Below are 72,089 nucleotides of genomic sequence, written 5' to 3' on the forward strand. Positions count from 1 at the left end.
AAATGTTAAATGTTTTCAATGATTTCTAAAAATGAATTTTGCTAGGCGAGTGTGTACTTTATCGCACTCGACCTAAATGAATGTGAAATTTACAACGATTAAATGATTAAATGTTTAAATACTACTTGTACATGAATGTAAGCCTTTTGGCTGAATTGGGCTCTTGCCCTTCGTTGCCGGTCGACTCGAGCCAGAAGCGGACTCAGTCGGGCGATTGGTAACCCTGGGAAAATGTTTGGTATACTCGAGTATGACCACGAAGTCTGGTGGAGACTGGCTAGTGTCCAGTAGGGGGAAAATGAAATGAATGAATGAATGGCAAGAACAATGGAGGGGTTTTCACTTACAAATAAAATTATTTTTAATGCTGGAGGAATAAGGAAATGGTTGGTGGAATGAATGAACGAAGGGCTCCATGTGAGCATGTATCCTTTTAATGAATGTATTATCATTACTTTATATTGTAAATGTGATGCAAACACGAGGAGCCATTGGAGTAAAGTCATGAGTTTTTCTTGGCAGGTTGTGGGCATTTTCAAACTGACCAAGAGACATGTGCACCGACTTATACTCATCATGATGTCTGCAAGTATCATTCAGTCTAAGAGGGCCAATATGTGGTGGCGTTCGATTTGAGGATTCATATTACCAACCTTTGTTCGTGTCATTCATTTCCATCCAGATTTGAGGACAAATCCTTCTCAAGTGGAGGGGACTGATGTGTGCACGGGTGGCGGGGCCTTGAAGGCTTGAAGGATGTTAATCAAGTTACCTACACATTGATCCAAGCCCACGAGGAGCCAAGTGATGGTTGTTAGTTTGGGCTCTAGCCCGCTAGTTAGTCGTTGTAGTTTTTCCAATTAAAGGGAGTCGGCCAACTGTTGGGCCTTTTTTAGTCTTGAACCGTCAAGTTATTGTTTGGATTAGTTACTAGTTGTAGGGCTTGTTGAGTCATGGATTCGGCCCACCTTGTCCAAGGCCTGGCCGAACCTTTATTTCTTTTTTACTAGCATTAGGGTTTCGTTAGTTTGCCTTTATAAAGGCTTGCTTTGTAAGCTTTAAGGGTAGTTGTTTTATCAATAAAATTTTCTTATTTTCGTTTATTCTTCTTGTGAGAATTTTCGAGCACTTTACTTGCTCTGGCAAGGATTTTGAGCAATCTTGCGTCTTGTCCTCGATTGTTCTACCGACCTATCCCTTGGAGTAATCACCTTCATTGGAGTCGTCGTGCTACCACCTTTAATCAAATCGTGTCGTCCGTTTGATTCTAGGTTCCGCCATCCAAGCGTTGGACAACCTCGCTAGATCCTTGGGCAAACGTGCTACGTGCCTCGGAACCCTGATACAAATCGCATCATGGCCCTTTTGTGTTCGTGGCAACCCTAATACAAAATCCATCGTTATGTGCTCCCATTTCCATTCAGGGATCTCTAAAGGCTGTAACAGATCTGACGGTTTTTGATGCTCAGCTTTCACCTGTTGGAACGTAAGACACTTTTGCACAAATTGGGCAATCTCCGTCTTCATATTATCCCACCAATACAGACTTTTGAGATCTTGGTACATCTTATTATTCTCTGGGTGTACCGTATACCTAGAGCGGTGAGATTCTTCCAAAATCTCCCTCTTTAACTCCTCATCCCTAGGTACAACGACACGATTTCGGAACTTTAAGATTCCATCAGGACCTAGGTTAAAGTTAGGTAACTCTCCTTTCTTCACTTTTTTCACCCACTTTTGCACCATTGCATCCTTCACTTGGCCCTCTTTAATTCGATCCAACAGTGTTGACTTCACCTCAATATTTCCAAAAATCACCTTCTTCGGTTCCAAACGAGGTTTCCACTCACATACATCTTCTAACAAGCTCCACTCTCTCACCATGGAACTTGCCAGTTGAGCCTTTCGACTTAAAGCATCTGCTACAACATTGGCCTTTCCAGGATGATAGTTAATCATGCAATCATAATCTTCTAAGAACTCCACCCAACGACGTTGTCATAGATTTAACTCCTTCTGAGAAAACAGATACTTAAGACTCTTGTGATCCGTATATACCTCAAAGTCACTCCATATAGATAATGTCGCCATTTTATCAAGGCAAACACAACAGCTGCAAACTCCAAGTCATGGGTTGGATAGTTTTGCTCATGAGGTTTTAACTTCCGAGATGCATAGGCAATCACATTCCTATTTTGCATCAACACGCACCCTAGCCCCTCTCTCGAAGCATCGGTGTAAACCGTGTAACTATCGTTCCCATTAGGCAAAGCTAATACTGGAGCCATGGTCAATTGCTTCTTAAGCTCTTGGAAACCATTCTCACACTTAACATCCCAAATGTACATTCCTTGTTTCTTTGTCAAGTTAGTCAAGGGTGCCGCAATTCTCGAGAAATTCTTTATAAATCGGCCGTAGTACCCTGCTAATCCTAGAAAACTTCGCACCTCTGTGGGATTTTCTGGCCGTTTCCATTTGGCTACAGCTTCCACTTTCGTCGGGTCTACAGCAAGCCCATCCTTTGAAATTATATAACCTAGGAACGCCACTTTTTCTAGCCAGAATTCATACTTGCTGAAATTAGCGAACAATTGGTGCTCCCTTAGGGTTTGCAACACTATTCGCAAGTGCTGTTCATGCTCCTCCCTTGACTTCGAATATACTGGGATATCATCAATAAACACCACTACAAACCTGTCCAAGTAAGGTTTAAACACTCGATGCATTAAATCCATTAATGCCGCTGGGGCATTGGTTAAGCCAAAAGACATTACCGCAAACTCAAAATGCCCATATCGAGTGTTAAATGCGTTTTTGGCACATCCTCCATTCTAATTCTCAATTGATAGTAACCATGTCGAAGATCCAACTTAGAAAACACCACCGCCCCTTGTAATTGATCAAACAACTCATCGATGTGGGGCAAAGGGTATTTATTTTTAATAGTTACTACATTCAACCCTCGATAATGAATGCATAACCTTAAAATCCCGTCTTTCTTTTTAACAAATAGCACTGGAGCTCCCATGGTGACTCGCTCTCATGTATGAATCCCCGTTCTAGCAAGTCTTGCAATTGCACCTTTAACTCCTTAAACTCAGCAGGTGCCACTCGATAAGGGGTTTTCGAAATGGGAGTAGTTCCGGGTAGGGGTGGCAATTTTTGACACAACCTGAAAACACGACACGAACCTAACACGAAATTAATGGGTTTGGGTTAAGGTTTCAGAAATTCAGGTCAGAATCGGGTTGGACCTGATGAACCCGAAAAGAAAACATGTCGATTTCGGGTCAACCCGTGGTAACCTGATATGACCCGATATGACCCGTTTACGAATTAAAAATAATTTAATAAACATAAAAATAAATTTATCTAACTAAACTAAGTTATTCTTTTTTTCAAAGGCATTAATTACTTCATCCTAAATGAATTTATTTAATTTGTGTGAAGTTGAAATTATTATATTTGGACAAATAATATATTATATTATTTTTTACTTTTATACTGTTTTAATTTATTTTATATTTTGTTTGGGATAAAACACTTTTACGGTGTTTAATTTATTTTAGATTTGGTTTGGAATTATTTATTTAAATTTTTATTACTTGATTATGTAATTAGTTTTGTGAGAAATTGATTTTATTAGAAATTACAGTGATAAATTAATAAATTAAAATTAAGTTTCGGGTCATTTCGGGTCGACCCGCCAACCCGTCAACCTGAAAATTTCGGGTTCAGGTCAGCATACCTGACCCGTCACGGGTTGGCGGGTCGGGTTTGGGTCAACAGATTTTCTGACGGGTTGACCCGAACCCGACCCGCCGACCTGATTTGGACCCGAATTGCCACCCCTAGTTCCGGGTACTAGATCAACCTTAAATTCAATCTCCCTTTCGGGTGGCAGTGACCCCAACTCCTCCGGAAATACGTCCGGATATTCACTGATTATCGGCATGTCTTCCAACTTAATCTTTTCTCCAGGAGCGTTAACTAGAAAAGCTAAATAACCGCGTGCCCTACGACTAAGCAATTTCCTAACCCTTATTCCCGAAATAAGTGCAGATGAGGCTAACATACCCCTTATGTCTAACTTTAAAGTTGCCTCACCGAGTATGCAAAACTCTACCACCTTCATCCTACAATCTACCCGAGAATGGTAATGAGCTAGCCAATCCATACCTAGAATAACATCGTACCCCTTAATGGCTAGACTAATGAGGGCGACTATGTCACGGCCCCACCTCCCCCTAAGGCGAACCAGAGGGTTCGGCGGGCCGCCCGCCCAACTCTCGCCGGGACTCAGTCGCTCATTACAGTCCTCAACCCAATTACAATATAAATCTCAAATTTTCATCAAATTCTCCAATGATTACATATTACAAATGCAGCGGAAACTGATTCCAATCGTAGAACGTATACTTACATCCATATCAATTTCAAATATTTATACAAGACCAACTCGTACATAAAATAGATCCAAACTTAAACTGTACACGATATAAGCCATCCAGTCACGTGAATAAGCACTCCAAGCTTTTCTTCGCCTTGAGCCCTGTGGGGGGGGGAAATAAAACATTTTTGGGGTGAGCTAGAAGCTCAGCGAGTAACCATTAAAATCAGTAATCAAATCGGTTTCACAATATTTCTTTTCAATGATGTCATAAATCAAATGATAAGTCCAGAAACGATTACAGCATTTACAAAACATTAAATATGGAGTATCAATAATTCAAGAAACATGTACAATGGAAAGCGATAGTAACATTCATGAAAGGATACATTCATTCTCCTGACATTTCCTCGCTCATTTGATCATTTATTTCATTTCATTCACCCCGTCCCTGGCTTTTGGCCAGGCTCCACCAACCTACATAGGTAATACTCGAGTATACCAAACGTTCACCCAAGTTCCTAATCGCCTGACCGAGTCCGCTTCTGGCTCAAGACGACCGGTAACAAGGGGCAATGGCCAGTTCAGCCCAAAAGGCTTACATTCATGCGCAAGTAACATTTCAATCGAAAATTTCACATTTATCGAGGTCGAGTGCGATAAAGTACACACTCGCCTCGAAAACTCGTTTTGGAAATCATTATAAGCGCTTAACACGTTATCAACCAAAATACAAGTCATGAAGTCAAGAAATATAGCAAACAAGGCACACTCACATGCCAGCACGCATGATATGCAAGAAAACATTTCAAAAGTAACTTTGGAAACAGTTCAAAAGTAAATAATGTAAGAAACGGATCATAAATAACTTTAGAAGTAGTTTGAGGTCACTCACTTCCACGGCTCACAATCCTCGTCCAATATAGCCAATTTCATCATTCAAGTCCTAAATCACAAACTCAATGCAAATAACTTCCTTCAAAGTTCGGACAGCACTTCCCCTGAATTTGTTAACTTTTCCAGCCATCATGGCTTCATTATATCCTCAGCCAGTCCCAAAGGTACACACACAACAACAAGTTCATCCAATAGCCATTCAGCAAGCTCCAAGTAGTACAAAGACAAGTCCAGCTAGGGAAGAGTCCGGAAATGAAGGTTTAGCTCAAACCAGAAAAATAGTTTTGGACGTCACTTTGCGGTAATGGCACAACTTGCACTACGATTATCGGATTAGGGTGTAAGATACACCGTCTCGAAGCTAAAAGACAGGGCTACAACAATGTAGAAGGCCACTCAGTCCGAATCCTAGCACAACTAGGTCAAAAATGCAGAAAACCAACCCAGAACCGTAATTGCAGGTTCCCAAATCACACAAAACTGTAATCAGTCCAAGTCAGTCTATACAGGTCCAAATACAGAAATTCCAAAGGCATATGATAGCTAAGACATCCAGCTACATTTCATCAGAAAACACCAACAACAAAATCCAAACCAATCCCAGCCAAAACAGTCAATTACAAGTGCAGTTCGCACATTCTGATCACCCAGAACAGCAACAGTAAAAACGGCATAACTCACTCTACACTACTCCAAATGCCCTGAAATTTTGCAGACACTTCAAACTCATCAATACCTACAACTTTCATGTTTTGAGCAAAGGCCAATTCGGCCTCTATCTATGACCTAAAATTTCGGACAGAATGAAGAACCAAGAACCCTAATTTTCCAGAAATTCTTCCAAATCCAAAATTGATTGCAATTATCAACTATTCACACCTACTAGTGTCATTATAGGCCATTGCCAATCATCATAAACAACCACACCATCATAATCCAATTAAACCAGAAAAATCATCAATAAAATAAAAACTTCACCAAATTGTGACAGCCCCACTTTCCCCTAAGGCGAACCAAAGAGGTTAGCGGACTGCCTGCCCAGCTCTCGCCAGGACTAACGGTGCAGTATAGAGCGATCTTTCACGTTCCGGAACTTATAACGCGCGCAAATAAGGCAAAAGGGCAAAATAACCCAAAATAAAAGAAATAAAATCCGGAGTCGGCCATGAATAGTAACCGACTCGTCCGAACCCAACCAAACATCGAATTACATAAACCACAAAACATTTAGCCTTTACAAACCAAAAATGACATTTAAAAGTGATATAAAAGTCACTACATATATGGTTTGCCAAAACAAAAGTGAAAACGGCCCTAATGATACATTTAGGGTCCCATTTTATATACAATACAAAAGAGTCATTCATCTAGTTCATTTGGCAACCATTTATCAAAATTCATTCCAAAAGAGTCATATTCCTGTAAGGAAAACAAAAGGAACGGGGTGAGCTAAAGCTCAGTGAGCAACTATCACAACAGCAATTAAGATCACATAAGCAAAACCATTCAATTCAAGTATGCAATTTCGAAGCAAAGTAAATCAGTGAAAGGATACGGTCGGCTCTCAAGAGCCCATTTCCACGCTTATGTCTTGATCCAACCTCATTGACTCTCCGTCAATGTTGAAGAGTGACCAACCGTAGACTCCTCTTCTCTCCCATTCCTTCCACCAAACATCCCCCTACCGGGCCCGCACTCCAAACACTTGCACTGTGGTATTACTCGAGTATACCGGAATCAAGAGTCTCTCATACTACAAGATTCCTTATAACTTTACCCAAGGCTCATTAATTGTCACGACCAAACCCTTGTCGGCTCGATTCAATCAACTACCAATGGGGTTGAGCTCAATGATAACATTTGTAGTCGTTGGATACTTGTCCAATCGATATCAAGTCATGTATTTCATTTCATATATCAGTTCATATAACTTTCCAATAACTTTTCAATAACTTTTCAATAACATGTGAAACAATAAGTGAGAGTGATAAAGTACACTCTCACATCAATCCATTAACATACAACATCTCAAGTTCAAATATCAAAGCCATATAATAGCACACAAGTGAGTAGTACACTCACCAATCAATTAAGTGCTATTTCATGCACTTCCGTCAGGAGAATGTCGTGAGCTATCGTCACGCCCTAGAACATGTAAACAAATACCATAAGACTCGATAACGAGTCATAAAGTCAAACCAATTATCGCCCAATAGGGTTTCATGCATGGAAATTCAAGGGTTAAATACTTAACCTTTACTCAAGTCGAGAATATAGTTTTCTAAATCGCGAGTAAAAATTCGGGCAGCATGCCCTTTGTGTTTACCAAATTTTCCAGCCATAAGGCTTCATTATTTTTCTTCAATCACAACCCAACAACACGCATATAAGCATTTCATGTCAAGAGCCGTTCCATAGCTCACAATATCATAAAACAAGAAACCATACCGAGCCATAAACAACACCAATTCACAACCCCAATAGGGTTTTATAAACATATACAAGCATGAAAGCAAACCAGAAATTAAGAAAGGCTTTAATGTTGGCCTTGATAAGAAAAACTGGTTTTGACGTCATAATGCGGTAATGGCACAACTCTCACTACAATTATCGGTTAGGGGTGTAAGACCCACCGTTTCGAAGCTATGAAACAGGGCTACAACAATGTAGAAGGCCTCTCAGTCCAAATCCTAGCACAACTAGGTCAAAAGTGCCAAATACCAAACCAGAATTACCAAAACAGATTTGCAAAACACACAAAACTGTAATACGTCAATCTCAGCCTACACAGGTCCAAATGCCGAAATTCCAAAGGCATAAGTTAGCTAAGACATCCAGCTACATTTCCTCAGAAGACACCAACATCAAAATCCAAACCAATTCCAGTCAAAACAGGCAATTACTATCGCAGTTCGGACATTCTGTGCACCAAAAACAGCAACAGTAAAAACGGCATAACTCACTCTACACTTGTCCAATTGCCCTGAAATTTTGCAGGCACACTAAACTCATCAATACCTACAACTTTCATGTTTTGAGCAAAGTCCAATTCGGCCTCTAGCTATGACCTAAAATTTCGGACAGAATAGGGGTTCAAGAACCCTAACTTTTCACATTTCATTCCAAATCCAAAATTGATTGCATTTAACAACAATTCACACCTACTAGAGCCAAAGCCCCTTATTACCAACCATCATACTAGTCCACAACATCAAAATCATATGAAACCAGAAAATTCCTCATAAAATGGAAAACTTCACCAAATCAAGCCAAACCAAGAAATAAATCATATAATCCAACACTCAAGCCACTTCTAAGCATAATATAACCATCATTAGGTGTAGTAGGGTGTTCAAGCATCACTTACCAAGAAATTAAGAGAGATAGAGAGGTTGGCCACCTTAGAGCTTCAAAACAACTTCACTAATACACTTACAAGCACTAGAAGAAAGGTTTTTATGGAGTAGAATCTAGTCTAAGCCTTTGTTCATGGAAGATTGAAGCTTATGGAAGCTTGAAAGTTAGGAAATTGTCTTCTTCTTTGAGAGAGAGAGAGCCGGCCATCAAGGGTGCAAAAATGGTGAATTTTGTGCAATTTTTTGAGATATTTAACCTTTGGTCAAAAAAGTCAAAATTGTGAATAGTAATTCTTAAAAGGCATCAAATGAGAAGGTGACACTTGTTACCTCCTTAAATGCATTCCTATCTTTCTTTTCTCTCTCACATCAATCACTTCACACACACTACTTATCTCTTAACACCCGATAAAATTTTCACTGTATTCGAAACTTAACCTTATTGGCCGAATTTTTCCAAACTTTTCGCACTAGTGGGTCCCACGTCCAAAATATATTCTTAATTTTCTAAAAACTCACCAATACTAGAAAAATCATCTAAAAACTATAATTACTCATAAAATCTACCAGAAAAATATTCCTAGGCCCGAAAATGCAGAAAACATGCAATTAAGGGGAAATAAACCCTAGGAAAATAATTAGGGTTTTACGGGTTCTCACACAAATCACTTCAAACCAAGATAAAAACCAGAAATTTCAGCACTTTGATCACTAATAAGCATAACTTAAGCTTCATTAAGTGCAAGAGGGAATTCACACACCACTCACCTAGTAACCAAGAGAGATAGAGATGTTGGACACCTTAGCTCTTCAAACAAACTTCACTAAACTACCTACTAGCACCCAAGGAAGGAATTTTATGGAGTAAAAACTAATTTAGGCAAGTAGTTTGGATGATTTGAGCTAGGAATTTGCCAAGATGTTGAAGAGTTTTGTCTTCCTTCTTACTAGAGAGGGCCGGCCATCCAAAGGTAAGAAATGGTGATTTTTTGGCAATTTTTAAGATATTTAACCAAGTTTGGTCAAAAGTCAAAAAATGAAATAGTAATTCATAAATCTTCTCCAATGAAATGGTGACACTTGTCACCACCATTAATGCATTCCTATCCTTTCTTTTCTCTCTCACATCAATCATTTCACACACTCTACTTATCTCTTAACACCCGATAAATTTTTCACAGTATCCGAAACTTAACCTTATTGGCCGAATTTCTTCCAAATTTCCACACTAGCGGGTCCCACGTCCGATATACGCTCTTTATTTCTCAAAAACTAACCGATACTAGAAAATCATTTAAAAACCATTTTTCCTCATAAACTTTATCTGGAAAAATTTCTAATCAAGAAAATGTAGAAAATGCGGGCGTTTCAAACTCATTTTTTTTCGGGGCGTCACAGACTACCAATTTCCGCTCACCAACCCAAATATCACAATTTCAGTACACCTCATTCGCAAGTAAAGTTTGGTTCCCCGCAGGTGTTCTTACTTCTAAGTCATAAGGTAGCTTTTCAACTTTCATGTCAATTCCAAGCATAAATGTAGGGTTAACAAAAGAATGAGTGGCACTGGGGTCTATCAAAATTTTGGCTAACCGGTGAAAAACAGGGATCGTACCTTCCACTACCTCTGTTGGTTCAGGCACCGATTGTTGGTCCAACGAATATGCTCTGGCCGGAACCCTCGACCTAGTCCCTCCGACATTGGTCGGCTTTGGGTTTGACTTGCCAGTCGACTGAGTATCGCTGATCAACGGGCAGTTGACTATCTGGTGCTCCATACTTCCACATCTTAGGCACTTCCGAGCCTTTCTCCAGCATTCATTCTCTGTATGGTTCGGTTTCCCACAATATCCGCACGTTACTCGGGGAGTGGAGGTTTGGCCTCCCTGTGGAATGCCTCTACCTTGTCCCCTACCACTTTGGCCTCCCCTCTGGCCATATCCTCTCTGAGCATCTCCCCTAGATGCACTCGAAAACCGTCCATCTCCAGCTCCACGACCGGATTTAGCAGGTGGCATGTTCCTATCACTCCGCGCTGACCCTTGGGTTCCACTAGGTACCCCTTTCCGTTTTGCGTGAAAATTTCTCACTTGTGCCCTGGCAGTCTCTATCCTTTGGGCCTTCTCCAGAACCTCCGTAAACGTATTAATTTGGGCCGCCGCCAAGGCCTCTTGTATCTCCACGTTGAGCCCTTGCACAAATCTCCGTACTCTTCTTTGCTCTGTAGCTATCAGTTCATGAGCAAATTTTGATAATTTCGTAAACTGAGTCTCATACTCAGCTACACTAGAAGTTCCCTGCCGGAGCTTAATAAAATCGTCCTCTCTTTTCTCCTGGACGATAGGTGGAAGGTATTTCTCGTTAAATTCCCGTACAATGTTTAACCAGGTCCATGCAGTTCCCTCTCTCTCCCATTTGGCCTTGATTACATTCCACGAAGCCCTGACTGGACCTTCGAACTGAAAAATAGTGAATTGTACTTGTCTATCGTCTATATAGTTTAAAGCGGCAAAGATATTGATCATGGCCTCTAGCCATCTCTCAGCTCCTTCCGGGTCTGGTCCTCCCAGGAACTTAGATGGAGAGAACTTCTGGAATCTCTCTAAGGCCCTATCTTGCCCCATATCGGGGTCCCTAGGTTGATTTACAGGGCCTTGACCCTGTTGTTCCACTAAACGGATCAGAATATTAGTGATTTGTTGGATTGCAGTTGCCACTTGATCTCCCCCTACAGCCTGGGGTCCAGGTTGTGGCTCAATCGTTGCCTCTCTCTCCTCTCTCGGTTCTTGCACCGGTTCCTGTGCTTGTCTACCCCCACGGCCACGACTAGGACCGCGTCCTCGGTTGGTTCCCCTGGCTTGACTTCTTCTACCCTCCATGTTTTGGATTTAACCAACTATAGACATATAAACAAAATAAGGTATGGCTCATGTAACACGCTTCAAAAGGGTAAACAGAGGCAATAAAACGCATAATAACCAGGTTCTTTATATACATAGCAAACAAGTCACATATACATGCCAACCTAGACAAGTCAAAGGCTATACTAGACAAGTCAAAGGCTATACTAGCCAAGGAATATAGAACAAAAGAAACCCTATTTACATCCACCGTGACACGTCAAAGTCAAAAACAAAAGAAAACGTATCGTCCTACTATGTTCCTAACTATCTCACAAAAATCTCCTCAACCCTAACAAGTCGTCTGGCTAGATGCCGACCAAGCCGACTCCGTGAATGCACTCGGCTCCTCCTCCGGATCCTCCTCAGGATCCTCCTCCGGAGCGCCAGGAACATCAGGGACTACTGGCACATGACCCTTTTCGGCCAAGTCCTGAATCACATCCTCCACCAGTGCCTCGCACTCAGTCAGGATATGGCCAGTCCGGTCTCGAATATCTCCAACCACTCGCATAAGGCGTCCAGTAGCTGTCACGACCCCATTTTCCCCTAAGGCGAACCAGAGGGGTCAACGGGCCGCCTGCCCAGCTCTCGCCGGGACTCAGTCGATCACTACAGTCCTCAATTGAATTTCAAGATATAAATATCAAATATACATCCAAGGTTCCCAAACTTTACATATCAAAAGCGAAGCGTCCACGCTTCCGCAGCGCCACTCTGATCCTTGATCACAATTAGTATACAGGAGGAAGTCCAAAACTAGTCTATTACACATCCAATCAATTCTAAACGTTCTAAACGTTCAATACAATCCCAATATGACTGATTACACAAAAGGAAATCCAAGTTCAATCCATACATGAGCTAATCCATGAATAAACACTACAAGCCCTTCCTTCGCCTTGAGCCCTGTGGAGGGGAATAAAATATTTTTGGGGTGAGCTAGAAGCTCAGCGAGTAACCAGTAAAATCAGTAATCAAATCTGTTTAACAATGGTTCATTTCAGTGATGTCGTAAATCAAAGGATAAGTCTAGAAACAATTACAACGTTTACAAAACATTCAATATGGGTATCAATAATTCAAGAAACATGTACAATGGAAAGCGATAGTAACATTCGTGCAAAGGATACATTCGTTCTCCTGTCATTTCATTGCATTTTTGGTTTCATTCGTGCATTCATTCACCCCGTCCCTGGCTTTTGGCCAGGCTCCACCAACCTACAAGGTAATACTCGAGTATACCGAAACGTTCACCCAAGTTCCTAGTCGCCCGACCGAGTCCGCTTCTGGCTCGAGACGACCGGTAACAAGGGGCAATGGCCAGTTCAGCCCAAAAGGCTTACATTCATGCGCAAGTAGCATTTAATCATTAATCATTGAAATTTTCATATTTATTTAGGTCGAGTGCGATAAAGTACACACTCGCCTAGAAAACTCGTTTTAACAATCATTGAAAGCAAAATCAATAATAACAAGACACTGATATGCAAGCACGCATGATATGTAAGAAAACAGTTCCAAAATTAACTTTGAAAACAGTTCAAAAGTAAATAATGCAAGAAACGGTTCATAAATAATTTGAGAAATAGTTTGAAGTCACTCACCTCCATGGCTCGGAAATCATCCATCAAATATCATTGCCTTGCTCAAATCCAAGTCTTAAATCACAAACTCAATGCAAACGAGTTCCTTCAAAGTTCGGACAGCACTTCCCCTGAATTTACTAACTTTTCCAGCCATCATGGCTTCATTACTTCCTCAAATCAGTCCCAAAGGTACACACACAACAACAAGTTCATCCAATAGCCATTCAGCAAGCTCCAAGTAGTACTAGTACAAGTCCAGCTAGGGAAAAGTCCGGAAATGAAAGTTTAGCTCAAACCAGAAAAACAGTTTTCACGTCATTTTGCGGTAATGGTATCAAAGGCGCTACGATTGTCGGATGAAGGTGCAAGACCCACCGTTTCGAAGCTAAAAGACAGGGCTGCAACAATGTAGAAGGCCACTCAGTCCAAATCCTAGCACAACTAGGTCAAATATGCAAAATACCAAACCAGAACCTTAATTGCAGGTTTACAAATTACACTATGCTGTAATTAGTCCAACTCAGTCTCTACATGTCCAAATGCATTGATTCCAAAGGCATGCGGTAGCTAAGACATCAATATATATTTCATCAGAAGACACCAACATCCAAATCCAAAGCAATTCCAGTCAAAACAGACGATTACAAGCGCGGTTCGCACATTCTGATCAACCCAGAACAGCAACAGTAAAATCGACATATCTCATTCTACACAACTCCAATTGCCATGAAATTTTACAGGCACCTCAAACACATCAATACCTAAAACTTTCATGTTTTAAGAAAAGGCCAATTCGGCCTCTAACCATATGATCCAAAACCGGACAGAAAAGGGGGTTATGAAACCCTAACTTTCCACATTTCAATCCAAACCCAAAATTGGTTGTAATTATCAATCATTTGCACCTACTAGAGCCATTACCCCACATTACCAACCATCATAAATAACCACAACATGAAAATCACATTAAACCAGAAAATTCCTCAATAAAATAAAACTTCACCAATTCATTCCAAACCAAGAAATAAACCACAATTTTCAACACTATAGCCACCATTAGGCACAAATTAAACATCATTAGGTGTAAGAGGAAGTGTAATCACCACTTACCAAGTAAACAAGAGAGAGGAAGTTGTAGACCACCTTAGCTTCTCCAAAAAAACTTCACCAAACAACTTACTAGCACCTAATGGAAGAATTTTATGGAGTAAAAACTAGTTGATGCAATTGGTTTGGAAGATTGAGCTAAATGGAAGCTTGAAAATTGAAGAAATTTCCTTCCTTCTTGAGCTTGAGAGAGTCGGCCAACATGGAGAAAGAAATGGTGATGTTTAGTCAATTTTTGAGATATTTAACTTAAGGGTAAAAAGTCAAAAGTCCAACCAATGAGAAAGTGACACTTGGCACTTCATTAAATGCATTTCTATCCTTTTGTTTCCTCTCACATCAATCACATCTCATCCTCTACTTATCTCTTAACACCCGATAAGTTTCACCCAGTATCCGGAACTTAACCTAATTGGTCAAATTTTTCCGAACTTTTCGCACTCGTGGGTCCCACGTTCAAAATACGTTTTTAATTTCTCAAAAACTAACCGATACTAGAAAAATCATTTGAAAACTATATTTGCTCATAAACTTTATTTGGGGAATTTTTCTAATCAAGAAAATGTAGAAAAGGCGGGCGATTAAATAAAATAAACCCTAGAAAATTAGAAAATTTCCGGGTTCTCAAACTCATTTTTTTTCGGGGCGTCACAGTAGCCGCCTGAGCCTGCTCGCGGAAGGCATCAATCCGCTGCTGCTCCTCCAAAATTGAGGCCTCCAGCTCTCGGATTCGGGCTCCCTGAACTCGGTGAGCAGCCTGGAGACGCTCTATCTCCAACTGGCACCTACGATTGGCGCTACCCAATCGTCTCCGCTCATCGTCCACTATGAGCACTACCCGATCGGGGTAAGAGTAGGTCTTCCAGCAGTCGCAACGCCGGATCTTGCGCGCTGGGGACCACCGCTGCACTGGCCCACCGGGGCTCTCCTGGTACATGATCACGCGATAGACGGGCCCCTCTAGATGTGGCTCGTCAGTAGGAACGGCAGTAGGTATATCAGTAGGTACGGGCTGAGACGGCCCAGCACCACCAGAAGCGTCAGTACCCGCCATCACCTAGGTTTGCAAGTAACATTGCAAAAGTAAGTACATGAGACGTAGAAAATAAGGCTAAAGGCTAAGCTCAAGAATAAAACCCTAGCCTATCGTATCAAGCACTCAATCTATCCGGATCAATTCACCCCTAGGCTCTGATACCACCTGTGACGACCCCACCTTCCCCTAAGGCGTACCAAAGGGTTCGGCGGACCGCCTGCCCAGCTCTCGCCAGGACTCACTCACTCGTATCACGTGCATACATCCATAGATAATAAATAACGACACAATTCAAACTTATAATTTACATCGATGCACAATCAATATACAAAGTCTCTATATACCCAAACAAGTTCAAAGTATATACAATCCCAAGTACAATCATCCTAATCGAGTGATAGCGCGAGTACAAGTCAAAAGTCAAAAACAACTAGGCTACGCTGGTCTTTACATATCTCACGCCTCGCTTGTACCCCTGTAAGGAAAACAAAACTAACGGAGTGAGCCAAAGCTCAGTGAAGTTTCAAATATCAAATTGGACATCAAATAAAGTAATAACAGGGTGATAGTGAAATAGCGATCAAACAAGTCGAATCAGAGAAATAATATTTCAGATAATCAAGAAATATCTGGTTCACATTCACATGTAAGGATATAGTGGCTCATATCTCAGCTCCATCACAGCTCGATCGATTGGTAGTTGACACTCCGTCAACTTTCAAGTAATGAACTAGTCCAGAAAAACCCCACTTCACGCCAGTCTCCGTTCACCGATCAACCCCCTTTCCGGGCCCGCACGCCACACGAAACACGGGTGGTAATACTCGAGTGTACCGATTAGCCGAGGAGATAACACTCCACTCGACATCACTAATTACCCAGGGTTCGTTATCTAATCGACCAGGCCCTTGCCGGCTCGACTCGATTAACTAGCCACAGGGTTTCTGGAATTCCAGGCAAGATATAATTCATACACATGTAGAGCAAGACAATTGAAATCGATGAACAAGAACAAGTCTTATTAGGGCAAGTGCGATAAAGTACACCCTTGCCTTATCAAATCACTTATATATCATGTAATCACATTGGTCAAAGATAAATCCCAAATATTAAGTTCAATCTGATATTTGGAAGCACTCACCAAAAGTAGTGCCTCTAGTGATCGCGTCTGGGTTGTACTCCGGGTTTGGAGTCCAAATCTGCGATAAAACTTGACTTAAAAGTTTGAAAATCGACTAAGGTTCGAAACTTAGACGTTTCGTTCAACAAGAATCAAGAAATTGAAATTCACTTGTTAGAATAGTCGTGAAACACTTGCTCGCTTTTCCAACCGAAAAATTTTGTAACATGTATACTTGGAAATAACTTTTGAGTCGAAAGTACAAGGAAAACATACTCCGAGCAGTCATTATTTTATTTCTCAATGGTACAAGTTCGGCCAAATCCTTACTTATATACCTCGGAAAAAGAAGACGCAAATATCCTAGATGGTTCAAGTAGTATTCACTCTTAACCCTTACTCAAGTCGCAAGTATATTTCTCTAGTCCTCGAGCGTAAATTTGGGCAGCATGCCCTTTGTATTTACCTAATTTTCCAGCCATTTACGGCTTCATTATTTTCCTCAATCAAACCCAAAGTTACACACAACAAAAATCCATTTCAATAGCCGTTCAATAGGCTCAAGGTAATACAAGTACAAAAATCAAGCTAACGACATGTGCGGAAATGAAGTTTAACAAAAGACAGATTTGATGTGTTTTTGCGTAACGGATACAACCGAGGCTACGCCTAATGGATTGAGGTATAACTTATACCATTTCGAAACTAAGACAAAGGGCTACAACTTTGGTAAAGACCACCTAGTCTAATTTCCAGTGTAACCCAGTCAAATTCCCAATTCACAGAACCAAATTCCAACTAACCGGCCAGTTAACCGTACTACCTCCAAATGGTCATATCTCAAGCTACCAAAGTCCGTTTAAGGTGTTCTTGGAGGTGCTGAGAAGCTAAGACAAAGTAATAAAAATTTCATGTTTTGACTAAAAGCTAGTTCTAATGAGGAGGGGCTCAAGGCTGCTCAAACTTCTAGTGCTCAGGTCATGCAAATACCCAGTGGTCCAATTACAAGAGCGCGTGCTAGGAGAATTCAAGAATCACTTCAAGCTCTTGTTTGCACGATTCAAGAACGAGTTGGTGATGACTTGAGGACCATTGAAGGATTACATAATGGAGAAACTACTCTATACACTTTCCTTCAAATGGAAGAACCAAGTGAAGACTAGTTCACGGAGCACTAGCTTGCTAATTAGGGTTTTAGTTACAATTATTAGTTGTTTGTTAGCATTAATAACTTCGGTCAATTTTTCACTTCACTTTGGCCGAATTCAGAGTCTTAATTTTAGTCAATTAGTTGTTAGATATTTTCACCCTTAATGAAGGGCAAGGTCGTCCATTGGACATTCTAGGGTTTGAGTCCTGTAAGGCTATATATAGCCTAGGTTTTCATTCATTAAAGAATAATTCAGATTTTATAAAATATATGTGAGTTTTTTTCACTCTCTCTTGCCTCAAGAGAATTCCCTTTGAATACTTGAGAATTAATCTCAAGCAGTTCATTGAACTTATCAATCAAGTAGTCTCCTTGATTGTGGCGTTCTTCTAACTATACTTTTGGTTCACTAAATTTGCTAGTCTTGGGTTAAGGAGTCTCCTTAGTTCGTGGCTTGTGATTCTAGAAGGGTCAAGGTTCCGTAATCAACCCAACTTGGTGTTCGTCTAGATCCGTCGCACATCAGTTGGTATCAAGAGCTAGTCGACGACATCAAGTATATCCCGTTGAGGTTCTTTGTTTTTCTCCTTTTTTTTTCTTCGTAAGTTTTCTAGTATTCTCTTCAAATCTGGTCGTGTCTTTCCTTGTGTCAGTCCGTGTGACAATTACAGAAAAAAAAAGAAAACAGCCGCATCTTATTTGTTTCCTTGTTGCATCGTTTATTGAATTCTTCTCTTTTGATTCTTGTACACTTCGTGCGTTATTTTGTTGCGTGAATTTCCTTGGGATCTGCCTCAAAGCTTAGCCGTGGTTGTCTTTGGATAATCTGGTTAGTACAAAAAAAAAAGAAGACGGCTAGGGTTTCCTAGTTTGGCCAAAAATTGTCCAAGTGTTCCTTTGTTTATCCAAGATGTTGCATTTAATTTTCTGAACTGATTTGGGGTCTAACTTGTTGGTGTTGTGGCTCTTGAAGAAAACCTACAAAATTTTAAGGTTTTTGAAGTCCTTGCTTATCAACGTGTTCATCAACTTGAAGTCTTGAAGTTCTTGGAAAGGTTTTTTGTAGCCTTGGGAAACTTGGGTTGTGAGTTATTGCAAATTGGGGAATTGACAGTAATTCTGGAAATTTCACTCCAAAACAGCCGAGTAGCTGTGAGTTCTTAGAGTTAAAAAAAAAAAAAAAGGAACGAAAGAAAAGAAGAAAACATTCGGTTGACAAGAAATTGAGGGGAGGATCGAGCCTTCATTGCTAAGTCGGGTGTTACATATTGTTACTACCCAAAACAGGAAATTAAAACATAGAAGGCCCTCTAAAAATTTTGACCTACCTCTTCTTGGAATTCTTGATCACCTTGAACTTTGACTACGTGCACCACCTTGCGAGGTTCTTGGAGTTCTTGATTACCTTGGGACTTGAACACTTGAACTTCTCTTCGGATAAAAAGTCTCTTGTAAGATCTTGCATCCATACATGGCTTCCTTATTTTAGGAATAGAGTTCTTGAAAGTTGTTTGAGCAAGTCGCTTGGGGGAGTCTTGGGTAACATCACTTGCATCATCTTGGGAGGCCATTATCTTGAAACAAGAACCATGGCTGCCTTGCCTTGCAAAAAGAGGAAGGGAGCCGAATTGCCTTGTTGCTTGGGAGAAGAGAGAGAGCCGACTGTTGGGGAAAGGTGTGTGGCCGAGAGGGAAGGGTTTTTAAGAAACCAATTTCTGGAAATTGGAGAGAGTAGTCTCGGTTAGAATAGGAAGTTACCAAAATCTGATTGGCACTTGGGTTTCTAGCCGACTTTTGGAAGGTTAAGGAAAAAGGAATCTGGAAATTTTGGGAAAGCCGACTTTAAGGAATTTTCCAAATAAATACATCACCTAACTTGGTTCCCAAAATCAATTAGGAAATTAAGTAAAACACTTGGGAAACTCCATCATCGTACTTGGACATTTTTTTTGTACATCAATTTTTCCTCGTTCCATTCCTTATCGAATTCATTACTTGAGCTTTCCGTTTCTACTCTTGCTTCTTGTTCCTTTGGTACAATTGGATACTATTTGATTAAGGTTTGATTGAACTTCTTTGAGAAAATTTCTGATTTCTTCAAAGGAAACAATCAAGTGGCTTGAGAAGTGAATTGGTGAGAGCATTAGAGTGATATAAGCACTTGAGTGAAAACACGAGAGGAGTGAAACACTTAAGGGAGCAAGTGAGGCATTTCCTACTAACAATTTGTCAAGTTTTGCAGGTTTCACCATGTCTCAGGAAAATGAACTTACCATTGCTCAGTTATCACGTAAAATGGATGATATGTGGAAGGAAATGCAGAGGAGATTTGACCAAAGGCTGGAAACAATCCATGAGCAGATTGATCAACTAAGTTCATCTAGGGTTTCTTCTAGGAAATCTAGGGGAAAATCCACCCTGGAGGAATCTAGTGACTCCAATGCCGATTCGGAACATGAGGCATACGAGCAAGGAAGACCGAAGCGAAACACAAGAGCAATCGGTGATGCAATCAAGGGGATTAAGATGAAGATTCCTCCTTTCCAAGGCAAATCTGATCCGAATACATACCTTGAATGGGAGAGTCGAGTAGAGCTAGTATTCGATTGTAATGACTACACCGATGCACAAAAATTGAGACTTGCCGTACTAGAATTCACCGACTATGCGATAGTTTGGTGGGAACAAGTAGCTACAAGCAGGAGAAGGTGTGGAGAACCACCTATAACCACTTGGACTGAGCTCAAGAGACTGATGAAGAAGCGATTTGTACCAAGTCACTACCATAGAGACTTGTACCAAAAACTTCAAACCTTGACACAAGGTCAACGCTCAGTTGAGGACTACTACAAGGACATGGAAATCTCCATGTTGAGAGCTGATATTCAAGAAGATCGAGAGGCTACAATGGCAAGATTTCTCAGTGGTCTGAGGGTTGAAATAGCCGATCAACTTGAGCTTCAATACTATGTGGAGATAGAAGATATGATGGAAAAGGCTATCAAGATTGAGCAAAGGCTCAAATGGAGGGGTACCACCAGAAATTATAACCCTAATCCGCCACCATTTACTCGACCATTCCAGCCCAGAAGGGAGGAGAGAGGTCCGAACGCTTGGAACCCTCCAAAGCCGAAGCAAGATCAAGGGTCAAGCTCACGACCACCTTTTACCAAAACCGACTCCAAGGTTGTTTCAAAGCCAACAATTGAAACTTCAAAACCTAGGAATCGTGACACCAAATGTTGGAGGTGTCAAGGGGTTGGGCATATTGCAAGCCAATGTCCAAACCCAAGGACCATGCTTGTCCTACCAAATGGAGACATTGTCACTAATGATGAAGAGGAGGATTACAAAGACATGCCTCCCTTGGTTGAAGAGGAAGATGAGATAGAGGAAGTTCCAACTCAGGACAAAGTTGGATTGGTAGCAAGAAGGGCCCTAGCTACTCAAGCTAGTAAAGATGAGCTTCAACGTGACAACATCTTTTACACTAGGTGCCATGTGACCAACAAGGTATGCAGCTTGGTGATTGACCCCGGAAGTTGCACTAATGTTGCTAGTGCATTGATGGTGGAGAAACTAAACTTGCCAACTAGTGAGCACCCCCGTCCCTACAAGCTTCAGTGGTTAAACAACAGTGGAGAGGTACGTGTTCATAAACAAGTTTTGGTTACTTTTCGCATTGGTAGGTATGAAGATGATGTTATGTGTGATGTAGTACCAATGCAAGCTGCACATATACTCTTAGGGCGTCCTTGGCAATTTGACAAAAGAGTCACTTTTGATGGTTTCTTGAACAAATACTCTTTCATACATAATTGTAAAAAGATTACACTTGCACCTCTTACACCTCAACAAGTGCATGAGGATCAAGTTAGTCTACAAAAAGAGTATGACTTGCATGCTACCACCAAGAAGGACAACGCCAAAGCTAAGAAATTAGTGACGGCCGACCCTTCTTCAAGCAAGTTGGATCACTCTCATTCGGCCTTAGAGCCCACACAGGAGAGAAAACCCAGCATGCTTGCCAAGGTGAAAAATGTGAGACAGGCCTTGCATTCTAATCAGATTTTATTTATTTTATTTGGCAAGGAATCCTTACTCACTAATGCTCTTGATGCTTCTTTGCCTAGTATTATTACTAACCTCTTACAGGAGTATCAAGACGTCTTTCCTGAGGATATACCTACTGGTTTGCCTCCATTAAGGGGAATTGAACATCAAATTGATTTCATTCCTGGATCTTCCCTTCCAAACAAGGCACCATATAGGACCAATCCTGAGGAAACCAAGGAGCAACAACGACAAGTGGAGGAGTTGCTTAGTAAGGGTTGGATTCAAGAGAGTCCAAGCCCTTGTGCTGTACCAGTTCTCCTTGTTCCAAAGAAAGATGGAGGATGGAGAATGTGCACTGATTGTAGGGCAATTAATGCCATCACGGTAAAGTACCGCCATCCCATACCTCGTTTGGATGACATGCTTGATGAATTACATGGTGCTATCATTTTTACTAAGATTGATTTGAAAAGTGGTTACCATCAAATTCGCATGAAAGAAGGAGATGAATGGAAAACTGCATTTAAGACAAAACATGGACTTTTTGAGTGGTTGGTCATGCCTTTTGGGCTAACCAATGCACCAAGTACTTTTATGAGATTCATGAATTGTGACGCCCCGAAAAAAAAAATGAGTTTGAGAACCCGGAAATTTTCTAATTTTCTAGGGTTTATTTTTTAAACGCCCGCATTTTCTACATTTTCTTGATTAGAAAAATTCCCCAGATAAAGTTTATGAGCAAATATCATTTTCAAATGATTTTTCTAGTATTGGAGAGTTTTTGAAAAATTACGGATATATTATGGACGTGGGCCCCACTAGTGCGAAAAGTTCGGAAAAATTCGGCCAATAAGGTTAAGTTCCGGATACTGTGTAAAATTTATCGGGTATTAAGAGATAAGTAGAGGGTGAGATGTGATTGATGTGAGAGGGAACAAAAGGATAGAAGTGCATTTAATGAAGTGACACGTGTCACTTTGTGAGTGGTTGGAGCCTAAGACAACTTTGACCTTTCTTACCCTTGGATTAAATATCTCAAAATTTACCAAAATTGGCTTCATTCTCAAGCTCTTATGGCCGGCCAACCTTAAGGAAGAAAGGAAGAAAAACTCTTCAACATCTTGATTTCCTCTTGCTCCAATCCAATAATCCAACCATTTGATTTTGTTTCTACTCCATAAAACCTCTCCATTAGGTGCTAGTAAGTGAGTTGGTGAAGTGGTCAAGGAAGCTAAGGTGTTCTACAACTTCCTCTCTCTTGTTTACTAGGTAATTGGTGCTTGACCTTTCTCCTATACTTAATGATGCTTAATTTGTGCCTAATGGTGGCTATAGTGTTGAAAATTGTGGTTTATTGCTTGGTTTGAGATGAATTGGTTAAGTTTTTATTTTATTGAGGAATTTTCTGGTTTAATGTGATCATGTTGTTGTGGCCTTGTATGATGATTGGCAATGGCCTAGAATGACTCTAGTAAGTGTAAATGATTGGCAATTGCAATCAATTTCTGTTTTGGAAGAAATTCTGGAAATTAGGGTTCTTGGTTCTTCATTCTGTCCGAAATTTTAGATCCTAGATAGAGGCCGAATTGTCCTTGGCTTAAAACATGAAAGTTGTAGGTATTGATGTGTCTGAAGTGCCTGTAAAATTTCAGGTCAATTGGAGTAGTGTAGAATGAGATAAGCCGAAATTACTATTGCTGTTCTGGGTTCATCAGGATGTTAGAACTGCGTCTGAAATGGGTTGTTTTGACTGGAATATTTTTGGATTTGGGTGTTGAGGTCTTCTGATGAAATGTAGCTTGATGTCCTAGCTATCATATGCCTTTGGAATTTCTGCATTCGGACCTGTATAGACTGAGTTGGACTAATTACACAATAGTGTGATTTGTAAACCTGCAATTACGGTTCTGGTTTGGTATTTTGCATATTTGACCTAGTTGTGCTAGGATTTGGACTGAGTGGCCTTCTACATTGTTGTAGCCCTATCTCTTAGCTTCGAAACGGTGGGTCTTGTACCTTCATACGACCATCGTAGTGCTTTTGGTACCATTACCGCAAAATGACGTCAAAACTGTTTTTCTGGTTTGAGCTCTGAATGGCTATTGGATGAACTTGTTGTTGTGTGTGTACCTTTGGGACTGATTTGAGGAAGTAATGAAGCCATGATGGCTGGAAAAGTTAACAAATTCAGGGGAAATGCTGTCCGAACTTTGAAGGAACTCGTTTGCATTGAGTTTGTGATTTAAGACTTGGATTTGAGCAAGGCAATGATATTTGATGGATGATTTCTGAGCCATGGAGGTGAGTGACCTCAAACTATTTCTAAATTTATTTATGAACCGTTTCTTGCATTATTTACTTTTGAACTGTTTTCAAAGTTACTTTTGGAACTGTTTTCTTACATATCATGCGTGCTTGCATATCAGTGTCTTGTTATTATTGATTTTGCTTTCAATGATTGTTAAAACGAGTTTTCTAGGCGAGTGTGTACTTTATTGCACTCGACCTAAATAAATATGAAATTTTTAATGATTAATGATTAAATGCTACTTGCGCATGAATGTAAGCCTTTTGGGCTGAACTGGCCATTGCCCCTTGTTACCGGTCGTCTCGAGCCAGAAGCGGACTCGGTCGGGCGACTAGGAACTTGGGTGAACGTTTCGGTATACTCGAGTATTACCTTGTAGGTTGGTGGAGCCTGGCCAAAAGCCAGGGACGGGGTGAATGAATGCACGAATGAAACCAAAAATGCAATGAAATGGCAGGAGAACGAACGTATCCTTCTCATGAATGTTACTATCGCTTTTCATTGTACATGTTTCTTGAATTATTGATACTCCATATTTAATGTTTTGTAAATGTTGAAATTGTTTCTGGACTTATCATTTGATTTGAATTGAACATCATTGAAATGAACTATAGTTAAACCGATTTGATTACTGATTTTACTGGTTACTCGCTGAGCTTCTAGCTCACCCCAAAAATATTTTATTCCCCTCCACAGGGCTCAAGGCGAAGGAAGGGCTTGTAGCGTTTATTCATGGATTATCTCATGTATGGATTGAACTTGGATTTTCTTTTGTGTAATCATTCATATTGGGATTGTATTGAACGGTTTGAACGTTTAGAATTGATTGGATGTGTAATAGTCTAGTTTTGAGATTTTATCTTGTATTTGTTTGAGGACTGTAGTGATCGACTGAGTCCCAGCGAGAGCCGGGCAGGCGGCCCGCCGAACCCTCTGGTTCGCCTTAGGGGGAGGTGGGGCCGTGACAATTGGTATCAGAGCTTAGGCTTCAGATCTCTGTAGTGTATCCTAGGCTTGAAGTTTAGGATGCCGGACTGTGGGTTTGATTTGACTCTTGAGAGATTTTTGCGGGATGTCTTGACTTGATTGGTACAAGAGGGAATGTCGAGGACGACATTCTTTTAAGGAGGGGAGATTGTGACGCCCCGAAAAAAAAAATGAGTTTGAGAACCCGGAAATTTTCTAATTTTCTAGGGTTTATTTTTTAAACGCCCGCATTTTCTACATTTTCTTGATTAGAAAAATTCCCCAGATAAAGTTTATGAGCAAATATCATTTTCAAATGATTTTTCTAGTATTGGAGAGTTTTTGAAAAATTACGGATATATTATGGACGTGGGCCCCACTAGTGCGAAAAGTTCGGAAAAATTCGGCCAATAAGGTTAAGTTCCGGATACTGTGTAAAATTTATCGGGTATTAAGAGATAAGTAGAGGGTGAGATGTGATTGATGTGAGAGGGAACAAAAGGATAGAAGTGCATTTAATGAAGTGACACGTGTCACTTTGTGAGTGGTTGGAGCCTAAGACAACTTTGACCTTTCTTACCCTTGGATTAAATATCTCAAAATTTACCAAAATTGGCTTCATTCTCAAGCTCTTATGGCCGGCCAACCTTAAGGAAGAAAGGAAGAAAAACTCTTCAACATCTTGATTTCCTCTTGCTCCAATCCAATAATCCAACCATTTGATTTTGTTTCTACTCCATAAAACCTCTCCATTAGGTGCTAGTAAGTGAGTTGGTGAAGTGGTCAAGGAAGCTAAGGTGTTCTACAACTTCCTCTCTCTTGTTTACTAGGTAATTGGTGCTTGACCTTTCTCCTATACTTAATGATGCTTAATTTGTGCCTAATGGTGGCTATAGTGTTGAAAATTGTGGTTTATTGCTTGGTTTGAGATGAATTGGTTAAGTTTTTATTTTATTGAGGAATTTTCTGGTTTAATGTGATCATGTTGTTGTGGCCTTGTATGATGATTGGCAATGGCCTAGAATGACTCTAGTAAGTGTAAATGATTGGCAATTGCAATCAATTTCTGTTTTGGAAGAAATTCTGGAAATTAGGGTTCTTGGTTCTTCATTCTGTCCGAAATTTTAGGTCCTAGATAGAGGCCGAATTGTCCTTGGCTTAAAACATGAAAGTTGTAGGTATTGATGTGTTTGAAGTGCCTGTAAAATTTCAGGTCAATTGGAGTAGTGTAGAATGAGATAAGCCGAAATTACTATTGCTGTTCTGGGTTCATCAGGATGTTAGAACTGCGTCTGAAATGGGTTGTTTTGACTGGAATTTTTTTGGATTTGGGTGTTGAGGTCTTCTGATGAAATGTAGCTTGATGTCCTAGCTATCATATGCCTTTGGAATTTCTGCATTCGGACCTGTATAGACTGAGTTGGACTAATTACACAATAGTGTGATTTGTAAACCTGCAATTACGGTTCTGGTTTGGTATTTTGCATATTTGACCTAGTTGTGCTAGGATTTGGACTGAGTGGCCTTCTAAATTGTTGTAGCCCTATCTCTTAGCTTCGAAACGGTGGGTCTTGCACCTTCATACGACCATCGTAGTGCTTTTGGTACCATTACCGCAAAATGACGTCAAAACTGTTTTTCTGGTTTGAGCTCTGAATGGCTATTGGATGAACTTGTTGTTGTGTGTGTACCTTTGGGACTGATTTGAGGAAGTAATGAAGCCATGATGGCTGGAAAAGTTAACAAATTCAGGGGAAATGCTGTCCGAACTTTGAAGGAACTCGTTTGCATTGAGTTTGTGATTTAAGACTTGGATTTGAGCAAGGCAATGATATTTGATGGATGATTTCTGAGCCATGGAGGTGAGTGACCTCAAACTATTTCTAAATTTATTTATGAACCGTTTCTTGCATTATTTACTTTTGAACTGTTTTCAAAGTTACTTTTGGAACTGTTTTCTTACATATCATGCGTGCTTGCATATCAGTGTCTTGTTATTATTGATTTTGCTTTCAATGATTGTTAAAACGAGTTTTCTAGGCGAGTGTGTACTTTATTGCACTCGACCTAAATAAATATGAAATTTTTAATGATTAATGATTAAATGCTACTTGCGCATGAATGTAAGCCTTTTGGGCTGAACTGGCCATTGCCCCTTGTTACCGGTCGTCTCGAGCCAGAAGCGGACTCGGTCGGGCGACTAGGAACTTGGGTGAACGTTTCGGTATACTCGAGTATTACCTTGTAGGTTGGTGGAGCCTGGCCAAAAGCCAGGGACGGGGTGAATGAATGCACGAATGAAACCAAAAATGCAATGAAATGGCAGGAGAACGAACGTATCCTTCTCATGAATGTTACTATCGCTTTTCATTGTACATGTTTCTTGAATTATTGATACTCCATATTTAATGTTTTGTAAATGTTGAAATTGTTTCTGGACTTATCATTTGATTTGAATTGAACATCATTGAAATGAACTATAGTTAAACCGATTTGATTACTGATTTTACTGGTTACTCGCTGAGCTTCTAGCTCACCCCAAAAATATTTTATTCCCCTCCACAGGGCTCAAGGCGAAGGAAGGGCTTGTAGCGTTTATTCATGGATTATCTCATGTATGGATTGAACTTGGATTTTCTTTTGTGTAATCATTCATATTGGGATTGTATTGAACGGTTTGAACGTTTAGAATTGATTGGATGTGTAATAGTCTAGTTTTGAGATTTTATCTTGTATTTGTTTGAGGACTGTAGTGATCGACTGAGTCCCAGCGAGAGCCGGGCAGGCGGCCCGCCGAACCCTCTGGTTCGCCTTAGGGGGAGGTGGGGCCGTGACAATTGGTATCAGAGCTTAGGCTTCAGATCTCTGTAGTGTATCCTAGGCTTGAAGTTTAGGATGCCGGACTGTGGGTTTGATTTGACTCTTGAGAGATTTTTGCGGGATGTCTTGACTTGATTGGTACAAGAGGGAATGTCGAGGACGACATTCTTTTAAGGAGGGGAGATTGTGACGCCCCGAAAAAAAAAATGAGTTTGAGAACCCGGAAATTTTCTAATTTTCTAGGGTTTATTTTTTAAACGCCCGCATTTTCTACATTTTCTTGATTAGAAAAATTCCCCAGATAAAGTTTATGAGCAAATATCATTTTCAAATGATTTTTCTAGTATTGGAGAGTTTTTGAAAAATTACGGATATATTATGGACGTGGGCCCCACTAGTGCGAAAAGTTCGGAAAAATTCGGCCAATAAGGTTAAGTTCCGGATACTGTGTAAAATTTATCGGGTATTAAGAGATAAGTAGAGGGTGAGATGTGATTGATGTGAGAGGGAACAAAAGGATAGAAGTGCATTTAATGAAGTGACACGTGTCACTTTGTGAGTGGTTGGAGCCTAAGACAACTTTGACCTTTCTTACCCTTGGATTAAATATCTCAAAATTTACCAAAATTGGCTTCATTCTCAAGCTCTTATGGCCGGCCAACCTTAAGGAAGAAAGGAAGAAAAACTCTTCAACATCTTGATTTCCTCTTGCTCCAATCCAATAATCCAACCATTTGATTTTGTTTCTACTCCATAAAACCTCTCCATTAGGTGCTAGTAAGTGAGTTGGTGAAGTGGTCAAGGAAGCTAAGGTGTTCTACAACTTCCTCTCTCTTGTTTACTAGGTAATTGGTGCTTGACCTTTCTCCTATACTTAATGATGCTTAATTTGTGCCTAATGGTGGCTATAGTGTTGAAAATTGTGGTTTATTGCTTGGTTTGAGATGAATTGGTTAAGTTTTTATTTTATTGAGGAATTTTCTGGTTTAATGTGATCATGTTGTTGTGGCCTTGTATGATGATTGGCAATGGCCTAGAATGACTCTAGTAAGTGTAAATGATTGGCAATTGCAATCAATTTCTGTTTTGGAAGAAATTCTGGAAATTAGGGTTCTTGGTTCTTCATTCTGTCCGAAATTTTAGGTCCTAGATAGAGGCCGAATTGTCCTTGGCTTAAAACATGAAAGTTGTAGGTATTGATGTGTTTGAAGTGCCTGTAAAATTTCAGGTCAATTGGAGTAGTGTAGAATGAGATAAGCCGAAATTACTATTGCTGTTCTGGGTTCATCAGGATGTTAGAACTGCGTCTGAAATGGGTTGTTTTGACTGGAATTTTTTTGGATTTGGGTGTTGAGGTCTTCTGATGAAATGTAGCTTGATGTCCTAGCTATCATATGCCTTTGGAATTTCTGCATTCGGACCTGTATAGACTGAGTTGGACTAATTACACAATAGTGTGATTTGTAAACCTGCAATTACGGTTCTGGTTTGGTATTTTGCATATTTGACCTAGTTGTGCTAGGATTTGGACTGAGTGGCCTTCTAAATTGTTGTAGCCCTATCTCTTAGCTTCGAAACGGTGGGTCTTGCACCTTCATCCGACCATCGTAGTGCTTTTGGTACCATTACCGCAAAATGACGTCAAAACTGTTTTTCTGGTTTGAGCTCTGAATGGCTATTGGATGAACTTGTTGTTGTGTGTGTACCTTTGGGACTGATTTGAGGAAGTAATGAAGCCATGATGGCTGGAAAAGTTAACAAATTCAGGGGAAGTGCTGTCCGAACTTTGAAGGAACTCGTTTGCATTGAGTTTGTGATTTAAAACTTGGATTTGAGCAAGGCAATGATATTTGATGGATGATTTCTGAGCCATGGAGGTGAGTGACCTCAAACTATTTCTAAATTTATTTATGAACCGTTTCTTGCATTATTTACTTTTGAACTGTTTTCAAAGTTACTTTTGGAACTGTTTTCTTACATATCATGCGTGCTTGCATATCAGTGTCTTGTTATTATTGATTTTGCTTTCAATGATTGTTAAAACGAGTTTTCTAGGCGAGTGTGTACTTTATCGCACTCGACCTAAATAAATATGAAATTTTCAATGATTAATGATTAAATGCTACTTGCGCATGAATGTAAGCCTTTTGGGCTGAACTGGCCATTGCCCCTTGTTACCGGTCGTCTCGAGCCAGAAGCGGACTCGGTCGGGCGACTAGGAACTTGGGTGAACGTTTCGGTATACTCGAGTATTACCTTGTAGGTTGGTGGAGCCTGGCCAAAAGCCAGGGACGGGGTGAATGAATGCACGAATGAAACCAAAAATGCAATGAAATGGCAGGAGAACGAACGTATCCTTCTCATGAATGTTACTATCGCTTTTCATTGTACATGTTTCTTGAATTATTGATACTCCATATTTAATGTTTTGTAAATGTTGAAATTGTTTCTGGACTTATCATTTGATTTGAATTGAACATCATTGAAATGAACTATAGTTAAACCGATTTGATTACTGATTTTACTGGTTACTCGCTGAGCTTCTAGCTCACCCCAAAAATGTTTTATTCCCCTCCACAGGGCTCAAGGCGAAGGAAGGGCTTGTAGCGTTTATTCATGGATTATCTCATGTATGGATTGAACTTGGATTTTCTTTTGTGTAATCATTCATATTGGGATTGTATTGAACGGTTTGAACGTTTAGAATTGATTGGATGTGTAATAGTCTAGTTTTGAGATTTTATCTTGTATTTGTTTGAGGACTGTAGTGATCGACTGAGTCCCGGCGAGAGCCGGGCAGGCGGCCCGCCGAACCCTCTGGTTCGCCTTAGGGGGAGGTGGGGCCGTGACATGAATCATGTTTTAGCTCTTTCATTGGTAAATTTGTGGTCGTTTACTTTGATGACATTTTGATCTATAGTAAGACTCTAGATGAGCATGTTGTGCATTTACAAATGGTCCTCGATGCACTTCGCAAGGCAAGCCTCTACGCTAAAGAACTTTATGCAACTGACTCAGATTTTGGTGAGATTTTTTCCTCCTTGCCACGACACTCTCATGAGCATTATTTCATCTCTCAAGGGTTTTTATACTACAAGGACAGGCTTTGCATTCCCAAGAGCTCCATGCGCACACTCCTAGTAAGAGAATCTCATGGAGAAGGGCTAATGGGACAATTCGGCATTGCCAAGACCTTAATGATTCTCCAAGAACATTTCTTCTGGCCACGCATGAGGAGTGACGTGGAACGACACATTGAAAGGTGCGTGACTTGTCACCAGGCAAAATCAAAGGTACACCCTTATGGTCTCTATACACCTTTGCCAATTCCACAGGAACCATGGGTTGATCTGTCAATGGATTTTGTGCTTGGACTACCTAGGACTAGAAAAGGACATGATTCAATCTATGTGGTAGTTGACCGCTTCTCCAAAATGGCCCATTTTATTCCTTGTCTTAAAACAGATGATGCTAAGCATGTTGCAGATTTATTCTTTCGTGAGATAGTTAGATTACATGGCATGCCACGCACTATTGTTTCTGATAGGGACGCCAAATTCCTTAGCTATTTTTGGAAAACTTTGTGGTGTAAACTAGGTACTAAATTGCTATTTTCTACTTCTAGCCACCCACAAACTGATGGTCAAACCGATGTGGTTAATAGGACTTTATCTACCCTATTGCGCGCAATTATTAAAAAGAACATTAAATCTTGGGAAGATTGCTTACCACATGTGGAATTTGAATACAATCGCACTGTTCATTCTGCTACACGTTATTCGCCGTTTGAAATTGTGTATGGTTTTAACCCTCTCACACCTTTGGATTTAACTCCTTTACCTGTTCATGAGAGAGTTAACTTGGATGGTAAGACCAAGGCTGCATATGTACGTGAGTTACACACTAAGGTGTGAGCCAACATCGAGAAGCGTACACTTCAATACATCCAAAGTGCCAACAAGGGGCGCCACAAGATGGTCTTTGAGCCTGGCGATTGGGTATGGATACACATGCGCAAAGAGAGGTTCCCAGTCAAACGGCGTAGTAAGCTACTTCCACGGGGAGATGGTCCATTCCAAGTCATGGAGCGTATAAATGACAATGCCTACAAACTTGAACTTCCAGGTGAGTATGGGGTACATGCTACTTTTAATGTATCTGACTTGAGTCCTTTTCATGCAGACGATGAGTTTGATTTGGGGACAAATCGCCTTCAAGAGGAGGGGACTAATGAGGAGGGGCTCAAGGCTGCTCAAACTTCTAGTGCTCAGGTCATGCAAATACCCAGTGGTCCAATTACAAGAGCGCGTGCTAGGAGAATTCAAGAATCACTTCAAGCTCTTGTTTGCACGATTCAAGAACGAGTTGGTGATGACTTGAGGACCATTGAAGGATTACATAATGGAGAAACTACTCTATACACTTTCCTTCAAATGGAAGAACCAAGTGAAGACTAGTTCACGGAGCACTAGCTTGCTAATTAGGGTTTTAGTTACCATTATTAGTTGTTTGTTAGCATTAATAACTTCGGTCAAATTTTCACTTCACTTTGGCCGAATTCAGAGTCTTAATTTTAGTCAATTAGTTGTTAGATATTTTCACCCTTAATGAAGGGCAAGGTCGTCCATTGGACATTCTAGGGTTTGAGTCCTGTAAGGCTATATATAGCCTAGGTTTTCATTCATTAAAGAATAATTCAGATTTTATAAAATATATGTGAGTTTTTTTCACTCTCTCTTGCCTCAAGAGAATTCCCTTTGAATACTTGAGAATTAATCTCAAGCAGTTCATTGAACTTATCAATCAAGTAGTCTCCTTGATTGTGGCGTTCTTCTAACTATACTTTTGGTTCACTAAATTTGCTAGTCTTGGGTTAAGGAGTCTCCTTAGTTCGTGGCTTGTGATTCTAGAAGGGTCAAGGTTCCGCAATCAACCCAACTTGGTGTTCGTCTAGATCCGTCGCACATCAAGTTCAGTACATATCAAGGTGAACAAACGCAACCAACTTAGTGTACTTGTCAAAACTGTCCGCTGATTTTACTCCTAGGGCAGTCAGGGTATTTTTGTCTTTTCACAGGCTACGTTGCTCCGATTGAGCTAAAATTTTGTAGGTAACCATAAAATGTCATTCTATACAACGTTTTTGTTTTGTGCTAAGCCTAGTTCGGCCTCTAACATGATGAAATAGAACCAGACAAAACTGAAGCTAAGATTTCCAGAAATCTGGAATTTTGCTATATTCAAGCTATACTTCTCATTTTTATCTTGAAACTACCACTACTATCTCCTTTACAAGATTATATACCACATATATACATCATATAACACTTAACCCACAAGAAACCCTAACTCAAATATCATCCATCCAATCATCAAAACCACTTGAAACAAGCATCACAAGTACAATACTAACATTAATACCCAACTAAATCATGATTAATGGAGAAAGAAAGGTTGGTCAGCCATTATAACTCAAGGCAAGAGTTTGCTAGGATGATCATTCACCTCACCTTAAGATTTTTGGTTCCGTAGCTTCCCAAGCTTCCAAACTAGGGATTGATCGGTTTAGTTTTTCTTGTTTGCACTAAAAAGATTAGATTCAAAGTAGAAGATTGGAAACTCTCTTCCCTCTCTTGCTCCTTCTTGCTCTCAGACAAAAACAGAAAGAAATGAGGGAAAATGGGCTGAAATAAGGGATAAGAAGGTGAGATAAAAGGTTGGCCAAGGATCCATAGATGGTTGACACTTGTCACCACCAAAGCCATCCAAGTTTTGCTTTCTTTTTCCTTGCATTTTGGCCACAATTTTCGGCTATATGGCTGAGGATGAGGGGGGATATTTTGCAAAAATATCAAGGGTATGTGGTGGTAAGGAAGTGGTGGTCAAGTGGTGGGTTCAATCGGTAGTGATTGATACCCGTCGGTTCGAGCCATTTTTTCTTAAATCACGTATACTAGGGTTTTAACCTCTAGTCACCAACTTATTATTATCACTTCAAATCATATAATATTTCCTCATCCAAAAGTCACTCTTACCTACCAAATTTGATCCTCACTCCGTACCGAATAGTCATACTACGGAAAAACGTGAAAACCCTAATTCGCTCTAACTTGAAAACGGATAACGAAACCCTTACTTCTATATTCATTTACACTTATTGTAGGGTGATTGGGTAGTAGGGACATAATAAATGAATAATTTCCAAATAAAAGGGTATTTTAAAGAAAAATATAAGGAATTTGCAAGTCCCCACACTCTCTCCCCCTTAAAAGAATTTCGACCTCGAAATTCATACCTTTCGTTGTGAACAGGTCGGGATATTTCTCTTGCATGTCTTTTTCTAGCTCCCAGGTTGCTTCTTCCACTTCATGATGCTTCTATAGAACCTTTACTAATGGAATCTGCTTGTTTCTCAGGTCCATCACCTTCCGATCCAATATTTGAATGGGTCGTTCTTCATAGGTTAAAGACTCGTCGAGTTCAATATCTTCTGGTGGCAAAATGTGAGTCGGATCCGAATGATATTTCTTAAGCAAAGAAACATGGAAAATGCCATGGATCCGAGACAAACTAGCTGGTAACTCAAGTCGATAAGCCACCTTTCCTATTCGCTGGAGTATATTGAAAGGTCCTATGTATCGTGGTTGCAACTTTTTTCAAAATCCACAATACAGGCTCTCAGCATATCCTCAAGAGTTTGAATGCTTCTCTCAGATTGTCCATCAGTTTGTGGGTGATACGTTGTACTATAGTTCAACTTAGTTCCTAGAGCCTCTTGCAATTTCTGTCAGAATCGAGATACAAACCTAGGGTCTCTATCGGATACAATGCTCACTGGTACCCTATGTAGCCTCACCACTTCATCCATATAAAGTTTAGCAAGTTTTTCTAGAGAATATTTCATATTTACTGGCAGGAAATGTGCGGTCTTAGTTAATCGGTCCACTATTACCCAAATCGCATCATGCCCCTTTTGTGTTCGTGGCAACCCTGATACAAAATCCATCGTTATGTGCTCCCATTTCCATTCAGGGATCTCTAAAGGCTGTAACAGACCTGACGGTTTTTTATGCTCAGCTTTCACCTGTTGGCACGTAAGACACTTTTGCACAAATTGGACAATCTCCGTCTTCATATTATCCTACCAATACAGACTTTTGAGATCTTGGTACATCTTATTATTCCCTGGGTGCACCGTATACCTAGAGCGGTGAGATTCTTCCAAAATCTCCCTCTTTAACTCCTCATCCCTAGGTACAACGACACGATTTCGAAACTTTAAGGTTCCATCAGGACCTAGGTTAAAGTAAGGCAACTCTCCTTTCTTCACTTTTTCCACCCACTTTTGCACCATTGGATCCTTCACTTGGCCCTCTTTAATTCGATCCAACAGTGTTGACTTCACCTCAATATTTCCAAAAATCACCTTCTTCGGTTCCAGACGAGGTTTCCACTCACATACATCTTCTAACAAGCTCCACTCTCTCACCATGGAACTTGCTAGTTGAGCCTTTCGACTTAAAGCATCTGCTACAACATTGACCTTTCCGGGATGATAGTTAATCATGCAATCATAATCTTCTAAGAACTTCACCCAACGACATTGTCATAGATTTAACTCCTTCTGAGAAAACAGATACTTAAAGCTCTTGTGATCCGTATATACCTCAAAAGTCACTTCATATAGATAATGTCGCCATTTTTTCAAGGCAAACACAACAGCTGCAAGCTCCAAGTCATGGGTTGGATAGTTTTGCTCATGAGGTTTTAACTTCCTAGATGCATAGGCAATCACATTCCTATTTTGCATCAACACGCACCCTAGCCCCTCTCTCGAAGCATCGGTGTAAACCGTGTAACTATCGTTCCCATTGGGCAAAGCTAATACTGGAGCCATGGTCAATTGCTTCTTAAGCTCTTGGAAATTACTCTCACACTTAACATCCCAAATGTACATTCCTTGTTTCTTTGTCAAGTTAGTCAAGGGTCCCGCAATTCTCGAGAAGTTCTTTATAAATCGGCGGTAGAACCCTGCTAATACTAGAAAACTTCGCCCCTCTGTGGGATTTTTTGGTCGTTTCCATTTGGCTACAGCTTCCAATTTTGCTGGGTCTACAGCAAGCCAATCCTTTGAAATTATATAACCTAGGAACGCCACTTTTTCCAGTCAGAATTCACACTTGCTGAACTTAGCGAACAATTGGTGCTCCCTTAGGGTTTGCAACACTATTCGCAAGTGCTGTTCATGCTCCTCCCTTGATTTCGAATATACTTGGATATCATCAATAAACACCACTACAAACCTGTCCAAGTAAGGTTTAAACACTCGATGCATTAAATCCATGAATACCGCTGGGGCATTGGTTAAGCCAAAAGGCATTACCGCAAACTTAAAATGCCCATATCGAGTGTTAAATGCCGTTTTTGGCACATCCTCCTTTCTAATTCTCAATTGATAGTACCCCTGTCAAAGATCCAACTTAGAAAACACCACCGCCCCTTGTAATTGATCAAACAACTTATCGATGTGGGGCAAAGGGTATTTATTCTTAATAGTTACTGCATTCAACCCTCGATAATCAATGCATAACCTTAAACTCCCGTCCTTCTTTTTAACAAATAGCACTGGAGCTCCCCATGGTGACTCGCTCTCTTGTATGAATCCCCATTCTAGCAAGTCTTGCAATTGCACCTTTAACTCCTTAAGCTCAGCATGTGCTATTCGATAAGGGATTTTCGAAATGGGAGTAGTTCCGGGTACTAGATCAACCTTAAATTCAATCTCCCTTTCGGGTGGCAGTGACCCCAACTCCTCCGGAAATACGTCCGGATATTGACTGATTATCGGCATGTCTTCCAACTTAATCTTTTCTCCCGGAGCGTTAACTAGAAAAGCTAAATAACCGCGTGCCCCACGACTAAGCAATTTCCTAACCCTTATTCCCGAAATGAGCGCAGATGAGGCTAACATACCCCTTACGTCTAACTTTAAAGTTGCCTCGCCGGGTATGCAAAACTCTTCCACCTTCATCCTACAATCTACCCGAGCATGGTAATGAGCTAGCCAATCCATACCTAGAATAACATCGTACCCCTTAATGGCTAGACTAATGAGGGCGACTACCAATTTCCGCTCACCAACCCAAATATCACAATTTCTGTACACCTCATTCGCAAGTAAAGTTTGGTTCCCCGCAGGTGTTCTTACTTCTAAGTCATAAGGTAGCCTTTCAACTTTCATGTCAATTCCAAGCATAAATGTAGGGTTAACAAAAGAATGAGTGGCACTGGGGTCTATCAAAATTTTGGCTAACCGGTGAAAAACAGGGATCATACCTTCCACTACCTCTGTTGGTTCAGGCACCGATTGTTGGTCCAACGAATACGCTCTAGCCGGAACCCTCGATGTAGGGTTACTACCTCCGTTGGTTCAGGCACCAATTGTTGCTCCTCCAAAACCGAGGCCTCCAGCTCTCGGATTCGGGCTCTCTGAACTCGGTGAGTAGCCTGGAGACGCTCTATCTCTGACTGGCTACTACGATTAGCGCTACCCAATCGTCTCCGCTCATCGTCCACCGTGAGCACTACCCTGTCGGGGTAGGAGTAGGTCTTCCAGCAGTCGCAACGCCGGATCTTGCGCGCTGGGGATCACCGCTGCACTGGCCCACCGGGGCTCTCCTGGTACATGATCACGTGACAGACGGGCCCCTCTAGATATGGCTCGTCAGTAGGAACGGCAGTAGGTATATCAGTAGGTATGGGCTGAGACGGCCAGTACCACCAGAAGCGTCAGTACCCGCCATCACCTAGGTTTGCAAGTAACATTGCAAAAGTAAGTACATGAGACGTAGAAAACAAGGCTAAAGGCTAAGCTCAAGAATAAAACCCTAGTCTATCGTATCAAGCGCTCAATCTATCCGGATCAATTCACCCCTAGGCTCTGATACCACCTGTGACGACCCCACCTCCCCCTAAGGCGTACCAAAGGGTTCTGCGGACCGCCTGCCCAGCTGTAGGCACCAAATTTTTAACTTATTTATTTTATTGTGGTTTTTAGTAATAACTATTATCTATTTTATTTATTAATCTCATAATTTTTGTTTTAAGGCACCTTTTAGCATTTTTATAGCATTTTAGATTGTTATTATTTTTATTTTATTTTTATATTCATTTTTGATCATTTAGTCGTTCAATTATATTTTAAGGTTTTTTAGTGTTAAGAGTTGCCGAAAAATGGTCACAAAAATATGCCTTATCTCTGTTAGATTTTGTTTTATGCAAGTTTATTGTTTATTTAACTAAAAAAAAAAAGAGAAAAGAGTGAGAGAGAAAACCAAGCTCATGCGCCCGGAGCTGCACAGGATCCTGGCCCTTTATCGGTATCACATTTCAAGCAGAAATCATGCACGGAAGGACATCCCATTTTTCATTGATTTTTGTTGCTCCGTTGGATCAGGCCAGTACATGATCACCTGGCTTTGATTCAACAACATAAAAGGTACAAAAATCAAATGCCATCTGATGGTCTTGATAGGAAGAGCCAAAATGCAGCTCCAAATCTCACCCCTTGGTCTTAGGTTACGGGGGGATTTCGGATGTCTATATAAAGGAGAGATATGAGAGGGTTTAAGGGGGCTCGGTTGGCGGCTGTGGGTAGAAAAAGAGAAAAAAACGCTGGAGGCTACGGAGGGACTGGAGGAGAAAGGGGGAAGAACTGAGGGTTTCAGAAAACAACTAAAGAAAGATGGACTGAGTGAGAGCTTCAAAGGCTACCGGGGGGGAGGAGAGGAAGACGACGGAAAAAAAAAGCAGAGCGAGCTACGGTTTTTGGGAACGGCTGGGCTAGATGAGAAGAAGCAGAGAAAAAGAAAATAGCAGCGGAGGGAAACCGAGGGTTTTATGGGCAAGGAACCGAGAGCAAGAATAGGGAGTGCCTGGCTGAAAACAAAGTGAAAAGAAAGAGGGCATCGTTGAAGGCATCGATAGAGAACAGCGAAGGGAGAACGGAAGAGTAGCAGAATCGGAAAGAGAGAGAATTTTGGATTGAGCAGCGACCCCTTTCTGATCATCCCAGCCTTGGTTTTGCCTTTGGAAGGGATAAAGGTGAAGTCTTTTACCCTTTTTTTTGTTCTTAGTTTACTGGATGGATGTACTGAGTTTTCCTTTTCATGCCTATTTCTGTGTGAATCTGGTGGGTTGGACTGGAATTTTGGGGGTAGGGATTTAGATCATTTAGGAGGTTGGGTTCGAATCATTTTTGTCCAAGTTTCACGGTTACAAAGAGGTTTCACAGTTTCAACGAAAGTTTCAATGCCATGTCGATTGCTAGCTACTACGTATGTTGCTTGTTTGTGTCGGCTTCGTAGCTGTGATATGCGTATTTGTTGTTTTGGATTTGATTTGCACCATGATTAATGCTCAAGAATGAAACCCAGAAGTGAAAATGAACCTCAAGTTAACAGTAGAAAGTTGCAGCAGCGTACCAAAGTTCTGTTTTCCCTTTGCTGGTTTCAGTTTTGAAGCTTATGATCTCCTTGGTCTTCGGCTAGTGCGTCATGAACATGTTTGCCGCGAGTTTATATTTTTCTCTGCTGTGATTTTTCATTCCATTGCATCATGGAGCTTCTGATTTTTGTAGTGCCTTCTTGATGCATGTCATTTCCTGCGCTTCCTGTTGCATTTCTTCCTTCTCTGCCGGTTTTGGCCAACTCAAATGCTCTGCTACAATTCTGCAATAAGAGTTCGTGTCTCATTTAGTTGGTAGTTGATAGGTGAAGTCTTGGTTTTTGGTGAACGTATTTGCATGGATAGAGAGTCGCGGCTGGAAAATTGCAGCAAGCCTGGAAACAAAAATGCAGCAAACTTCTCTTTTGATTGCAGAATGCTATTTCGATGCTGGAATGATTTTTTTTTTTGTTTGTCTGAGTTTTCTGATGTTCAAACATAATGAACTTGCGTCATTGCATGGTCTCTTGTTGGGTTGAGTTTTGTAGGATTGGTTGATGAATCTACATGTTCATTGGAATTCATGAAATGTTTTCATGTGCATGCTATTTACAGCAAAAAGAAACCAGCAGAATGCATGAGTTTCTTCATGAGTTAGCATGGTTTCCTTATATGATTTTTGCTTGCTTGGATTATGGTAGTTGTGCAGTTGTTAGTTAGTTCAAAGCTTGGAGGATTGATTAAAAAATTTTCTAACCTATTCTTGGTTGCCGAAGCGTCATAGCCTAGGAAGTAGTTGCAGAAGTTCTTTTTCCTTTCCTTCGTTACTTGCATTTTCCTTGTTCAAAAATTCTGTTTACCAAAAACTAGGTGGGCTGGTTGATGTTTTGTTAATCATGTTAGAGGATTAGAATGTTTGTGTTATAGAAATCATAAAGAAAGTTGCAGATGGCCGAACAAGCAGGTTACTGAATCAATTTTGAGTGAAAGGGTTTCAAGAATTTGCATGATTTCTTTTCTAAGTTTTCTTGTTTGTTTGGATATCGAAGTTACGGGTTGTATTACTTACTTTGAAGCTTGGATGTTGAAGCCTTGTTTAAGTTTTTTTGGTTGCCAATAAGCTGCGAAAATTGTAGAAATAGAAGTCAGCTATGAGGAAGTAAAATGCTTTGTAAGCTTTGCAGCAAAGGATAATGAAGTTTCCGAATCTTTGTCTGCATTTCCAGATTTTGCATAACTTCATGATTAAGTTACTGGCTTGTTGAATTTTGTATTTGCTTTGGGTTTAATGTCGAGGCTTTGTTTGATCGGCTGAGATGTTAGCTGCATTAGGATTTCACTTGAGAAACTCAGTATATTGTAGAAACAAAGAAAGCTTGGTTCGGTGGTTTGCATGAAGTATTTGCATGTTCTTGCATGAAAATCTTTCAATAATTGCACTTTGACCCCTTGGCTTCTAACTAATGCTGCTATGACCCAACATTTGCATGTTCTATGATCCAATCAATTGAATAATTTCCTCAATTTGGTCCTTGGTAGTTTTAATTTTACAACTTCATTGCTTGTTTGCTTCAATTAACTACTATGCTTTGTTTCAATTGCACTTAATTCATGATTTTAGGGGCTTTATGATCAAGTGAGTTTTGTATTTGCACATTTCTTTTAATTTTTCTCAATTAAAGTGATGCCTTGACCTTTTCTTTGTTTTTGGAGGGTAAATAAGTAATTTCACTCCATTAGGGCCCCAACTCAAGGGAGGTACACTCTATCCCTTATTTTACTTTATTTGACCCTATGTGTACTTATGTGATTTATGTGTTTAATTGCATGCCTTTTGAATGTTTTCATTTTATTTATTTATTCGCTTTAGTCGTCTTAATTTCGTATATTTATTTTAGCTTCATTTTGGTTATTTAAAAGGCATTTAAATGCCAAGTTGTAATAGTTAGGTTTATTTTATTTTATTTATTTATTCATCCCCCATTAGATTGTAGTAGGGCATCCCCCTAATGTAATAGATAGGTTTTGTTTGCTTTCTTTGCTTACTGTGATTTGCATGCTTATGTGTTATGTGTTACCGATTTCTTAGGACCTTGCATCTAGATATCATGCTTATTTGTTATGTGTCTATGTGATATTATGTGTTTACATGCTTTTATTATATTTCACATGATTAGTTAGTTATGATTAATGTGTGACGTTATCACACTAGTCCAACGCTAGTTGTGATCCATTTCACGATACTACGCTAGTCCAACGCTAGTTGTGGTTCCCTTGTCCGATTTCTCACTAGTCCAATGCTAGCGAGAAAATAGAAATAAGGGCTAGTCCAACGCTAGACCCTTAGGAGCCCTTCGAGCGTTAGATCATGATTGTGTGATAAAATCACTCCATCTCATGCATGTTTTTCTACTTTTAGGGTTTTTTTTAAATCATTTTTGCATGGCATTCCCCTTATATGTATAGTCCTTATCCCATATTTTTCCTTATATGTATATTCCTTACCCCTATGTATATATAACATTTAGATTTGCATCTCATTTAGGAAATTAGGGGGTAGATTAGTGCATTTTGCCTGATTAGACTAGAGATAACCCTTTAAATATGGGATATGGACGAGTTTGGCTTTCTAAGCTTTAGCACGCTCGTATTCCCTCTATCAAAGGGAAAATTGAGTCACGAAAATTAGTTCCCTCGTACCCGACATGATGCACTCTCTTAAGACATGTATATTTCTATAATTATTTTATCCCTTTTCTTTTCTTGGAGTCTCATATTTTTGCATTATTCGTGATCTCTCCAAAGAATCATTATTGGGCATCACAATTAATGTGATTGGCACCATTCAAGCTTTGAAGAGATATTTTGACCCCCCGATGCCCTCCTAGGTTTAGGGTTTGCATTCATATAGTGCATCCAAATGTGATAAATGCTTTGGTTAAAACAAGAAAATCTTTGACTAAATCGCGCAACTAGCCTTGGCTAGGTCGAAGGGGTGCCTTGGATTTTTATCCATGCCTTCCCCTTCGTCAAATGTGACTCCCGAACCTTTTTCGTTGGTTTACGTAGATTAGAAGTCGTTTAAAAGGGGTTTCTTTCTACCTTTTCTGTAGACACCAAATTTTTTGATTTTTTAACTTTATTTGTTTGATTAATTTAATTTTAGCCTTATTTGTTTCAATTTTAGGGTTTTTATTTATTTTATTATTGTTATTTATTTATTTTTATTTTATTTTATTTATTTATTTCTTTTATTTTGTTCTAGTTTATTTGGTCTTCATATTAAATTTCAGGAAAAAGCAAAAGGAAAAGGGAAAAGTGAAAATAGCAAGTGGGAGGCATGCATTGGGACAAGTGTCCTTTTGTATTTTGGACAACACAACACCTAAGGGATTAGGTGTCTAGACACTTGGTGGGCTTAGGGAATTTTTGGAAACAAAAGAAAAAAAAGAAACAAGCTACGGAGAGGCCAACAGAAAAGAGAATGACGGTGGCTAGGTTGGAGGAGATCTGAGGGAGCTTCGTGGAATCAGAAAAAGGAAGCAAAAAGAAAGCAAGAAAGGCCTTCGGCAAGGGGATTGGAAAAATAGGGAGGAACAAGAGTGAAGGGAAAAAGGCTAAGAAAGAAAAACAGGGGAAGGGGTTTCGGCAAAAGAAAATGAGAGCAAGAGCAGAAAAAGACCTGAAAATTGAGAGGGAGCTTTCGGGAGAGCAAAACGAGAGGGAGAGCCAGAGACAATAGACGGAAGAAAAATTGAAGAAAGGGGGGAGAAAGGGGAAAACGTCGGCAAAAAAAAAAAAACAGAGCAACCGAAGCTGCCACCATCTCGTTAGAATCCACCTTCATCATCAGTCCACCATGACCACGTCGGCAGCCGCCAATCACCCCAACCCAAACCCCCCGATGCTCAAGTCAACGAAGCCACCGCTGTCGGCTGCTGCTGATCATACCGTCATCAACCTCATGGTCCAACAGCAGCAGCAGCAGATAATTGCTAACCACCAAACGCTTTCTAGTGCTCCGCCCGCTGCTCCTGCTGTTACCAATCAGAAGCCTCTTTTCAACTCAGGCATTCAGCATCACCATGATATCAACGGCAATGGACTGCCTAACTGGAATCCGCCACCATTGCCTGCAAGCCTTCACCGAAGAAGTACTGTGAGTAAAATTTTATCCCTTTCCGAGGTTTACGCGTTTATGTGGGGTGGTGATTCCTGTTGTTTGTAGGAAATTTGATTAATATTGCTGTAATTTTGGGTTTTGCTACCATGCCAATTGATGGATTAGTTCAATTTTATTAATGCCCCTGATTTGTTTGATATAAGGCCTCTTCGCGGCATTTTGTTTTGTTGTCATTATTCTTGTTGTCTTAGACCTGGGCATCTCGGATGGGATGGTTTGGGGGTGAGGTAATCGTGCTTGATCGGTAATAAATGAATGTTTGGAGATGTGTGTGAGTTTGAGGGATGAAGAGTGATTCCATTGGCGTAAATTGGAGCATGCAGACTGCAGCAGAAAATCGCAGCGAACCTCATTTTTGTTCGTCTAATGCTTTTGGATTGTTTGAAGGGTTTGATTCACTTGTTGCTGGAAGTGTTTGATGTTTGAACGATAGTTGGTTTACATGCTACTACATCGGATATCATGGAGTTATATTGCAAAGCTTTGTTAAGTGGCAGATGATCTAATAACAAGTTGGCCAGCCATTTTTGCATGAAAATTTCTTAAGCACTTGCACAATTTCCTTTTAAGTTTTGCTTGTTTGGATGTGGGATATATGTGTTTTGTTGCTGAATTTAAATTGGAGTCTAGATGAAAAGTTCTTGATCAAGTCTGGAATTTTCTGTAGAAATGAAAGAGCGGTGACAGTGCGTTGTTCTTGATTGCAGAAACTTTAAATTTCTGATTTGTGCGTGGACTTGCATGAATAGCTTTCAAAAATTGCACTTGGCTCCTCTTAGTTTCTGTCCATGCTACAAAAGCCCCATTGTATTCTAGTTTCTTGCAATTAGGTCCTAGAGTAGCTGCAATTTGAACCATTACTTGACCCCTTCTTTGCTCTTGGACCCGTGAATTTCCCAAAATGTGTTAATTGGGCTTGAGTGATTGGTTAATATTTGCATTTGGGTCCTCGGTAGTTTTTCTATTTTTGAAATATGATCAATAATTTACTTTTCTTGGAAATTATGCATTATTTGATTTCATTTAAGTTGCGATTGGGAGGGATTTGGCGATTTTGTTTATACTTTACTATTTAATTGGTGCCTTGACCCTTTTATTGTTTTGAAGCTATTTTTCCTTCATTTGATTACCATTGCAAGGGAGGTACACTCTATCCCTTATTTTCACTTTATTTGACCCTATGTGTCTGTGATTTATGTGCTTAATTGCATGACTTTTGAATGTTTTCATTTTATTTATTTATTTTATTTATTCACTTTATTTGTTTTAGTTTTGTATAGTTATTTTCAATTTCGATCATTTGAAAGGCACGTAAATGCCAAATTTGTAATAGTTAGGTATTTATTTTAATTATTTATTCTCACTTTCCCCCCCCTTAAATTGTAGTAGGCTTCCCCCGAATGTAATAGCTAGGGTTTTATTCGCTTTCTTTTCGCTTGTGTGATTTGCATGCTTATGTGCTATGTGTTACCGCTTTCTTAGGGCCTTGCATCTAGATATCATGCTTATTTGTTATGTGTTTATGTGATATTATGTGTTTACGTGCTTTTATTATATTTCACATGATTAGTTAGTTATGATTAATGTGTGACGTTATCACACTAGTCCAACGCTAGTTGTGATCCAGTTCTCGATACTACACTAGTCCAACGCTAGTTGTGGTTCCCTTGTCCGATTTCTCACTAGTCCAATGCTAGCGAGAAAATAGAAATAAGGGTTAGTCCAATGCTAGACCCTTAGGAGCCCTTCGAGCGTTAGATCATGATTGTGTGATAAAATCACTTCATCTCATGCATGTTTTTTCTACTTTTAGGGTTTTTTATCATTTTTTGCATGACATTTCCCTTATATGTATAGCCCTTATCCCATATTTTCCCCTTATATGTATATTCCTTCCCCCTATGTGTGATACATGACATTAGATTTGCATTTCATTTAAGAATTAGAATTAGGATAGTACATTTGCTTGATTATATTAGGGAATACCCCTTGGATATGGGATATGGACGAGTTTGGCCCTCTGGCCTTAGCACGCTCGTATTCCCTCTGTTAAAGGGAAAATTGAATCACGAACATTAGTCCCTCGTACCCGACATGATGCATTCCTTTAGGGCACATACAATTGTATAATTATGATTATTTTCATTATATTTCCTTCTTTTCTTAGAGTCTCATGTTTTTGCATTATTCGTGACCTCTCCAAAGAGTCATTATTAGGCATCACAATCAATGTGATTGGCACCAATTAAGTTTTGAAGATACATTTCGACCCCCCGACACTCTCCTAGGTCTAGGGTTTGCATTCATATAGTACATCCAAATGTGATAAATTCTTTGTTTAAAACAAGAAAATCTTTGACTAAATCACACAACTAGCCTTGGCTAGGTCGAAGGGGTGCCTTGGATTTCTTTCCTTGCCTTCCCCTTCGTCAAATGTGACTCCCGAACCTTTCCTTTGATTTTCGTAGACTAGGAGTCGTTTAAAAAGGGTTTTCTATTTTTTCGACAAATTCATTTTTAGGTGACTTGGTAAACCTTAACTCAATACCAAGTGGCGACTCCGATTTTTATTTCAAAACCCTTTTTAAACTTATTTTGGGTCAAAATCTTCGCATTTCAAAGTCCCATTTAGACCCATTTCATTTTCTTTACCCATTTTCCTTTTAAATCAAAAATCATTTTTTCAATAAAAAATTCACTTTTTTAAACCATTTATTTTTCTTATAAAAAATGGGGCGCAACAGCTGGCGACTCCACTGGGGACTTAGAGAGTCCGAGCAAATTTGATTTAGTCAATCTTTTTCGTCTTTTAACCTCTTCATATATCGCATTTGGATGTTTAGGGTTGCATTTTTTTCCTTTTTTTAGGACTTTTGCATTTCGCGCGTATCAACCCACTCCCTCACACATTTGCATACGATTGATTTGATGGATGAATGGTTTATCTATGTGATCTCGCGATTTGCATTGCATTTGGGTGGGGGACATTACCCTAAAGCCTCGCGTTGGTTCTCGATCCCTCCCCTCCGAAAAGGAACACTAGCATACGTGCATACGTTTTAATTTTTACCCCTCATTTATTTTTCTTTTAGTGGCTTGTCACGCCACTCCACCATTTTAGGATTAGGCGACCCACTTGAACGTGTGATTGCGACACGACGTGTGCGTAGCATGATCCAAGGGGTCACTCAATCTTCCGCTTTAAGCTTTAGGTTAATAGCCTTTAGCTTTTAGTCGAAGGTTGAGGATTTTTGATAGATTCACTCAGACATGTAGCCGTAACACGACGTGTGCGTAGCAATGTCTGGGGAATCGCTCGAGCCACCGACAAAGAATCTTGGGGTTGATGACCTTTGGTTTCCAAGTCTGAAGGCCCGGGGACCTAAAACCTAACGAGTCTAGATGCATTAGTGAGCCAATACCTCATGCATCCATGATAGTTTACCTAGGGTAGAGTCTGCCTTACCCTATTAGGGACACTATTCACGAGGGGAGGGATCCAACCCCCCTTTTCCTTTTTATTGCTTTACCTCTTCGTATTGCTTTGCTCCAATGTCTTATGTGTATTTATTGAACTGACTTTTCTTGGTTTTGTATCTGTTGCATTCATCAGCCCTAGGAAATAAGAGTCCTGGTATGGCACTCTCTAGGAGCCTACCCCGTTTGATGTGACACGTTTAAATTCAATACTTCGCATTTGTAACATGAATACATTTCATTTTAGGCTCACACCGGCATACAAAAAGGGGGTTCCTTTAGGTCACGTTTTCTTTGTGTACCGTATATTTACGCGCTTTGATAAAATGGCATCATGCATAAACCCTAGAAGGGAATGCCATTTAGGGGATCCCGTGTTAGGAATAAGCCACCTCGTATCTCGGATACTTAATCCAAAGAGACTTGCACGTTTACATTTTGTACCATCCAAAGGGGTAGTGCACAAGATAAGGTAGGATCCGATCATTTTCATAGAGCGATCTTTGGAATATGTGTGACGCCCCGAAAGTGTGAGTGTGAGAACCCGAAAATTTTCTAATTTTCTAAGGTTTATTTTATTTAATCGCCCGCCTTTTTCTACATTTTATTTATTAGAAAAATTCCCCAGATAAAGTTTATGAGCAAAGATTGTTTTAAAATGATTTTTCTAGTATCGGTTAGTTTTTGAGAAATTAAGAGCGTATACTGGACGTGGGACCCGCTAGTGCGGTAAGTGCATTATATTTTTGACAACTTGTTGGAATTTTGTATTAAGTGATATTATTTTACAAAGTGTTAAGATATTTGTATTGGAGAGACAAAAAGATAAGTTTTAAACCAAAAAGGTGACAAGTGTCACCTTGTGATTTAATCTTGGACTTTGACCATTATTTCTTACCTTTACTAATACTCAATTTTGACCCAAAAATCATCCTATTTCTATGCTTCATGGCTGGCTCTCTCTCAAAGGAAAAGAAGAAAAATCTCTCAACTTTCTAGCTTCTCATCTCACTCAATCTTCAATTCCAACCGATTAAACTTGAATTTACTCCATAAAACCTCTTAGTTTGGTGGAGTTGAGCTTGGTTGTGAAGTTGTTTGGAAAGCTAAGGTGACTAGTTGCTCTCTTTCTTGTGTTGCTAAGGTAAGTTGTGAAGGACCCCTCTCCTCCCTCTAGTGATGCTTAATTGATGATTAGTGGTGGTATAAGGTGCAACTTTATGGATTATTTCTTGGTTTTGGTTGAATTGGTGAAGTTTTATAATTTTTGGGGATTTTTCTGTTTTAATATGCGCATGATTGTGTGGCTATATATGATGATTGGAAATGATGTTTAAGGACTCTAGGAGGTGGAAAAAGTGATTAATTGCAACCAATTTCTGGTTTGGAAGAAATTTCAGAAATTTAGGGTTCTTGGTTCTTCATTCTGTCCGAAATTTTTGGTCCTAGATAGAGGCCGAATTGGCCTTACCTCAAAACATGAAAGTTGTATGGAATCACATTTTAGAGGTGCCTACAAAATTTCAGGTCAATCAGAGCAGTGTAGAATGAGAAAAGTCGAAATTACTATTGCTGTTCTGGTTTTACCCGAATGTAAGAATTGCGCCTGTAATTGGTTGTTTTGGCTGGAATTGCTTCCGAATTGATTGTTGAGGCCTTCTGATGAAATTTAACCCTGTTTCTTAGCTTTCACCTGGTTTTGGAATTTCTGGATTTGGACTTGGATAGCCTGATTTATGATGTTTCCGCTAGAATACGTTCTGTGAATCTGTTTTTGTGATTCTGGTGTAGTTTCTTGCCTTTTTGACCTGGTTACACTCGAAACTGGGTTGAGTGACCTTCTTCAATATTGTAGCCCTATCTCTTAGCTTCGAAACGGTGGGTCTTTCACCTTCATCCGACCATCGTAGCGCCTTTGGTACCATTACCGCAAAATGACGTCAAAACTGTTTTTCTGGTTTTGAGCTTAACTTTCATTTCCGGACTTTTCCCTAGCTTGACTTGTACTAGTACTACTTGGAGCTTGCTGAATGGCTATTGGATGAACTTGTTGTTGTGTGTGTACCTTTGGGTTGGAATGAGGAAATAAGGAAGCCATGATGGCTGGAAAAGTTAGCAAATTCAGGGGAAGTGCTGTCCGAACTTTGAAGGGATTTGTTTGCATTGAGTTTGTGATCTAAGACTTGGATTTGAGCAAGGCAATGTTATATGCTGGATGGTTTCTGAGCCATGGAGGTGAGTGACCCTAAACTATTTCCAAAGTAAATGTGAAATGTTTCTGCATTATTTACTCGATTGCATCTCATGCGTGCTTGCATGTGAATTCATGATATGATTTTGGCTTCAATGAGTTCTGGGAAAGTCTTGTGCTGGACACCAACGTCTCCACTCTGTTTATGGTTCATGTTCATGTTTATCTGGAGCTCAAAAAGGGGCTCCCTCTCTCTGTTAATATTATATGATCTATTTGAGCGTTGGGTGTTCAAGTGCAATGATTTCACTGGCTCACGAGAGCAATAAACGTACATTTGATCTTGGAATCATGACATCATTGAAATGCATTATTGTGAAATATATTTGATTTCTGATTTTACTGGTTACTCGCTGAGTTTCTAGCTCACCCCAAAAATATTTTATTCCCCTCCACAGGGCTCAAGGCGAAGGAAGGACTTGTAATACTTGTTCACGTGACTGGATGGCTTAGTTGGAATTGTTATATTTTGTACAATTTGGATTTGGAATCATTTTATGTATAGTTGAGAATTGTTTCCGCTTCGCTTATGACATGTAAATATTGGAGATTTATATTGTAATATTTGAGGTTTATTCTTGTAATTCGTTTGAGGACTTTAGTGAGCGACTGAGTCCCGGCGAGAGCCGGGCAGGCGGCCCGCCGAACCCTCTGGTTCGCCTTAGGGTGAGGTGGGGCTGTCACAATATGAGCGTCTAATAATCACTTTTTGACCATTTTATCAAAATTGGTAAAAATCCCTTGCATGAAGGACATTAATTTGAAGAAATTTGCAAATAATTCCTCACTATTGAGATGATAAATAAATTGAGGCCAAAATTTGATTTTAGAAGGCTCATAGACTAATGCATCGCAATAAATTTTTGAAACTACCAATGGATAGATTGATTTTTAAATAAGCTGTCAATTCCATTCAATCCACTGGACCATTTTATCCATCAATTTCATCCAGTCCATTTTATCAATTTGTTCATTTTTAGGGCAACCTAGTCGATTTTGAATTCATTTGGCTAGTTTACCCATTTTAGGGCAATCTAGTCGATTTTGAATAAGATCACCAATTTCATTCAATTCATTTGATTAGTTCTTAGGGCAATCTTATCGATTTTGAATAAATCATCAATTTCGTCCGATCCATTTGACCAGTTTACCTATTTTTAGGACAATTCGGTCGATTTTGAATAAATCATCATTTCACTCGATCTGTTTGATCAATTGATTTCATTCAATTCGTTTGATTAGTTTAATTCATTTTCAGGGTTATCCATTCAATTTTGAATAAATAATCAAATTTTATTCAATACATTTGACAACTTTACCCTTTTTAAGGTAATCTAGTCAATTTTGAATAAATCATCCATTTCATCCTATCCTCTTGACCCGCTTATTCCTTTTTAGGGTTTAAGTTTAAGATTCACTGAATAAACTAGTTGAGACATGTAATCCTTTTAAGCATAGATTTTTTCACACATCATTTTATGTGTTGATCAAAACAAGCAATCCATTCGGATTTCGTCCTCATTTTTTAGGACAAACGTCTCTTCTCACTCCAATTGGCCAAATTTTTCAAATCATTTTTCACCCAATCAGTTGATCGGATTCATCAGGTATTGTATGGTGCCTACCCTAGAGGATTGCATTTTCATGCTAGGCCTACCCTTGGCATAAAAGGGCTCCCCCATAGGACATGCATACTAAACTTTTATTCTTGCTTACTGACTCGGGGTATTTTTCATTTTATTTTTTCCCTTCCCCTGCATTCATAAAAATGTTTCAATAAGGTGGAAATATTTTTCTGATAACAATTTTGATCCGATAAAGTTTGAAAGGTATTACCTGATTCTTGGGCGAACCCTGCAATGAAGGATCTATTTGGAAATGCTAGGAGGCTAAGGCCTCTAAGAGACTTCATCATTATTTTTCAAAGAAAAGAAAATTTCTGTCCCAAAAAGGAGGCAAAAAGGGTGTATATGTGGATCTTTTCAGAAGTCTTTCCCTTCTCATTTGTAGAAATTTTGTTTCAAACTTTTTCAGCAATAAAGTTTTTATTTAAACAATTGTTGTTTTGTATATAATCATGTATATTTCATTCTTTTTTGGCTATTTGAGGGATTTCATGATGAATTTTAAGAAATAAGACTAAATTGAGATTTTTTCAACCTCTTGCCTGAAAACTCACAAATGTATACTGTGACAGCCCCACCTCTCCTTAAGGCGAACCAGAGGGTTCGGCGGGCCGCCTGCCTAGCTCGCGCCAGGACTCAAAACTTAAAGCAATAAAACTAGATAAATCGAAAGAGCACTATATACAATATATACAATCCCAAAAGTTATATTTACATTCTCCAAAAGTACCTGCTCACACTATTACATCCTTATAATTACCACTAAAACCAAAATGTAGACCCTAAGGAGGGTCCTTGTACAAACCACCCAAAACTAAAACAAAAACAAGCATACTATAAGTCCAACTATTACAATCAAACCTAACTATGCTAGTGTGTGTGACAAAAGTCCCCGCGTCGGCCCCTGCTAAGGAAAACAAAAGGAATGGGGTAAGCTATATGCTTAGTAAGTAAACAGGGACAAAAGCGTAAATTCACGTAGCAACAATTACACAATAAGAGTAAAACAAAAGCAGAAAAGAACAACATCATATAATAAGGATACGGGTGGCTCCAAAGCCAATTCATGTGCCATTTGTGATCTCCTGCCGACACTCCGTCGACCGCAAATAATAGTCCGTAGAACTTCACTTGTACACCCACCGACACCTTATCACCTTCACTGGCCAGTCACCTCACAAACTTGCCCGGGCGAACGAAATCACAAACTTGAGCTTGAGTCACAAGCTCGGGTCACAAACTTGGTCACCTTCTCGGTGAACCGGATTCACAAAATTGGTTCATAACATGAACCTACAAACTTGGTGACCTCAGACCAAGTTGGACTGACTTCGACCAAGCCCTAACCGGCTCGAATAGTCCAAACAGGTCTTAGATCGGGCCCACGAACTCACAAACTTCACAAACTTTACTCGAAAGTCGCCCCGAGCCACAAGCTCAAGGGTTTTGGTTCCAAAAGGTTCATATACATATGCCAAGTACAATTATACATTCAAATTAGGGTTGAGGTCGAGTGCGATAAAGTACACCCTCGCCTAAGTACCCTTTTCACATATCTCAAACACATAGCAAAGAAAACACATCAAACTGGCCTGAATACTTACTCAAAATACCAAAAGTAGTACGAAAGCAAAATCGCTTCGCGCGTTCGCTAGTAGTGGGCCCCACCGGCTCCGCCTAGCTCACCGCTGTCTGAAATAGAAGATTTTATCACAAACGGCCACTAACATGCCCAAAACAAGCAAAACGGCAAAACGACACGCGCGCACGTAAATATGACGGACGGAAACGGAAACGGCAGATTTGATACTCATTTCTAGTTTACCCATAAGTTGAGCTACGAATATCGGATTAAGGCGTATGAGATGCCAAATCGAAGCTTAAAGGATGAACAACAACTGTTATGAAGACATCCAGAACTGAAACTGGAGGCTTCAGTCCCAAATGACCAAACACAATCACTTACGAAATCTGGCCAATGCACAAATGGTCAGTTTTGAGTGCAAACTGTTTTCTATGCTACACATGGTCAAAAGAGCTGAAAATTGGCAGTTAGATAGTTCATTCCAAATGGAACAACTTTCATGAAGGTCGGCAATCCAAATTCGGAACGGAAATTGGTCATCAAGACCAAAACAGATCTGACCAGAAAATGGTCATCTTCACGGCCAGGCCTTATTTGCTTGGCTATATCTCAGGTTTTATAAATCCGATTCATGAAATTCCAAGGGCGTTAGAAAGCTCTGATATAGGGCTATAAGTTTGGTGTTTTGGTCGCAAGCCCAAATAGCTTGTAACTCAGTCAAATGTGCAGCCAAAGTTTCAGTCGTAAACTTTCCAAAAACGTAACAGAATTTGCTGGTCAAAACAGGTCTGAGTATTTCGTTTATAGCTCAGGACATACTAATCCGTTTAACCTGAAAATTTACAGGGATATCCAGGACTTAAGGGGCTACAATGTTGAAGAAGGAAACTTTGTCCAATTTTGAATGTAACAAGGTCAAAAATGCAAGACACTATACCAGAATTGCAAAACAGGATCACAAACCGTATTTGACCTTAATATGCGGTAATGGCACCAAATTCATTATGGTTATCGGATGGGGGTGTAAGACCCATCGTTTCGAAGCTAAGAAACAGGGCTACAATACTGTAGAAGGTCACTCAGTCAAAATCCTAACACAACTAGGTCAAATATGCAAAATACTAAACCAGAATTACCAAAACAGGTTTGCAAAACACACAAAACTGTAATCGTATAACTCAGTCTATACAAGTCCAAATGCCGAAATTCCAAAGGCATATGGTAGCTAGGACATCAAGCTACATTTCATCAGAAAACACCAACAACAAAATCCAAACCAATCCCAGCCAAAACAGTCAATTACAAGTGCAGTTCGCACATTCTGATCACCCAGAACAGCAACAGTAAAAACGGCATAACTCACTCTACACTACTCAAAATGCCCTGAAATTTTGCAGGCACTTCAAACTCATCAATACCTACAACTTTCATGTTTTGAGAAAAGGCCAATTCGGCCTCCATCTAGGACCTAAAATTTCGGACAGAATGAAGAACCAAGAACCCTAATTTTCCAGAAATTCTTCCAAATCCAAAATTGATTGCAATTATCACTAATTCACATCTACTAGAGTCATTTCCCCTCATTAACAACCATCATAGATGACCACACCATCAAGATCATATGAAACTAGAAAATTCCTCAAAAAAATAAAAACTTAACCAAATCACTTCAAACCAAGAAATAAACCATATATATCATCACTTTAGCCACTACTAAGCATAACCTAAGCTTTATTAAGTGAAGGAGGAAGATACACACACCACTCACCTAGTAACAAGAGAGGTAGAGATGTTGGACACCTTAACTCTTCCAAAAAGCTTCACCAAATCAACCACTAACACCAACTAGAAAGATTTTATGGAGTAGAAACTAATCTAGGCAATTGTTTTTGGAAGATTGAACCAAATGGAAGCTAAAATGGTGAAGTATTTCTTTCTTCTTAGCCCAAGGGAGAGCCGGCCATGGAGGGAAAAGAAAATGGTGAATTTTGGTGATTTTTGAAGATATTTAACAACTTGGTCAAAAGTAAAAAAAAATGAAATAGTAATTCATAAGTCTTCTCCAATGAAATGGTGACACTTGTCACCACCATTAATGCATTCCTATCCTTTCTTTTCTCTCTCACATCAATCATTTCACACACTCTACTTATCTCTTAACACCCGATAAATTTTACACAGTATCCGAAACTTAACCTTATTGGCCGAATTTTTCCGAACTTTTCGCACTAGTGGGTTCCACGTCCGATATACGTTCTTAATTCCTCAAAAACTAACTAATACTAGAAAAATCATCTAAAAACTCTATTTACTCAAATAAAATTATCTGGGGAATTTTCTAATAAAGAAAATGTAGAAAAACGGGTTTTCAATCTTAACCGGAACTTAAGGTTTAAATCTTAATCCCTACTTAGGGTTTTCGAAATACTCCCAAAACCAAACGTTACCGCCCATTTAATGAATATCTTGACGTAGAACGAACTGGGGCCTCACATATACACTAGATTGGTGATCCGAACTATACCATAAGAGGATTCGAAATTAAAAAGAGATCACTCAAACTGATGGGTCTGTTTCGAAGGACCCAGTGCAATGCCTTTTCTCCTTCACCATACAATTCATATTTTATCCACTTCCATTGTCCCTCAGAAATTGGTCACATTGATTGACAAACCGCAAATTAGGGCAATCTTTACTGAAAAATGCTCACTGGCCTAATCAGATTCAATCACATCTAAGTGAAAGCAAAAATGTACGTTACTCTTGTTTGTTTTGAAAATTTGGAATGATACTTCAAGCGTTCGTTTCTCTACCTATACAGATTTTATCATTTGCTCTCCCATTTGAGCCTTTAAAAGAATAATTTCGTTTCAAATAAGTGCCTTGATGATCATTACCCTACATTGGGAAAATTTTCAAAAGGGAATGGATTCTCAATGAGCTATTCTTTGCTTTGGTTGTCATGAAGTGTAAGAATGATACTTTGGCCATCGTTTCTACAACCTAAATACCATTTATCCCTTGCATCCTCATTTGAGCTAAAATTGGTGGTTCTTTTCAAAAGCACTTACGATCGCACCCCACATTGGGGAGGGAGATTGGAGAATTTTCCAAAAAGGAGAAAAGCAAAAATGCTAAAATCAGAAGAAAAGAGGAAACCGCAAATTGGGGAAAATTGATTTTACCTGGGTTTCAATTTTGAAAGGAAAAGAAAAGAAAAGAGAAAAGGGCGAGTTTTGTCCGGCGGATCACTTATGTTTTGTGAGGACCCGTAATTTTCTTAATTTCTAGGTTTTAATTTCTTTTAATTATACGTTTTTCCACATTTTCTTTATTCAAAAAATTGTGCAAATAAATTTTATGAGTAAATATAGCTTTTAAATGATTTTTCTAGTATCGGTTAGTTTTTGAGAAATTAAGAGCGTATATTGGACGTGGGACCCGCTAGTGTGGAAAGTTCGGTAAAATTCGGCCAACTAGGTTAAGTTTTGGACACTGGAATTAATTTACCGGGTGTTAAGAGATAAGTGGAGGGTGCAATTTGGATTGATATGAGAGAGACAAGTTAGGTAGAGAGTTAATAAAAGGTGACAAGTGTCACCATTTGATTGGGCTCACCTTAAGACCTTTCTTACCATTGACTTAAATAACCAAAAATGACCCAAAAATCCTCAAAAAAATCCTCCTTGAAGCCGGCCCTCTCTTGCTCTCTTTCTCTCTCTCTCTTACTCCAAGCACAAGGAAGAAAACACTTCAATCTTGTTCCAAATCATCAAAACTAACCATCCAACCTTGAAATTACTCCATAAAACCTCTTCAATTAGAGTTAGTGAGTGGATTTGTGGAGTTGTTTGGAAAGTTAAGGTGGTCAATAGCTCTCTCTCTCTTGTTTTAAAGGTAAGTTGTGAAGAACCACCCTCCTCCTTTAATTGATGCTTAAATCATGCTTAGTGGTTGTATGAGATGCAAATTTATGGGTTATTTCTTGATTTGGGGTTGAAATGATGAAGTTTTATTCTTTTTGGGGATTTTTCTGTTTTAATATAAGCATGATTGTGTGGCTATCTATGATGATTGGAAATGGTCTATATTGACTCTAGGAGGTGGAAAAAGTGATGAATTGCAACCAATTTCTGTTTTGGAAGAAAATTGAAAAACCTAGGGTTCTTAAGGGAGCATTCTGTCCGAATTTTTAGGTCCTAGATAGAGGCCGAATTGGCCTTAGCTCAAAAATTTAAAGTTGTAGGGAATGACATTTTAGAGGTGCCTACAAAATTTCAGGTCAATCGGAGTAGCGTAGAATGAGATAAGTCGAAATTACTATTGCTGTTCTGGTTTTACCCGAAATTGAGAACTGCGCCTGTAATTGGTTGTTTTGGCTGGAATTACTTCCGAATTGGTTATTGAGGCCTTCTGATGAAATTTATCCCTATTTCTTAGCTTTCATCTGGTTTTTGAATTTCTGGATTTGGACTTGGAGAGCCTGAGTTATGATGTTTCCGCTAGAATGCGTTCTGTGAATCTGTTTTTACGGTTTTGATGCAGTATCTTGCATTTTTGACCTGTTTGCACTCAAAACTGGGTTGAGTGACCTTCTGTGATGTTGCAGCCCTGTATTTTAGCTTCGAAATGGTGGATCTTGTACCCTCATCCAATAATCGTAGTGAAATTGGTACCATTACCGCAAAATGAGGTCAAAACTGTTTTTTTCAGGGCTAAAGCTAATTCCATTTCTGGATTTTTCTGGTTTCCTCTAATGCTTATATATGCTTATGGAACCCTATTGTGAACGTGTTGGCATCGGTTTATGACTTGTAATCGAGTCTTCTTGTGCTTATTGGAATATCTAGGGCTTGACTTTTATTTCCGGTCATTTTCCTAGCTAACTTTTGTACTTGGATAACCTTGAGCCTATTGAACGGCTGTGGTGATGAATGTATATTGAGTATGATTTTGGGAGTTGATTGAGGAAAATATTGAAGCTGTGATGGCTGGAAAAGTAAGAAATTTAGGGGAAGTGCTGTCCAATTTTTCTAGGCCGATTGGTTCCTTTAAGTTTGAATTGGCTTGTGATAGAAATGAAGGGCTTTTGGGTTGTTGAACCTAGGTCTTCATGTTACTTTGTTGTTCCTAAAAATCATGTTTTGTACCCTTGCATTAGTAATTATTTGGCGAGGCATACGACTAGTAGTCGAGCCTCACATGTGCATTTTGTTTACTCGATTCTGGATGTGAAACCTTCAATTGGTTTACTTTGATTATTTTAGGGTTTCTTGGCGATTAAAGCCAATCCGAAGTGAAAATTTTTGAGGTATCTGTACTTGAACCGGTGAGTGTACCACTCCCCTCCATTGCTGTTTAACTTGATTTCTGCTTTGCAATCTGTTTAATTTGTTTGAGACGAGGGTGTACTTTATCACACTCGTTCTCTTGTCTGTTCATATGCCAATTTTGGTGTCAATCTGAATCTGTATCTGTATCTGATATCTGTATCTGATATCTGTATCTGTATCTATATCTGTTCGGACGTCGTTTGGACACTTGTAACCAACGACCTTTCTGTGACTTATGAGCTCAAATCCTGTGGCTAAGTTATTCGAGTCGGGCCGGCAAGGGCCTGGACGATTAGATAACGAACCACGGTAGTCTGTTTTGGGATCTTTGGGTATTGAGACTCTTGATTCCGGTATACTCGAGTATTACCATTTCTGTTTCTGTTGAGGTGAGCGGGCCCGGTAAAGGGGTGTTTGGTGGACGGAATTCGGTGTAAAGTGGGGTCTACGGACGTGTTGGTTCTATATACGTTGACGGAGAGTCAACCGGCTTGGATCAAGTACTACGCTGGAAAGTTGGCTCCTGAGAGACACCTGTATCCTTCCTATTTGAGTTCTTGTGTTTACCTGTCTTACTTTATAGCGAGCATGTGTATCTGGTTTGTATAACGTGAAATACCTGATTTTTCTGCTACATGTTTGGTACCTCATTGGGCGTAAGCTCACCCCCTCCTCATTATCTTTGTTTTTCTTACAGGAACCTTTTTTGGAAATCATGATTTTGAGAAGCGAGTTGAGCTAGTTAGGAAATCTTTTGTTCTTTTGTATAGCTCCTCGAGAATGAGCAAACCCTAAATGTATTTCTTTTCACTGGTTCCATTTGAATTGTAAACCTAGCGACATGTATATATGAAAGCGTTTTCTCCATGTTTAAGGTTGGCGGTCTTCAATCGTTCATTTCTTTTGGGTCCTATCTCGCGTAATATCAGATTTGTGTGATTCGACTCCGTAGTCCTGGCGAGAGCTGGGCAGGCGGTCCGCTGAACCCTCTGGTTCACCTTAGGGGGAGGTGGGGCTGTCACATGTTTCATAGATATGGATGAACAAGAGTCTTCCTCAGTCAATTAATTCAGATACATGCAAGAAATTTCGTATTAATGAAAGTTTCCTTTCAGGGTCAATGTGAGGAATGGAACGAAAGTCAGGCCGTCTTCCTTTCCAATCAAACATTTTATCCCTAGTTATCCTTTTGAACCTTCAGAATATACTATTTCGTTTGGCAACCCCTGAGAATCGCAAACCTCACATTGGGGTAAATTGAGTTGTGAAAAAAGAGGGAAGAGAAAAACCCCAAGTTGGGGCAAATTTAATTTTTGAAGGAAGGCCGAAAGGAAAGAAGATGAAAGAAAAGAAAACTTCGGTGAATGAAACGACCGAAGGCCAGAAAAAAGGAAAAAGAAAAGAAAAGAAAAGGAGAAAAATGAAAGAAAAAGAGCCTCAATTGAGAATAAACTGGGGCAAGTTTTGATTTAACCCTAAAATAGGGTTGGCGCAACAATGCGATCTCAGATTACTTAAACCACTTTTGAAATCTGCCTTCAAGCCTTAACTTTTCTAAACACCCCACCAGACCCCATTACAAAAGCCGAAAGTCCTGACTTCTGTTCGTTACAATGGCCCTGTTAAGAAAATTTCTGATATCGGAAAATTTTAGCTGTATTTCTGAATTGCTTGGGTATGGGGTTTGACGCTACTCATCATGTGAAAACCCACCAGATCGAGGAAAAGAAAAAAAGAAGCAAAAGCAAAGCAAGAAAAGTAAATGCAGAAAAATTCGATGCTGAAGTCCCTGGTGAATGATGAGAAAAATGCAAACAAAGTCTGAGATCTTTGAGTTCAAAATAGGGGCAATTTTGGAAAAATGCGATCTTCGGTGCAATGTCCTTGAAAGACTTATTCTTTAACTATCGTTTTCAAGCCACATTACAATCTCATAAAGTCCATCGCTGACTTATCCTTCATGACGACCCAAAGTGAGGATTATGCTCGTAAGAAATCCATCAAATCATTTGTGATCATAAGGGTATAACCAGTTTTCGCATGTTTAGCTATCGTTTCTACCCATATGTTGCAAGCTTATAAAGCTTATATGTTGGCTACGTTTTCTTAAGAAATAAGGGTGACAAACTCTTTGCTTTCACTAAGATGTGATGTTGAATGGATTACATACAATTTTGGGCACAAGAACCAGACAAATCTTGACTTCTCATTTTCCTTAGCCACCTCAAAATCTGAAATAAGATCACTTGATTGGTCCTGAAAGATGAGCCAACAAGAAGTGGTGACCCGCTACTCTAAGCACAGATGCTAAAAGTGAGGAAGAAATCTTCCGTAATTTGGTGTTATTCTGAGAGATTCATCATGAAATTTCTGCATGAGTTCAAACTCAACGTTTAAATTTCTTCACGTTGTATATATGATTACTTTCTAAGTTTTAGAAAGTGCAATTTCTCTTTGTTCAAATAAATGGGGAATCATCTGAACAAATTTTTGCAATCAAAGGAGCCCACACTGGGGCAAATTTTTATTTGTGAGATTTCACGAAATAAGCCCACACAGGGGCAAATATTTTTCTAATACATTTGAGGATTTCGCACAAGAGTCAAGTAATATACTTTCAAATTAATCACACTGCTCTTTCCATGAGTAGTAGTTGCAATATTTTAAAATAAAGTGCATGTTGTACTTTGGCAAGCCCCCTGTGCAGGTATCCACAGCTAAAATCGACGAAGAAGCGTAAGTCAGAATCTTACGAATCAAGGCCTCAAGGAGGAGCAACCATGTCGTAATGCAAATCAATTGATCGGTTACACAATAATTGGTGGAAATTGCGGCAAATTATTTATTGAAAAGATTCTCAAAAAATCAAACTTGAATTTAATTTCTTGTTCCTTGACAAATTTCAATTTATTGTTGATGAAATCTCAGCGCCCGCCGCGCACCCTTCCGTTACCCATTCTTGACAACCACATTTAATTCACCGATTTCGCCACCGTTAGCATCGAGTCTATCTCACTAACGTGTGCGTTTTTCTTCTACCACCGTTAGCATTGAGTTTATCTCACTAATGTGTGTGTTTTAATTCTCAAGGCAGGCTCGGGTTTAATCCCACTGACCCGTTATTAAGGCAGGCTCGGATTTAATCCCACTGACCAATTCATCACTGGGGCAAATTTTTTGATGATTCTTCAAGTAAATCTTATATAGTTTCTTCATACATACCAGCACTTTATTATCATCGCCACTAGCCGTGGGTCAGTCCCACTAGTGAGCATTTCATTTTAAATCGCCACTAGCCGTGGGTCAATCCCACTAGTGAGCATTTCATTTTGCATCGCCATTAGCCGTGGGTCAGTCCCACTAGTGAGCATTTTATTTATCATTGCCGCTAAACAAGGGTCAGTCCCACTAGCGTGCATTTCATCTTTATTGCCACTAAACATGGGTCAGTCCCACTAGTGTGCATTCCATCTTGAATTTTGTTCTGGTCAGTCCCATGATTTTAATGTTGTTCGGGTCAGTCCCATGATTTTAAGTTTGTCCGGGTCAGTCCCATGATTTTAATGTTGTTCGGGTCAGTCCCATGATTTTAAGTTTGTTCAGGTCAGTCCCATGATTTTAAGTTTGTTCGGGTTAGTCCCATGATTTTAAATTTTGTTCGGGTCAGTCCCATGTTTAAATTTTCGTTCGGGTCAGTCCCACGATTAAATTCACATTCGGGTCAATCCCATGGTTTAAATTTTTGTACGGGTCAGTCCCATTTTAAAGTTTTGTTAAAGGGGTCAGTCCGCATTTCAAAAGCATCGGTTGTTCGAGTAGCGGCAGCCGAATGACGCAGGTAAGTATTTGGTGTCTACGTCTTTGTCTCAAGTTTCTTCGAAACTCAGACAAAGAGGGGCAAACTGTAGACACCAAATTTTTGATTTTTTAACTTTATTTGTTTGATTAATTTAATTTTGGCCTTATTTGTTTCAATTTTAGGGTTTTCATTTATTTTATTATTGTTATTTATTTATTTTATTTTATTTTATTTTATTTATTTATTTCTTTTATTTTGTTCTAGTTTATTTGGTCTTCATATTAAATTTCAGGAAAAAGCAAAAGGAAAAGGGAAAAGTGAAAATAGCAAGTGGGAGGCATGCATTGGGACAAGTGTCCTTTTTGTATTTTGGACAACACAACACCTAAGGGATTAGGTGTCTAGACACTTGGTGGGCTTAGGGAATTTTTGGAAACAAAAGAAAAAAAAAGAAACAAGCTACGGAGAGGCCAACAGAAAAAAGAATGACGGCGGCTAGGTTGGAGGAGATCTGAGGGAGCTTCGTGGAATCAGAAAAAGGAAGCAAAAAGAAAGCAAGAAAGGCCTTCGGCAAGGGGATGGGAAAAATAGGGAGGAACAAGAGTGAAGGGAAAAAGGCTAAGAAAGAAAAACAGGGGAAGGGGTTTCGGCAAAAGAAAAGGAGAGCAAGAGCAGAAAAAGACCTGAAAATTGAGAGGGAGCTTTCGGGAGAGCAAAACGAGAGGGAGAGACAGAGACAGTAGACGGAAGAAAAATTGAAGAAAGGGGGGAGAAAGGGGAAAACTTCGGCAAAAAAAAAAAATAGAGCAACCGAAGCTGCCACCATCTCGTCAGAATCCACCTTCATCATCAGTCCACCATGACCACGCCGGCAGCCACCAATCACCCCAACCCAAATGCCCCGATACTCAAGTCAACGAAGCCACCGCTGTCGGCTGCTGCTGATCATACCATCATCAACCTCATGGTCCAACAGCAGCAGCAGCAGATAATTGCTAACCACCAAACGCTTTCTAGTGCTCCGCCCGCTGCTCCTGCTGTTACCAATCAGAAGCCTCTTTCCAACTCAGGCATTCAGCATCACCATGATATCAACGGCAATGGACTGCCTAACTGGAATCCGCCACCATTGCCTGCAAGCCTTCACCGAAGAAGTACTGTGAGTAAAATTTTATCCCTTTCCGATGTTTACGCGTTTATGTGGGGTGGTGATTCCTGTTGTTTGTAGGAAATTTGATTAATATTGCTGTAATTTTGGGTTTTGCTACCATGCCAATTGATGGATTAGTTCAATTTTATTAATGCCCCTGATTTGTTTGATATAAGGCCTCTTCGCTGCATTTTGTTTTGTTGTCGTTATTCTTGTTGTCTTAGACCTGGGCATCTCGGATGGGATGGTTTGGGGGTGAGGTAATCGTGCTTGATCGGTAATAAATGAATGTTTGGAGATATGTGTGAGTTTGAGGGATGAAGAGTGATTCCATTGGCGTAAATTGGAGCATGCAGAACTGCAGCAGAAAATCGCAGCGAACCTCATTTTTGTTCATCTAATGCTTTTGGATTGTTTGAAGGGTTTGATTCACTTGTTGCTGGAAATGTTTGATGTTTGAACGATAGTTGGTTTACATGCTACTACATCGGATATCATGGACTTATATTGCAAAGCTTTGTTAAGTGACAGATGATCTAATAACAAGTTGGCCAGCCATTTTTGCATGAAAATTTCTTAAGCACTTGCACAATTTCCTTTTAAGTTTTGCTTGTTTGGATGTGGGATATATGTGTGTTGTTGCTGAATTTAAATTGGAGTCTAGATGAAAAGTTCTTGATCAAGTCTGGAATTTTCTATAGAAATGAAAGAGCGGTGACAGTGCGTTGTTCTTGATTACAGAAACTTTAAATTTCTGATTTGTGCGTGGACTTGCATGAATAGCTTTCAAAAATTGCACTTGGCTCCTCTTAGTTTCTGTCCATGCTACAAAAGCCCCATTGTATTCTAGTTTCTTGCAATTAGGTCCTAGAGTAGCTGCAATTTGAACCATTACTTGACCCCTTCTTTGCTCTTGGACCCGTGAATTTCCCAAAATGTGTTAATTGGGCTTGAGTGATTGGTTAATATTTGCATTTGGGTCCTCGGTAGTTTTTCTATTTTTGAAATATGATCAATAATTTACTTTTCTTGGAAATTATGCATTATTTGATTTCATTTAAGTTGCGATTGGGAGGGATTTGGCGATTTTGTTTATACTTTACTATTTAATTGGTGCCTTGACCCTTTTATTGTTTTGAAGCTATTTTTCCTTCATTTGATTACCATTGCAAGGGAGGTACACTCTATCCCTTATTTTCACTTTATTTGACCCTATGTGTCTATGTGATTTATGTGCTTAATTGCATGACTTTTGAATGTTTTCATTTTATTTATTTATTTTATTTATTCACTTTATTTGTTTTAGTTTTGTATAGTTATTTTCAATTTCGATCATTTGAAAGGCACGTAAATGCCAAATTTGTAATAGTTAGGTATTTATTTTAATTATTTATTCTCACTTTCCCCCCCTTAAATTGTAGTAGGCTTCCTCCGAATGTAATAGCTAGGGTTTTATTCGCTTTCTTTTCGCTTGTGTGATTTGCATGCTTATGTGCTATGTGTTACCGCTTTCTTAGGGCCTTGCATCTAGATATCATGCTTATTTGTTATGTGTTTATGTGATATTATGTGTTTACGTGCTTTTATTCTATTTCACATGATTAGTTAGTTATGATTAATGTGTGACGTTATCACACTAGTCCAACGCTAGTTGTGATCCATTTCTCGATACTACACTAGTCCAACGCTAGTTGTGGTTCCCTTGTCCGATTTCTCACTAGTCCAATGCTAGCGAGAAAATAGAAATAAGGGTTAGTCCAACGCTAGACCCTTATGAGCCCTTCGAGCGTTAGATCATGATTGTGTGATAAAATCACTTCATCTCATGCATGTTTTTTCTACTTTTAGGGTTTTTTATCATTTTTTGCATGACATTCCCCTTATATGTATAGCCCTTATCCCATATTTTCCCCTTATATGTATATTCCTTCCCCCTATGTGTGATACATGACATTAGATTTGCATTTCATTTAAGAATTAGAATTAGGATAGTACATTTGCTTGATTATATTAGGGAATACCCCTTGGATATGGGATATGGACGAGTTTGGCCCTCTGGCCTTAGCACGCTCGTATTCCCTCTGTTAAAGGGAAAATTGAATCACGAACATTAGTCCCTCGTACCCGACATGATGCATTCCTTTAGGGCACATACAATTGTATAATTATGATTATTTTCATTATTTTTCCTTCTTTTCTTAGAGTCTCATGTTTTTACATTATTCGTGACCTCTCCAAAGAGTCATTATTGGGCATCACAATCAATGTGATACAATCATCCTAATCGAGTAATAGCGCGAGTACAAGTCAAAAGTCAAAAACAACTAGGCTACGCTAGTCTTTACATATCTCACGCCTCGCTCGTACCCCTGTAAGGAAAACAAAACTAACGGAGTGAGCCAAAACTCGGTGAAGTTCCAAATATCAAATTGGACATCAAATAAAGTAATAACAGGGTGATAGTGAAATAGAGAGCAAACAAGTCGAATTAGAGAAATAACATTTCAGATAATCAAGAAATATCTGGTTCACATTCACATGTAAGGATACAGTGGCTCATATCTCAGCTCCATCACAGCTCGATCGATTGGTAGTTGACACTCCATCAACTTTCAAGTAATGAACTAGTCCAGAAAAACCCCACTTCACGCCAGTCTCCGTTCACCGATCAACACCCTTACCGGGCCCGCACGCCACACGAAACACGGGTGGTAATACTCGAGTATACTGATTAGCCGAGGAGATAACACTCCACTCGACATCACTAATTACCCAGGGTTCATTATCTAATCGACCAAGCCCTTGCTAGCTCGACTTGATTAACTAGCCACAGGGTTTCTGGAATTCCAGGCAAGATATAATTCATACGCATGTAGAGCAAAACAATTGAAATCGATGAACAAGAACAAGTCTTATTAGGGCAAGTGCGATCAAGTACACCCTTGCCTTATCAAATCACTTATATATCATGTAATCACATTGGTCAAAGATAAATCCCAAATATTAAGTTCAATCAGATATTTGGAAGCACTCACCAAAAGTAGTGCCTCTAGTGATCGCGTCTGGGTTGTACTCCGGGTTTGGAGTCCAAATCTGCGATAAAACTTGACTTAAAACTTTGAAAATCGACTAAGGTTCGAAACTTAGACGTTTCGTTCAATAAGAATCAAGAAATTAAAATTCTCTTGGAGAATAGTCGTGAAACACTTGCTCGCTTTTCCAACTGAAAAAATTTTGTAACATGTATACTTGGAACTAACTTTTGAGTCGAAAGTACAAGGAAAACATACTCCGAGCAGTCATTATTTTATTTCTCAAGGGTACAAGTTCGGCCAAGTCCTTACTTATATACCTCGAAAAAAGAAGACGCAAATATCCTAGATGGTTCAAGTAGTATTCACTCTTAACCCTTACTCAAGTCGCAAGTATATTTCTCTAGTTCTCGAGCGTAAATTTGGGCAGCATGCCCTTTGTATTTACCTAATTTTCCAGCCATTTATGGCTTCATTATTTTCCTCAATCAAACCCAAAGTTACACACAACACAAATCCATTTCAATAGCCGTTCAATAGGCTCAAGGTAATACAAGTACAAAAATCAAGCTAACGACATGTGCGGAAATGAAGTTTAACAAAAGACAGATTTGATGTGTTTTTACGTAATGGACACAACTGAGGCTATGCTTAACGGATTGAGGTGTAAATTATACCGTTTCGAAGGTAAGACAAAGGGTTACAACTTTGGTGAAGACCACCTAGTCTAATTTCCAGCGTAACCCAGTCAAATTCCCAATTCACAGAACCAAATTCCAACTAACCGGCCAGTTAACTGTACTACCTCCAAATGGCCATATCTCAAGTTACCAAAGTCCGTTTAAGGCATTCTTGGAGGCGTTGAAAATCTAAGACAAAGTACTAAAACTTTATTGTTTTGGCTAAAAGCTAGTTCAGTACATATCAAGGTGAACAAACGCAACCAACTTAGTGTACTTGTCAAAACTGTCCGCTGATTTTACTTCTAGGGCAGTCAGGGTATTTTCATATTTTCATAGGGTACGTTACTCCGATTGAGCTGAAATTTTGTAGGCAACCATAAAATATCATTTTCTACAACTTTTATGTTTTGTGCTAAGCCTAGTTCAGCCTCTAACATGATGAAATAGAACCAGACAGAACTGAAGCTAAGATTTCCAGAAATCTGGAATTTTGCTATATTCAAGCTATACTTCTCATTTTTATCTTGAAACTACCCCTACTATCTCCTTTACAAGATTATATACCACATATATACATCATATAACACTTAACCCATAAGAAACCCTAACTCAAATATCATCCATCCAATCATCAAAACCACTTGAAACAAGCATCACAAGTACAATACTAACATTAATACCCAACTAAATCATGATTAATGGAGAAAGAAAGGTTGGTCAGCCATTATACCTCAAGGCAAGAGTTTGCTAGGATGATCCTTCACCTCTCCTTAAGATTTTTGGTTCCTTAGCTTCCCAAGCTTCCAAACTAGGGATTTATCGGTTTAGTTTTTCTTGTTTGCACTAAAAAGATTAGATTCAAAGTAGAAGATTGGAAACTCTCTTCCCTCTCTTGCTCCTTCTTGCTCTCGGCCAAAAATAGAAACAAATGAGGGAAAATGGGATGAAATAAGGGATAAGAAGGTGAGATAAAAGGTTGGCCAAGGATCCATAGATAGTTGACACTTGTCACCACCAAAGCCATCCAAGTTTTGCTTTCTTTTTCCTTGCATTTTGGCCACAATTTTCGGCTATATGACTGAGGATGAGGGGGGATATTTTGCAAAAATATCAAGGGTATGTGGTGGTAAGGAAGTGGTGGTCAAGTGGTGGGTTCAATCGGTAGTGATCGATACCCGTCGGTTCGAGCCGTTTTTTCTTAAATCACGTATACTAGGGTTTTTACCCTCTAGTCACCAACTTATTATTATCACTTCAAATCATATAATATTTCCTCATCCAAAAGTCACTCTTACCTACCAAATTTGATCCTCACTCCGTACTGAATAGTCATACTACGAAAAAACGTGAAAACCCTAATTCGCTCTAACTTGAAAATGGACAACGAAACCCTTACTTCTATATTCATTTACACTTATTGTAGGGTGATTAGGTAGTAGGGCCATAATAAATAAATAATTTTGAAATAGTAGGGCATTTTTAAGAAAAATATAAGGAATTGGCAAGTCCTCACATTAAATGCTACCGATAATTGTTTCTATGGACTTTTTCACCATTTTGAGTCGAGTGTGTACTTTACCGCACTCATTCTCACTAAGAAAAATGTACTTGAATTATTCGACATGAAATACTTGAAATGCATATTTACGTGAAGTGTTTCAATGATTGATTATACTCTGGCTGCATAAGTCGATTGGAGTGAATCTCCTCGACTCTTAAGAGGTAAAAGTGGGAAACGGCCAATGGGCGGCCTACTAAAATGGTGAATGTCTACCTATTAACTGTGAACTACTACCGTTTACCGATTACCGTTTACCGTTCACTGTTTACCGATTTACTTGATTACCTGCTTACTTGATTACTTGATTATCCTAAGTTACATGTTCTTATGAAATTACCGCATATTGCTTATGTGTTAAGTGTTAAGTGTTAATGATAATTGCTCATATGAAATTGGCTACTGTTTTAAGGCGAGTGTGTACTTTATCTCAGTCGACCTACTAAAATGATAAATTTTCACTGTTTACCGATTTATTTGATTATTTGTGCATGTTGTAACCTCTAAGTTGAATTGGGCCTTACCCTTGGTTACTGACCTACTCAAGCCAGGATTGGCTCGGTCGGGTAGGTTAGAACCCTGGGACACCGTTTCGGTATATTCGAGTACTACCACTGGAGGGATAAGGTAATGGCCAGATAAACTGAGGGGATTCTGAAGTTATAAGGTGCAGTTGACTGAAATGGTTCCACTGGAACACCGTATCCTTCAATGTGTGTTTATTTTACATAATGATAACTGTTTCATTCTAATGTGCCAACGTGCGACCCTGAGCCATACCTGTGATATGCTCAAATTACTCGTACAATGATAACTGTCTCATATTAATGTGCCAATGTGCAACCTTAAATCATACATTGGGTATGCTCAAATTACTTGATTTATTAGAACTGCTAGAGTGTCTTGGAACCTCACTAGGCTGTGTAGCTCATTCCACGTTTTTGTTTTCCTTAACAGTGTTTGAGACCAAATGCTTGTGAATAGTGCTAGATTGTTTTCTTTTGGGGAAAACTTTAAATTGTATTACAGCAGATGGTTGTAATAAATATTCTTTTGGGTTGTATTAAGCTTGAGAGCTGACTAATTGTAAGTATGAAGTGTTTTGGAGTACTTTATATATATATATTGAAGTTATTTGAAGTATTCCTAGTTTTGAATTATGGATTGTACCGAGTCCTAGCGAGAGCTGGGCAGGCGTCCCTCCGATACCCTTGGGTTCGCCCTTGGGAGAAGTGGGGGCGTCACAGTTTCACACTTAGCAGCTATGCATCTCTTCTTGAAGTGTCCATTCTTTCTTTTCTTCCTCTCTTTATCCTTCATAGCAAATTCATCTTCATACATTTCTTTATGCTTTTCTTTAGTATTGCGAGAACTTCCTTCACCCATTTTATCTTTATCACTAGAAATGTCTTGAGATGCTATTCGACTAGACGAATGCACTTATTCAAACTTACTTCGCACCTCTTCCGGGATCCCTTCGTATTTCTTTTTCAGTTCTATGTTCTTGTGCAGTAGCTCAATTTTCTCCGAATATTCTTGTTTCTATCGCCCTTTCCCAGTGCTCAACTAATCTCTTTTGGAACTCTACTTCTGTTCAAAGAATCTCTATTTCCTTATACATATCAGTCAAATGTGCCATCTCTCCGATTTGCTTGAACTTAAGTGATAGCCTGCCAGGCAAATTAATGGATCAAAATAAGTAACTAAGTACAATTGGGACTCTAACCATATAACTGTTAAGTTCCTTCACTCCCAATCCAACCACAGAAGATTAAACTTAGATTTTCTCAAATGAAATGGACGAGAAAGTAGAACATAGTTAGGGCAATACCTTAAGATACTATGCCACTTATTACTTATGTACATAATGAAACCCTAAAGCATGCTTCGTATATCAAAAGTTCCACACCCTATCTCAAGCTTTTGCATATAGCTATAGAATCCAAATTCTTTTTCTCAAATCTCCATACATAATTCCAAGACTCTCGATCTCGCCACAATAATAATCGAGCCAAGTCCATACTTTGACATCATTGGGTAGGTATCAAAGAAGTATAGGCAAGGGTAGTTCATCAAGAACCAAACTACGAATATCAAATATTACAAGAGAGTAGAAATACCTATATAGTTGCAGTTAAAGCGCCCCAAAATCAAATAAACGCTTATCAAGTCCTCACGTTCATAAGAGAAGGGAAACAAGTCTTCAGTGCAAATTTTCCAATGTACACTACAATCTAGCCACTGTCTACAGAACCCCTAGCCTGACTATTACTAGATTAGTCCATGGTAATACTTAAATGTTAGAATCTTCCGTGCCTTGTCCTTTGCCATCAAAACTTACCTCAAGTGCAATCAAGACACATACCCTTATTCTAGTGCTCTCCACTTTTTGGTACTCAAGTATAAGAATCCAAAATAAGATAATTCATAACTCGAGCCGGCCGGTCCCAAGAGTAAATCACCCATATTAGAGATTCTTAATTGACGTACATATCTATCTTCCCCAAGTATCATAAAAGAGGATTTACACTTATAACAGTCATGATTCATAGCTTACGCCCAAGAAGAGCACTTGGTCCTTTACACTTATTCACATAATCGAGACCATAACACCATTTGGTCCCAAGCTCACTTCGCGCAGAGACCACGCGAAGCAGTTCTGATACCACCTGTGACAGCCCCACCTCCCCCTAGGGCGTACCCAAGGGCTTGGATGACCGCCTACCCAGATCTCGTCAGGACTCGGTCACAATTCATGAAAACTTACAAATAAAACCCTCAATAAAAAAAATGATAGTTATTACAACCTTTAACATATACACTCATGGTCCTCCAACATCCACACGACCTATAAGTAAAATCAAAGAATCAGACTTACAAAAATCGAACCAAACAAACTGTCTAGATATCTATGAAGTACACGCTCGAGCAACTAACAATCTTAGAAGAAATAGAGACTTTCCTCAATTCAACCTCCCATGTTCTCATTCCTGTAAAGAAAACAAATGGCATGGAATGAGCTAAAATCCCAGAGAGGTTCCAAGTAACCAAACAGGTAAAGTACAAGACAAGATGGCATACCCAGACATCAAGAAACAAGTCAAACTCAAATAAATCACTATCCAATATATAGTTAAGCAATTAGCCAGATAAATCATCCAAAAGGGTACAAAAAAAAAACATATTCAGGGCAAAAGATATAGGTTGCTCTCAGGAGCAAGTTCAACAGTAGCTTGATCAAGGTCCATTGACTCTCTGCCGACCACGAAAGTGTAACATCCGTAGATCTCCATTTTACACTAGTTTTCGTCCACCGATCAACCCCTACCGGCCCGAACATCTAAGAAGTACCCAAGGTTCATCGATCTCCTCGACCAAGCCCTTCCTGCCTTGATTCAACCAACTAACTAAATCTAGGTTGGACTTATAGTCTCAGATATTCAGTAATTCAGGATATGACTTATAACCCCAAGTATTCAGATAATCAAGATTGGAGTCGTTGGCTGTTATCCAACGCTCACACAGTAAAGTTTAGAGACATTAGTTGTCACTTAACGTTTTGTATTCAGAAATAAAGAGTGGTGGTAATATTCGAGCGTACCAATTAGTCGAGAAGATAACACTTCACTTGACAAAATAGGATAGAGGTATTGAGACGGGATGAGAGGCACCTCCCACTCGGATGGAGTGTGGTACATGCTACCGCTCAGCACTAGTATCGATGAGATAACTCTCCAATCGACTTAATCAGGATAGAAGTACTGAGACGGGATGAGAGACACCTCCCACTCGGATGGAGTGTGGTACATGCTAGCGCTCAGTACTTATAGGTGAAACACAAGTACAGGTCAATCAAGTGCAAGCGAGTGTAAGATCATTCAAGAAAGGGAGGCCGAGCGCGATAAAGACATACTCGCCTAGCCAAAATCAAGTCACAAGTAATGTCCATAAATTCACATTCTCAAGTATTCCAAGTATTTCAAGTCAATATACAGGTCATATACAAATCAAGTTACTTGTTCATGCATGAAGGAGATATCAAGTGTTTAGTCAAGTTAGATCAATTGAGTGTACATAAGAGCACATTCGCCTAAACAGGTTCAAGTCACAAATAAGTTCAACATATCATGTTTCAAGCATTTCAAGTCCAAACAGTTGAAAATCAGGTGGTTAAGAACCCTGATCAAACAAGAAAACTGAAAGAAAGATGCAGAAATCAGAAATTTTCTTAGCAAATCCGGCTAGAAAGTGGCCGGATTCTGGCCACTTTTCA

At 39.5% G+C, this 72,089-nt stretch overlaps 1 protein-coding gene across 1 annotated transcript; it reads left to right on the forward strand.

The window, feature by feature from the left end:
- The first annotated feature begins 19,840 nt into the window (after nt 1-19,840).
- Nucleotides 19,841-31,609, forward strand: LOC113704656 (uncharacterized). The gene is made up of 4 exons (XM_027226538.2): nt 19,841-21,190; nt 21,701-21,990; nt 30,616-30,957; nt 31,321-31,609. The coding sequence occupies exons 1-4, from the start codon at nt 19,841-19,843 to the stop codon at nt 31,607-31,609; spliced, it is 2,271 nt and encodes a 756-aa protein (XP_027082339.2).
- The last annotated feature ends 40,480 nt before the right edge of the window (nt 31,610-72,089 follow it).

The sequence above is a fragment of the Coffea arabica genome, chromosome 8e, assembly GCF_036785885.1.
Source record: "Coffea arabica cultivar ET-39 chromosome 8e, Coffea Arabica ET-39 HiFi, whole genome shotgun sequence".
NCBI classification, from domain to species: domain Eukaryota; kingdom Viridiplantae; phylum Streptophyta; class Magnoliopsida; order Gentianales; family Rubiaceae; genus Coffea; species Coffea arabica.

Bases quoted from the DNA above. Each gene is read 5' to 3' on its own strand.
- LOC113704656 (XM_027226538.2), top strand. From the start codon at position 19,841: ATGGATGATATGTGGAAGGAAATGCAGAGGAGATTTGACCAAAGGCTG. The intron at 21,191-21,700 runs GTACGTGTTCAT...AACCTCTTACAG, and splicing joins GGTTAAACAACAGTGGAGAG to GAGTATCAAGACGTCTTTCC. The intron at 30,958-31,320 runs GTGCGTGACTTG...TTCTACTTCTAG, and splicing joins GTGGAACGACACATTGAAAG to CCACCCACAAACTGATGGTC.